We start from the raw sequence: 72,089 nt of genomic DNA, 5'->3' as shown, positions 1-72,089 counted from the left end.
CAATTCCAAGACTGGAGCTATGTGCGGCAGAATTGGCAGTAAAAGTTGGTTGTTCTATAGCAGATCACTTATTGTTACCTATCGAGGATTTCAACTTCTATTCTGACAGTAAAGTCGTGTTAGGGTATATTTTCAACACTACACGCCGATTCTATACATATGTCACAAATCGTGTCTCATTCATCCGGAAGATTACAAAACCGAAACAGTGGAAATTCGTATCCACCGAATATAACTCTGCTGATCAAGCTACCCGTGCACTACCATCTCATCAACTGAAAGACAGTGCATGGTTGAATGGACCTCCTCATCTTGCTAAGCATGATCAGAAAGATGTTCGAGAATTTACCATGGTGGACCCTGATGCAGACAAGGAAGTGAGAACAACTGTGACTTGCTTCAAGAGTAACACTAACACAAAGAGATTAGGATCTCATTACTTCCCAAAGTTTGCGACTTGGAAAAGTCTTGAGAACATTTGTGCTGCTCAGACACATTGCACAGTCTATTGCTAAGCGAACAGACTGTAGAGGGTGGCATTATTGTTCAGAGTCAAACACTGTGGAAGCTTTTCGAGAGGAGGAGAAATTTATAATAAAGACTGTCCAGAGAGAGTATTATCCAGAAAAGGTTTGTTACTTGACACAGAAGAAACCATTACCACCTTCAAGTTCATTGTACTCTTTAGATGTGTTCCTAGACTCCAACGGAATATTACGAGTAGGAGGAAGATTGAATAAGAGTGACATGCCTCGACAAGAAGTCAATCCTATCCTGATATCGGGGAAGCATCACTCAGGAATCCTACTCGTTCGCCATTTTCACAACATAGCCAAGCATCAAGGTAGAAATATCACCTCTGCTACAATTAGGATTGCAGGATTTTGGATCACCGGTTGCAAGCGTTTAGTATCGTCTGTACTCTACAAGTGCGTAAAATGCAGGAAGCTGCGTGGGAAATTTGCTTATCAGAAGGTGGCCGACTTGCCCCCTGACCGGTTGGAACCAGGACCGCCCTTCACCTATATCGGTAAAGACCTTTGGACCATGGGAAGTGGTGACACGCAGAACACGAGGTATTGTGGCAAATTCGAAACGTTGGGGTATCCTTTTCACTTGCTTGGTATGTAGAGGAGTTCACGTAGAAGTAGTAGAGGAGATGACCTCTTCATCCTTTATCAATGCCTTCAAGCGCTCTGTCGCCATCAGAGGAAATGTCAAACAGGTGCGTTCAGACAGAGGTACCAATTTTGTGGGTGCTACTGACAGTTTGATGATCGATGCAGTGAATGTTGAAGATGGACCGGTAAAAACTATTTGTTTAACTCTGGAACTGTGTGTCTTTTCAATCCACCACACTCCTCCCATTTTGGAGGCGTTTTGGAACGTCTCATTGGAGTTACTAGGAGAATATTTAACTCTATGATGATGGATATTCCAAAAGGAGGTTTGACTCACGAGGTTCTTACTACATTCTTAGCCGAAGCTTGTGCTATTGTGAACAATATACCTCTTGTACCTGTTTCGTCAGATCCAGAAGACCCAACACCCTTGTCTCCTTCACTGATACTCACTCACAAGCCTGATGCCACGGTAACCAATGTACCTGTCGAAGGGAAGGAACTTTATCGCTCTCAGTGGAAAAGGGTTCAGCATTTATCGAACACCTTTTGGAAAAGATGGAGAACGCAGTACTTGCAAACATTGCAAAACTTCAGAAAGTGGAAAACTGAACAAAGAAATTTAGCCGTGGATGATGTAGTTCTTTTGAAGGACCATACAGAGGTTCGTAACAGTTGGCCGATGGAATGTGTGACAAAGGTGTTCCCAAGCAGCGATAGAAGAGTTCGTAAAGTTGAAGTGATGGTGTACCGTGAGGGACATTATTCGTTCTTTGTGAGACCTGTAAATGAACTTGTGGTTCTTGTATCCGAGGAGTGATGTGTTCTATGGCTGTCGAATACTGTTTGATTCAATGAACTCTATTCATATTTTCAGATAAATAGGCGTTACGCATTTGTGTATGTATGTTCCTTAATAGTGATGTTAAATAACATCAGGCGGTGAGTGTTATGCCCCACACTATGGTAATTTGGTAATTTTCCATTTTTATCTGTTCAGGAGTTATTGTTCCTGTCAATTATTGCAAAGTTTTATTTAGAGTTATCTCCCTTTAGCGTACATCGCAGCCATCTTGTGTTTTTCAACATTTCTGTATAATTTGTGGCCTACTACAATGTAAGTAGCTATGCATTATATTTGTGCATTTGTAGAATTGTTTTTTATAATATTTAAATGTTGTTCCCATCGTTAGTTTCATTGAGATATTTTATATAACTTTAAATTTAACAGACATTTCTACGGTACGTGTCTTGGGTAGAAATTGTAGTCCCTATGAGCTTGAAAAATTTATATTAGGCTTTATGCAGTTAATTTATAGTAATGTTTGCAATCTGTGTGAATTATATATGTAGTTAATGACATATTTCCTGCAATTTTGTTGATAAGTACTTATATAAAGTAAGCCCCTATTTGTCAGAAAAAGTTATGGAAAGCACTTGGTGTCATTATGTATTTTTCTTGAATTTTTCTAATGTATGGTTTGCCATTCTAGTTTCATTGAGATATTTTATATAACTTTAAATTTAACAGACATTTCTACGGCACGTGTCTTGGATAGAAATTGTAGTCCCTATGAGCTTGAAAATTTATATTAGGCCTTGTGCAGTTAATTTATAGTAATGTTTGCAATCTATGTGAATTATATATGTAGTTAATGACATATTTCCTGCAATTTTGTTGATAAGTACTTATATAAAGTAAGCACATATTTGTCAGAAAAAGTTATGGAAATGACTTGGTGTCATTATGTATTTTTCTTGAATTTTTCTAATGTATGGTCTGCCATTATAGATATTATTCCAAAATGTAATTTCATTCTTTGTACTTTTACAGCCTTCTACACATCTACTCAGCCTCATCTTCATGTATTATGGAATACATCACTTGGAGAAATAAATGTTCAGAATTTGTATTGGAGTAACTGTGTACTTAGTGATTGGTTATACTACTGCCTCCGGGGCAGAACAATCTAGCTTTAATAATTGTTATGAAAATATCCCACTCCAACAAATTCCCTTCATATATTGATTCATAAATATTCAACAGATGTACATCTTATTCATTACACATTGGAAGTCATTGTAAAAACCTGTCGTTGACAGAAAATTAATAAACTCGCTTTGATAAATTCAAATCCAATATTTTCAAACACGTAAATAGTCTGGAAAATGTATACATAAGTCCTATTGAGTCTCTTGTAGTATATTTCAGTGGACACAGGTTTTGTGCTGTTTTCTTTAGTATATTTCAGTGGTATCATTTGTAGATCGCCATGTCTTTTGTAAAATCTTCCTTGATTTGCTGAAGTAAATCTGGGTTAGTGAAGACATCAATGGCGGTCATGGCCAGAGCCTTTCCTTGTTCCAGGGTGTAGGGCTGGGCCACCGGGTCACCTTTAAGTAACCAAATATGAATTTTTAAAAAATATTAATGGTATCCTGAAGCAGTCTCCCACCCCCGTACTGGACACGCTCGCCACTGCTTTATTTGTGTGATCAAGAGAGACTCTACCACATCACCAGCAAAGTTAGCTCACTAACGAGGTGGTAGAAGTTCCCTACGTACTATCCCCTACATAATCTTTAACTTCTCACATTCAAAATCAAAATTAAGTTTCAATTACGAGCCTTAAGTAAAGCTGTTTGAGATGGATGTTGTATGCTTATAAATTTTATCTAGTTATATCTACGTGATGGAAGCGCTAGTTTTGAGTACAAGTGTGCGAAGAAATCTTGCACAGTGAGCACTCTTTCAACTGTATGGCTAAATACAGAAATTTAGATGCGCGTGTTCGAAACCCATTGCTTGTTATTTGCAACAATGAAGACAGATTTTGTTTCTGTCATGTTAGATCCGGTTTTAGAGCTGTCTGCTCGCGTGTACTGACTATTTTTTGAACTACATGAATTAAAAAGTAAAGAAATCTATTAAAGTAATGTGCAGTGACATGTAGATCAACATGCAATTCAATAAAGAAAATAAATATTCATTCTTGTTATGATAGTTTATCTTGTACATTTAGAGCGTGTCCTTCTCGGACTATTTCCCTTTAATATGGATTGTGGAAACGAGTCAAGGTCAGGTGCTTATCAACCGCTATGTTTAAATAACTTACAGGTCAATGATAACAATATATTCTACGTACTTGAAAGTGTTCATGTTCAAAAAGACAGTAGAAAAAATATAAATAATAAAATGCTATTCTTTGGTTTCGGTTAAAGATCGCAAGCATTGCAAGAACTAGCTGACTTTGTTTTTCTGCGGTGTTTGCGACCTTCATCTCCCATTTAACCATTTTATAATTTGGTTAATTTCATGATGAGTAGAGGAAAATTAAAGTAAAGGAAAAGGTTCTTTATGATATAGAAGTATCACTGGAGTAAACCCTCCTTGTTCAAATTTATACAACTATTAAGTGTGAACAATGTTAAAGAACTTTGTAACTTAGGAAAATTTATTTGTAAAGCTCTTGAACTAAGAACAGTCCATAATATGTAATTTGTATCGTCATTCTCCTTTTTTACTATCATTATACTATTGTATTTACATCTGCTAGATGTCTTTGTAAGATTTGGCCGTTTATTTTCAGCTTTGTAATTATCATCCATGTTCAATTTTGTTATAATGCTTTAAGATGTATGTCTTTCGCAATAAAGAATTATCATATATTTATATCATTTTCTACCGGAAACGATTGACTGAACGAAGTCAGTTTCAGACGAACAAGTGGCGTGCAGTTTGTTCTCATTGCATGTCTAGCTATCACCGTCGATTATATACTAACATTGTCGAACAATTGGTAGCTATTCAAGTGAAAAAAGGAGCATCAGCTGTTTTATAAATAGATAAACGGGGAGTACCTGTTGCTACAGTGAATTCCCGTGTATGATTCAATGCGTCACTTCCGATGTAGAACATAGGGTGTATACTTGGAACGGCGTACGAAACATTCCCCATGTCTGTGGATCCACCTGCTGGAAATTCTGATTCCGGAAGTTCTTGAAAGTGTTCCAACGTTTTGATATTTTTTTCGAAAGTCTTCAAGAGAGACGTGTTGTGGATGACATTGAGATAATTTCGTTCTTCAAACTTCACCTCAATCTGAAATATAGTTAACCATATGAAACGTGTTCGTTTCTGATTTTCACAATCTGAAATATAGTTAACCATATGAAACGTAATCTCATACGCAACACAAAATATTTAAACATACTGGTGACTTTACAAATAATGTAGTTTATAATTTTCTTATGACAACGTATTTTGATACTTTTAAATAATTGTGTTTAGCGCTCGTTATTAATTGGAGTACCACGTTCGAACAATGAAAATGACAATTAGTTTATCATACTGTGCATCCAGTTGCCGTGGCAGCACTCTCGAAACACTTCATGGACTTCTCCGTCAAGATGTCAACTTCCTTCTGAGATGGCGCTCGAAAATAATACTGCAATTCTGTTTCCTCGGGTATTATATTTGGCTTTGTACCTCCTTTCGATATTATTCCTAAATTATGAATAAAAAGTATTCATTGTGTAGGGAGGTTCTTCTGTTCCTGAATTAACGACAGGAAATTGATTGAATCTCAACGGAGTATCCTACCTTGAAATATCTTTTTAGTTTTACCTGCATTGTACTTAAAAATGAATTTTACCATACTTTAGACAGATTTTCAAAAGATATACATTAATAGTGTTTGTATTTTTACAAAACATTGAGATTATAGAACCACATTGGTGGAGAGGGTGGTGGTAACATTCTCACATTCAAAACTAAGAATTTCGACCATAAGGAAATATATTTTCGGCAGATGAAGTGGTGGTACCAAAACGGTTTATTTTCTGTATTAAGACATTTGAAAATCATGACTTATTTCTTCAGTAATGCAATATTAAATATGAAAAAATTGTTAGAAATATGGGAATTAGTTAAAATGGAAATAGTAAAAGATTATGAATTCTTTTTTATTTATTTTTTTATTTTTATCATTCAGCGATTAAGTGATACGTATAGTCTTTGAAATAATATTAAAAATAGCGAATGGGGGTTAGAGATCAGGGTTTTTCTTTCTCCCGGCAGCTGCTTACCATGAACACGCCATGTTGGTTTCATCTGCTGCCGGAGATTAGACACGGACTGATATGCGTTCACAGCTGCGTCCAAAGCGTTGACGCCTTCCCATGGAAACGCGGCCGCATGTGACGCCCTGCCTTTGTATGTAATTATTGCTCTGTGTTGAGATTTGAGTAAGAATAAAAGGTTAGATTTTAATCAAAGGTTACGGGCAACGTACATAAAGCCCCTGGGTATTTCCAGTATGAAGGTATTAACTATTGAGTATAATCATGATTATCTTGTTCAAATATCAAAACGATCTCTGTATTTCAATGAAAATTCAATGTTTTCTCTAGATAGACAGAACACACAAAGCATGAGAGATTCTTTAAATCATGTTTTATCCCCACGTGCCTATTTTGCATTTTAAAATATACTTTTTCGTTTACCTCAATCCGAACTACATTCGTAACATTACGCCGCTAGAAATAGGACGTTGTGAAAGAAATGCAAATTGAATATTGACAGTCACAATATCTGATTTATAAAAGAATCTTCTTTTTACATTTTGTAAAACACTTTTTATATTAAGATTGTCTTTTTTTTAGTGTGTGAGTGCTGACGATGAATTTTCGACCACATAGGTCTACAACCTCATTCAGTAAATTTCGTATGCCTCAAGTGACGTGACATCAACGGTCGTGGAACCAGAAGAGTCTGAAGTTTTATTAATTGAATTGAAATAAAAACTCGGAAAAAAATATCCACCGTCTTCTATAAAACAAATCTCACTTTTAGCTCACCTGAGCCGAAGGTTTGAGTGAGTTTTTCTCATCAAAGTTTGTCCGTTGTCTGTCGGCGTCGTCGGCGTAAACTTTTCACGTTTTCATCTTCTTCTCCAAAACCACTGGACCATTTTCAACCAAACTTGGCACAAAGTAACATTGGGTAAAGATCTTTCAAGTTTGTTCAAATGAAGGGTCATGCCCCTTCAAAGGGGAGATAATCACAGAAATCCACAATAGAGACCAAATATTTACATGCAGATATATTTGGAAATTCTTTAGATATGGTCCAAGGTGACTCAGGTGAGTGATGTGGCCCGTGGACCCCTTGTTATAGAATACGTGGGATATTTTTTTCTCCAGATTTTTTTATCCCAATTTAATCAATAAAATTTTAGACTCCTGTGGTGGAACTTCCAGTGTTAAGTGTGCTCTTGTTTCTTTCAGGTGTGCGATTTGTGTTCAATTAAATACATGTGGAGGATCCAGATTTCATTTGGTGCGTGGAGTTGGAAAGTATGCCGAGAATGTGTTGACTGGACGGGATAATCTATGACCGGTTATCTGCTCATGATGTAATTTGGAGGTACGTAGGAATACAAAGTGTTGAATACAGAAACGATTCGATATCATATGAGTGATATACACTGGATAAAATCGTAAATATGGGATAAATTTCACAACTAGATACAACAGCGATGATATGACAATATTACCAATATTTCCAGGGTTTTTACTTTGTTTGGGGGAATATTGTGTTTTTCAACATATACACATTGCATTACTTATATCTCTTTCGAACAAAGAAAAACTAGTATACTAGTGTGTACTTATATAATTGTACTACTTGTTATTATACCTGTACTTCCAGAAGACTTCATGGTGTAACATCGTTATCTTGGCAACATATAGTAATAATTCTAAATACACAATTGTCAATGCCTTGTTTTATGGTTCACTGTACTTTTGCACGAAATTCTTTTTAAAAAATGGGGAAAAAAGAAGAAATGTTTGCAATTCATCTCTCTGATTACATAACATAAGTTGAAAGTTCCAGAAATAAAACAGATATCCTATTGTGCAGAATATTTCTGAACAAGATATCACACAATAACTTGATACTGGTAATAACCACGGGTTGGGTATATACATGAAGTACAATCGCCATTAACTTGATTAATTGAACGATCATTTGTTAAAGCAGAATCATGTGGAAAAAATATATATGAAAAGTTTAACGTCACATCTTATTTGTAGATTAAATCTTAAGAACAATTATAAAACATACCTCTTCACTGCGTTGAAGCTTGCTGACAGGCAATCCATTGGTGCTGGGTGTGACATCATCGCTACGTCAACCCCATCAAACACGCCTTGGTCCAACAATACGATCTTACCGCCGCCACCTTCTTCTGCAGGAGTGCCGATCACAGACAACTGAAACCATTATTTATAACTGAGAAGCGTGTATATAGATTTTCATTTTACGTTTCTTTTCGTAGGTGTATCGAGAAAAAAAAAATGCTATGTCATCGAAGTATTGATATAGAATCTTAAATGACACGCACACCTCTACATAGCATGGTTACTATGAATTTTTCGTTTTGACTTTTCAAGCCACTGCTTTAATATAGGAAATATGTCTATTTTATGACACTTGATGATGGAACTGTAGAAGCCTGTTAGTGTTGGATTAATTGGTGTAGTTTTACGTGTCCCCAAGAACATTTATGTTACTCACGTTGATGTCAGATTTAGGCTTATCCTCGGCTCTCCGAAATTCGTTATCGTATACCTGCGCCTATAGTGACGTTATCTGATGATCTCAATCGAAAGCTTAAAACATCTTTGTCAAAGTTTGTACATTGTACTCGTACAGATATTTAGAACTATAGGTGGGTTGTTTTTTTTTTTATAGAAAGAGAAGCTATTCACTTTCTAAAATGAGAATGGATCATTCAGAAAGGAGACACATTACGAGCTTCGCACTCTCACGCCAACAATCAACACGCCTTCGCACGGACAAGCAACGTGCCATCACGCCAACAAGTAACGCGCCTTCGCGCTCTCATGCCAACAAGCAACGCGCCTTCGTTCCATTACGCAACACGCCTTCGCGCTCTCACGCCAACAAGCAACACGCCTTCGCACGGACAAGCAACGCGCCATCAAGCCAACAAGCAACGCGCCATCACGCTATCACGCCAACAAGCAACACACAATCGCACCGTCACGGCAACAAGCAACGCGCCTTCGCGCTCTCACGCTAACAAACAACGCGCCTTCTCACAGAAAAGTAACGTGCCTTCGCACCATCACGCAACGCCCCTTCACGCTCTCACGCCAACAAGCAACACGCCTTCGCACGGACAAGCAACGTGCCTTCGCGCCATCACGCCAACAAGCAACGCGCCTTCGCACAGACAAGCAAGGCGCCTTCGAGCCGTCACGCCAACAAGCAACGCGCCTTCGCGCTATCACGCTAACAAGCAACGTGCCTTCGCACCATCACGCAACGCGCCTTCACGCTCTCACGCCAACAAGCAACACGCCTTCGCACAGACAAACAACGCGCCTTTGCGCCATCACACATCGCGCCTTCGCGCTCTCACGCCAACAAACAACGCGCCTTCGCGCCATCACGCCAACAAGCAACGCGCCTTCGCACAGACAAGCAACGCGCCTTCGCACCATCACGCCATCAGGCAACACGCCTTGGCGCTCTCACGCCAACAAGCAACACGCCTTCGCATGGACAAGCAACGCTCCTTCGCACAGACAAGCAACGCGCCTTCGCGCCTTCACACCATCAAGCAACGTGACTTCTCCCTCTCACGCCAACAAGCAACACATTTTCGCGTCGTCACGCCAACAAGCAACACGCCTTCACCCCGTGTTGCTTGTTGGTGTGACGGCTCGAAGGCGTGTTGCTTGTTGGCGTGAGAGCGCGAAGGCGTTATGCTTGTTGGCGTAAGAGTGCGAAGGCACGTTGCTTGTCTGAGCGAAGTTGCGTTGATTGTTGACGTGACGGCGTGTTGTGACTAACGCTCAGTCACGCTTTTGCAAATGGTCCTATCCGGACACCATATTATATGGTGTCAGATTTCGTAAAGTTCTTTTAAAAAGGCAGTAACCCCATAATAAATAAATTGTGAGCTATTAATATCACGATCTAAGTGCTGTAAATTTGGTGTATTGTTATATAGATGAACGAAGAAGGTAAACCTGACCCAAATATAACATTTTCCTTCTGCATGGGAGCAAATCAATATTTATTTTGGTGTGGTAACTTATCCTTGATACAGTAAATCACAAGGCATAGTCTCAGTGTGGTTAAAATACTTATAAGATTTGGGAGCCGATCAAAATCTTGACTTAGTACGGACATGTACTTCTTGACCGTTCATTTTCATAAAAGCTTTTGTCGAATTTACAGTATGTAAATGTTCTGGAATACCGTTCATAGGTCATAAGTGAGAGCAGATCCCGAATTGCAAGGAACATAGGCCAGAGAATAGTATGTATATGTTTGGGTCATACAAAAAGGTACATGGACTAAAGTGAGCAACCGGTAAATGCCGCGTGATTTATATAAATCACAAGGCATTGAATAAGCGTACGCTTCTTATCATGTATTTGTGTACGCGTGCTGAATAAGCTAAGTAAGTTGGATGGAGTAAGAACAGCTGTTTCGACATTGCGGCTTTGGAATATGGAAATATAGATAAGCATGTAACCTGTTACCTGAGTAAGCTGGAATCATCCATGTAAGAGATATACGTGAAGGTCTATTGCGAAAAGCCACGAGGTTATGATTTGGATCAAATATAAAAATTTGTTCATCGAGTAAGTAGAAGTTCTAATAACCGTGATTCTATTGATATCATAAATCGATCATCTTTCAGTCTATACCTGTCCTAACGGTTTCCCAAAAGATTCAAATGCCGCCTTGATTCCTAATCCTGCCGCCACCCCAACCTCAGCAATCAAATTATGTCCACAGGCATGACCGATCCCTGGAAGTGCGTCATATTCACAAAGAACAGCCACGTGCGGACCTTGGGTTTTGTCTCCAAGAGTAGCCCGGAAGGCTGTTTCATTCTTGTATTTCCGGTCCACGGGAAAACCTGAATCCTCCAGGAACTTTGTCAAATAATCGTGACTGTAGAATTCCTCAAAGTTCAACTCGGGATGTAACCAAATCTCTTTGCTGAGAGTGTGTAGATCATCGGCATACTTGTCGATAGCTGAGCAAGCGACATGCTTCAAATCCGCCATCGTTCTAAATTTGTCCAGCGGAGATATACGATATATATATATTCAGGTAGCTGTTTACATACACTGTTTGTATTGATAACCACAACTGGGTGTGGGTATGCATTTAATTCACAGGAACGCAGTTTATGATTAATGTATGAAACACACGAGGTGTTTACGGGTACCGGATTTTACAATAGTGGCGGGAAACTACATTGCTTTAAATATATATATATATAATGCTACCTTCTTTCCTTTTAATAAAATCAAAACCAAAGCCATGTTGTTATAAACATTCCACTTTGAAGGGGGTTTGGCTTTCTGAACATTTCATTAATTGATGGGATGTGTCGCTAGAACAGGTAGCAATGGTACATATGCTTTGCACACGTTAAGAAATTCGATATGAAATACTTGATAAAAGTATTTAATGATTGCTCAACTAAATGTATGAAAACTTCTCCCCCATAATTCTATTTGAGAAGGTATAAACTGTAACCGTAAGGTGTAACTTTGACTTACTAACTACCAGTAATTTACATCAAACGTTAGTCGGGTCTAACTTACATGTTCATCTAAATTAGTCCAAAGTTTGCCCATGAATTGCCCTTGACGATCTCTCGTGGTAGATCACATTGTCCACGACTTTTCCCCTTGACAACCAGACAGTACTCGGACACCTATAATCTCTCGTGGTAGATACGTATTTTGAATGCTTTTAAAAAGTGCTTTTAGGGTATTGTTCAACAGGATTTATTATAATGAATTATTACTTTCATATATATACTTTCAATCTTTACAGGAGCTATCGGTTTTTATGAAAATAGATAAAATCGTGAGCTTTATATTCAATGATAAAAATCAGTTAGCTGTGTCTCGAAAGCTCTAAATCAAATGTTTCATATTTCAATTAATCACACATACATTCGTTGATAAGTCTTCGCTCGTGTTGTGTGAAATAATTAGTCATGAAAAATGTGATCATGAATTATGACTACTGAAACTAGTCTCAGACAGCAAAGTAAATTGGATCTGTGATCGACAACCTTTAACCCATTTGTCAAAGTCGCTATTAATCCCATGCCAGTAAAATCTATCCTTCACCAAGATAACAATCTATCTCGGCCAGGATGCCCGAAGTCATTGTGTAAGCTCTTTAGCGTTACCGGAAGTAACTCTTTAGGGATTACAAACTGTGTCCACACTTTCCCATTTACATGGATCTTTTGTTGTAAAATTCCTCTTCCAGGGTTACAAAAGATTTAACCCATTTTGGTATATATTTTTTTACTTTTCATTATTACAGATACTACTTGATTGATTTTAAAAAATGAAATAAAATAAGTTTTATGAGCAGAAGTTTTTGGTTGTCAGAAAATTTCGGACTGATAGTGTCTGAGAACTGCCATGTTCAGGGTAAATTTGGCCAATTACAGGGTCAAATAATCTCAGTATTGATTTTTTTAACCGAGTGTGTTTAACTTGTTGTAAAACTATAGATAACAAACAATATTTCTGATGTCAACAAAATTGTTATTGGTCTCTTGTGTTATTTTTCCAATTTAGAATTGTTTGCCTTTGAAGGCTGCAAAAGAGGGGATTTCGATCTCATTATCCTCCAACATAAACCAGATTTGCTTTAATAAATTCAAATTTAATATTTTCAAACATTTGAATAGTTTGGAAAATATTTTATTTGTAATATATGTAAGTTCTGTTGAGCCTCTTTTTGGTATATTTCAGTGGACCCTGGTATCATTTGTAGGTCGCTGTATCTTTTGTAAAATCTTCCTTGATTTGCTGAAGTAAATCTTGGTTGGTGAAGACATCGATTGCGGTCATGGCCAGAGCCTTTCCTTGTTCGAGGGTGTAGGGCTGGGCCACCGGGTCACCTACAATTAAGTAACAAAATGTGAAATTAAAAAATTATTAATCGTGAAGCGGTCTCCCACCCCCGTACTGGACAGGCTCGCTGCTGTTTTAAGAGACTCTACAACATCACCAGGAAAGCTAGCTCACTAGCGAGGTAGTAGAAGTTTTCTATACATGTATACTGTCCGCTACATAATCTTTAACTTCTCACATTTAAAATCAAAATTAATTACTAAAGTAAAGCGGTTTGAGATGGGTGTTGTATGCTTATGAATTCTATCTAATTATGTCTACGTGATGGAAGAGCTGTGTTTGGATGCAGACGCACCAGTCAATCTTGCACAGTGACCCTTTTTCAACTGTCTGGCGAAATACAGAGAAATACATGTATCTTTAAAGTTTTAGATGCGCATGCTCGACAGGCTAAATTGCGGCCGACTCCAGTATAACGGCTTATCTTTGAACAACATTTAATATCCACATATGACGTCATTCTTTTGCTCGAACACTCCATTATTTTTCAGGAATGGAGTGTTCGGAAAGTAGGTCAACCTTTATACAAGTAGATATAATAAATGCATGCAACAAAAGAATGAAAAACGTAAGACATGATTAAAATGCACAAAGTTTAGATTTTATTAATGTTTACAGTGGCTTTTAAGTGGGTCAATGTACGAGAATCACTCCATTCCTTAAAAGCAATGGACCTCGGCCCCTTCGGGGCCTCGGTCCATTACTTTTAAGGAATGGAGCGATACTCGTACATTAACCCTTACGTACTGACAAATAAAGAAATATATCACAGCAATGTGCAGTGACAGGTAGATAAACATGCAATTCAATAAAGAAAATAAATATTCATTCTTGTTATGATGGTTCATCTTATACATTTAGAGCCTGTCCTTCTCGGACTATTTCCCTTTAATATGGATCATGGAAACGAGTCAAGGTCAGGTAATAATCAGCCGCTACGGTTGAATAACTTACAGGTCGATATTCTACGTACTTGAAAGTGTTCATATTCAAAAAGAAATAGAAAATATATAAATAATAAAATGTCTTTCTTTGGTTTCGAGGGATGCTCGTAAAGATCGCAAGCATTGCAGATATCTTTGATTATTTACCATGCGTTTGTATAAGGAATTAATGTGCGCATCAATTCTTTTCAAGAGAGCAACAACTCAATTAAAAAGATCATTAATTCAATTGTGAATATGTTGAATTGAAGATATCTTTAATTATATAGTTGCTCTCTCTACAAGAATTATTCCTCTCTTCAAATTAATTAAAGATATCATTAATTCAATTGAAGAGAGCAATAATTGTATTAATGCGCGTATTAAATCAATTATTGCTCTCATCAAATTAATTAGTGCGCGCATCAATTCAATTATTGCTCTTATCAATTGATTTAATGCGCGCATTACATCAATTATTGCTCTCTTCAATTGAATTGTAGCTCGCATCAATTCAATTGTTGATATCATTAATTCATTTGAAGAGATCATTAATTCAATTAAAACGCGCATCAATTCAGCTGAAGAATTAATGCCATCATCAATTCAATTAATGCGCGCAATAATTCAGAATTGAAGATATCATTAATCATTTAAAGAGATCTTTAATTGAATTATTGCGCGCATCAAATACATTGATGATATCTTCAAATACATGTAATTGAAATTCTATATTTTCAATTATTTGAGTTTATGTTAATTTGGCGCTCCATAGGGATAACTAAAGGTACATGTATCTCTGTAAACAATATTTAGCTGTGGTTAGGTGCTGAACTGTTTAATGCGAATAAATTCTCTCTCTCTCTCTCTCTCTCTCTCTCTCTCTCTCTCTCTCTCTCTCTCTCTCTCGTACTCACCTGTAAAAACTAAAGATATATGATGGCGCATTAATCAATAAACAAAAGAGAGAATTATTGTACACATTTGTATTTGATAATGGTGAGGGTTTGTGTTGATGATAGATATGTAGAAGGAGTCGGATAACAACACACTTCTAGTTTACAATCCTTTAAATTGTTGATCAAATCTCAGTAATAAAACAAGAATAAGCACATGTCGATCTGAAAAGTTTTAGTTTTTGAAAACACGAAGATAGACATACAAATATTCGGCTCAAATGATATTATCAATTATTGCATAACCCGAAGAAAGAAACAAAATCCATCAGACATGTGCGTAAACATTTACAATTTATATTTCTAAAAGTGTGTGCTCGGAACCAAAATATGGCCGGAACTTAACTTACGCGAGTCGGAACATAAATTATAGTATGGAGCACAAATTATACACAAATATATGTAGCATTCCGGCGGGAACCCTTATACTATCCGTAACTAAATTATGCGACACCAGACGACAATATTTATAGCGTGTGTGGCGGTACATAAAATCATTTGGATTTGCTGACCAAGCAACATAGAGGGAAATAGTGACTTGTTGAGTATCTTTTTATTTCAATCAATTGAGCATTAAAAGATTATCCCAAAATTGAAAAATAACGTTTCAATAAAATTATTCACATCGCGCATGTACTCGTTTACCAAATCAAACGGTTCCAAGACTATTCATAAGTTGTACAGCTGGGCTTTATAAACACGTATTTTCTCCTAATTGCGGGAAACTTTCTCGTAATTACGAGATAATTTCTCGTAATATCGAGATAATTATCTTGCAATTACGAGACATTTTCTCGTAATAACGAGATCTTTTCCCATAATTTGGAGATAGTTATCGTATAATAACGAGATATTTTTTCGTATTTACGAGATAATGGAATGTGAATTAATTTGGGGGGGGGGCGGCGGCGGCGGCGGCAGTACCTGTTGCTACAGTGAATTCCCGTGTATGATTCAATGCGTCACTTCCGATATAGAACATTGGGTGTATACTTGGAACGGCGTACGAAACATTCCCCATGTCTGTGGATCCACCTGCTGGAAATACTGATTCCGAAAGTTCTTGACAGTGGTTCACTGTTTTGATATTTTTTTTCAAAAGCCTTCAAGAGAGACGTGTTGTGGATGACAATGAGAAAATTTCATTCTTCAAACTTCACCTCAATCTGAAATATAGTTAACCATATGAAACGTGTTCGTTTCTGATTTTCACAATCTGAAATATAGTTAACCATATGAAACGTTTTTGTTTCTAACTTTCAATCGATTTTCGTTTTCATATTTCGGACAATTTAAAAAAAAAATACCCATTAAACATTGAAATACAATTTTGAGAATGAATGTCAGACAGAACACCAAAGATTTAAACTTTGTGGTGACTTTACAAATGCTGTACGTTTTAATTGTCTTATGACAATGCATTTTGATACTTTTAAATAATTGTGATTCCCGCTCTTCTACAATTCTTTTATGTGTTAGAGTACCGTGTTCAACATTAACAATTTAATTGGAATGACAATTAGTTTATCATACTGTGCATCCAGTTGCCATGGCAGCACTCTGGAAACACTTCAGGGCCTTCTCTGTCAAGATGTCAAGTACCCTCTGAGATGACGCTCGAAAATAATACTGCAATTCTGTTTCCTCGGGTATTATATTTGGCTTTGTACCTCCTTTCGATATTATTCCTATTTTATGAATAAAAAGTTCTCATTTGCATAATGAGTATCTTCTGTTTCTTGAATTAAAGACAGGAAATTAATTAAATCTCAACGGAGTATCCTACCTTGAAATATCGTTTTTAATTCTACCTATTTAAGAAGTGATTCTTACTATAAGTTAGACAAGTTTTAAAAAGATACACACTAATAGTGCTTGCTTTTTTGGTTTTAAACATCGGGGTCATATGGTCACATTTGGGGTTGGAAGTGGTTGTAACATTCGAAATTAAAATATGGATTGACGAATTTCGACCATAGGGAAATACATATTCGGCAGATGAAGCGATGGTACCAGAAAACGTTTTATTTTCTGTATCAAGACACCTGAAAGTAATGACTTATTTCTCCAGTAAAACAATTCTAGTATCAAATGAGGGGGGGGGGGGGGATGTTAGAACTATGGAAAATTACTTTAAATGAAAAATTCAAAGAATATGAAAAAAAATCGCATTTTTCAACCAATAAGGGACACTGATTGACAGTTAAGTGATGACGTAGTCTTTGAAATAACAATAAAAATAGCGAATAGGGATTAGAGATCAGAGATTGTTTTCTTCTTCCCGGGAGCTGCTTACCATGAACACCCATGTTGGTTTCATCTGCTGCCGGAGATTAGACACGGACTGATATGCGTTCACAGCTGCGTCCAAAGCGTTGACGCCTTCCCATGGAAACACTGCCGCATGTGACGCCCTGCCTTTGTATGTAATTACTGGACTGATTGTGTTGAGATTTGAATAAGAATAACAGAATAAATTTTGATTAAAGGTTACAGGCAAATAAGGAAATTTACATAACGTTACCCCCCCCCCCCCCCTCTGCGGATAATTCCAGTATGAAAGTATCAACTATTGAGTATTATAATTATCAAAAGGATCTCTATATTTAAAAATTCAATGTTTTGATTTCATATATATATCAAACACAACGAGTTGGATAATAATCATATCCAACCACAAACCATGCGAGGTTCTTTTTATCACATACTTTATCCTTACATGACTATTTTGCGTTTCAAAATATGTAATTTCGTTTACCTACACTCGAACTACATTCGTAACATTACGCTGCTAGAAATAGTTAGTTGTAAAAGGAATGCGATAATGAATATTGACTGTCACAATATCCGATTTAAAAAGAAGAATCTTCTTAAATGAAAAGAAATTTACGTACTCTATTAACAATACTCAATTTCATTCATGAAAGATGAAGATAACAAACAGTGATCAATCTCATAACTCCTATAAGCAGTACAAAATAGAGAGTTGGACAAACAGTGTTTAACACGGACCCCTGGATATACCAGAGGTGGGATCATGTGCGTAGAAGGACTAGGCATCCCATGTTGACAGGTCACAACCGCCGTGATCAGGTAAACGGAGTTATCTTTAGTCAAAACCAGTGTGCCAAGAATGGCCTAACAATCGGTATGGAACATGTGAGACATCATTTGGCCCAATGATAGGTTACATTCGCAAACTAGATCGTTGTAACGACCGTAGAATTTGCAAAATGCTGATTTTAAACGAGGCTGTTAAAACCCCTGCACCATCAACTTGTTTGTCAGCAGCCTATTTCGATTCAAAACTGATCATACGCAGAACAAGTTCTTGCGAATCGAATCAAATGAGATACATGTACACCATATGCAGGTGATAATGGAATATTGCTACATAAATATGGAAAGTTGACGATGGAGAAGCTGAAATCATCCCGTTTTTCATAAAGTTGAGTTGTTAGTTTGCCGTTAATATTTATTGTCAAAGTACGAAGCAGATGTGGAGGACTATGTGGTGTCTTTTATTTTGAGTTCACAGTGGTATATCGAATCAACATATAAATGAAAATTATTATTGTTTATAGATAGAACGTTGTCGACATATCTAAAAGTCGAATTGAAGGCCACAGCAAGAGATTTTTCTTCTCACGTAGAAGTTTCTGAATAAATTTTGTTTCTAAGGACTATAAAACAGATCAGCTAACAAAAAAGAACAATTCGTGCCCATGGGAATTCCAACAGACTGTTCGAAGACCTGATCTCCAGGCTACGAAGATATTGTCAATGAGAAAGTCCAGCATATTTTTTCCAATTTTTATTCATATGTCGATTCGAATTATCCCAGTGAACACGAAATAAAAGACACCACAAAGTCTTCCACATTTGCTCCATGCTTAAATTCTTTATTGAATATACAGCAAACTAAGAATTCAACTTTATAACAAACAGGATCATTTCAGCTTCTCCACCGTCAGCCTCCGATATTATGTTATGGGGTCTGTGTTTGACATACTCTCAATTTTGTTTTCTTTATAGGAGTTAAAGAGATTGATCAATCTTCACCGTTACATTTTTAAAAAGACGTTTTATATTCACATTATGCGATTACTCATGGAGAATGTTATTAATCTGAATCTGTGTCAAAGACGACGTAATGTTATTCATCTGAATCTGTGTCAAAGATGACGTAATTGTTATTCATCTGAATCTGTGTCAAATATGACGTAATGTTATTCATCTGAATCTGTGTCAAATATGACGTGCGGTCTTTTTTTTTTTTTTGGTTTGTTATCGCATATTGTGAGTGTTGACGATGGATTTTCCACTATATCCATCGCCATTTAAATAGGAATTTTTTTGTCCCTCCTGTGACATTGACGGTCGTGGCACTCCCAGTGTTAGATGTGCTCTTGTTTCTTACAGGTGTAAGATAAGTGTTCAGTTTAATGTGGCGGATCTGGAGTTCATTTGGTGCAAGGGGTTGGAAAGTATGCCGACAATGTGCTGACCGCTGTTAATATACGGGATAATCTATGCCCGGTTATCCTCATGAAGTAATTTGGAGGTATGTAGGAATATAAAGCGTGGAATACGGAAATGATATGATATACATGTACACTGGATAAAATAGTAAATATGTGATAAATTTCACAAATACAACAGCGATGATATGACAATATTACCGATATTTCCAAGGTTTTTGCTTTGTTGGGGGTGGGGAGGTTATTGTGTTTTTCAATATACACAATGCATTCGTTAATTCGCCTTCGAAGAAAATCTAGTATACTATTATGCATTTACACAATTGTGCTACTTACTTATGATATCATACTAGTATGCATACAATATAACAAATGTTAAGAAGAATTCATGGTGTAACATCGTTATCTTGGCAAAATATGGTAATATTTCTAAAAACATAATTGTTAAGGCCTTGTTTCATGGTTCACTGTACCTCCACACTAAATTCTATAAAAATGGAATAAAAAAGTGTTTGCAGTGTGCATGAAAGGTGAAGATAACGAACAGTGATCAATCTCATAACTTCTATAAGCAATACAGAAAGTTGGGCAACCACATCGGTAATTCAACTCTCTGATTACATAACATGCCCTGTAAGTTGAAAGTTTCTGAATAGCATAGATTTCCCACTGTAAAGAATATTTTCTCTTTTCATTCGAATTTTTTTTTATTCAAAGAACGCTGACAGTTTACGCAAGTGTTCCACCCCTGAACAAGACATGATACAATAACTTAATACTGGTAATAACCAGGACTCAATTGCACGAAAGTTAGTTAAGTTTAACTTGTCATTAACTCTTACATTTATATTGTGATAACTAAACGCCAACTGTTAGTTAAATATTCGTGCAACTGGGTCCATGGGTGTGGTAGATACATGAAGTGCAAGTCCATTAACCTTGATTAATTGAACGATCGTGATTGTGAAAGGAGCATAATGTGAAAAATGAATTATAGGCAGTTGAACTACTAGGTTAAATCTAAGAGCAATTATAAAACATGCCTCGTTATTGCGTTAAAGTCTGATGACAGGCAATCCATTGGTGCCGGATGTGACATCATCGCTACGTCTACTCCATCAAACACGCCTTGGTCCAACAATACGATCTTACCGCCGCCACCTTCTTCTGCAGGAGTGCCGATCACAGACAACTGAAACCATTACTTATAACCGAGAAACATGTATATAGAATTTCATGATTTACGTTTCTTTTCGTAGGAGTATCGAAAGAAAAAAATGCTATCTCATTGAAGCATTGCTATAGAATCTGAAAATAAACGCACACCTCTACATAGCCTGGTTACTCTGTATATTTCATTTTGAATCTTCAAGCCACTGCTTTAATATCGGAAATATATATGTCTATCTTATGCCACTTGATGATGGAACTGTAGAAACCTGTTAGTGTTGAATTGATTGATTTTTTCCATGTCTCTAAGAACATATATGATACTTTTGTTGATGTCAGATTTAGGCCTATGATAAGAGCTTCAGAATTCATCATCGTACACCTGCGCCAATAGTGACGTCACATAAGGTCTCAATCAAAAGCTTTTTGTTGTTGTTTTAGAAAGTGCACATGGGGAATTGAAAAATCATTATTTCATTTTTACAGTTTTAGTAGAATGAAAGGTGAAGATAACTCCTATAAGCAATACAAAATAGATAGTTGGGCAAACACGGACCCCTCGACACACCAGAGATGGGATCAGGTGCCTAGGAGGAGCAAGCATCCCCTGTCGATCGGTCACACCCGCTGTGAGTCCTATATCCTGGTCAGGTAAATGGAGTAATCCGTAATCAAAATCAGTGTGCCAAGAACGGCCTAACAATAGGTATGAAACATGTCAGACAGCATTTGACCCAATGATATGTTGTATTGACGAACTAGATCGTTATAACGACCATAGAATTTGCGAAGTGCTGACTGTTGAAACCTCTGTACCATCAACTTGTTTGTTAGTAGCTTGCTCGATTTAAAAACTGACTATACGCAGAACAAGCTCTTGCGTATCGAATCAGTTGAGAGATATAAACACCATATGCAGGTGATAATGGAATATTGTTACATAAATATGTGAAGTTGACGCTGGAGAAGCTGAAATCATCCCGTTTGTCATACAGTTGAGTTGCCAGTTTGCCGTTAATGTCTACTTTCAATAAAATATCTAAGTATAAAGCAGAAGTGGACGACTTTGTGTTGTCTTTTATTTCGAACTCACAGGGATAAATCGAATCCAAATATGAATGAAAGTTATCATTGTTAATAGATAATGCACGAGTTCAAAAAATGAGTGTCTTGGGACGGGGGAGTTCTCAGATAAGCGTATTATCATGTGCTTGTGTACGCGTGTTGAATGAGTTAAGTTGGAAGGAGTAACGACAGTTGATAAAAGACATGATTAAAGACATGATGAGTAAGCTGGAATCATCCATAAACAAAAATAGTTACTTTATTTGTCCTAAGACAAAAATATTTAAAATAAAGTGAAAACAAAAGGTTACTTTGTCCTATATGGATTCATATAAAATAAACAAATGCTCTCTCTCTCTCTCTCTCTCTCTCTCTCTCTCTCTCTCTCTCTCTCTCTCTCAACGATTACATCACAAAGACATGTAACCCTTCCCAAATAAAATAAAAACATGGAACATGTTACTATTTGGACATAATAAATCAAACACAGTTTCTCTCTCTCATTAAGATGTTTTATATTCTATTTGATAAATATGTTCAGCTTAGAAAAACAGAAACAAAGTATATCATACTTAATATATATAACTTTTTTTTAAAAGGGGGGTGCATGTCGTCCTTTTTTAGACATCTACAAATAAGTTTCTCTGTTGTAAAATGACTTTCTCTTTATATATGCAATACTTTTTGTTTCACTACAATAGTCTTATATCAAACTAACATATAAACAACATAGATAGAATATACAGATTGATATATCCTCGGTTGTGATAAACTGTACAAAACATGAAAAAGAGACACCAATAACCGACTTTTCAGGCATATTTTCAATATGCTGTTGAATAACAGTTAATGTAGCATGAAAGTTTTGAGAGATATTTTGTATTTACAGGCTATAACTACACATCCGCCTTTTTCCACCATAGGGGGCCAAAGTGGAGAATTTAGCTTTGGTTCATCAGTAACAGTTGTAAAAAAAAATATCTCCTCCAGCATCCATCACATATATCTAAAGACACCTGCCAAATATCCATAGACCTTCTATATCGCGTAATTTGATACCCCTCTTTTCACCAGTTTTAACATTTTAAAATCTTCCGGAACATTTTCTGGAATCCAAACTACACGCGCATCTGTATCATAAATATTTGCATATTCTCTGTCGGCTCGACGTTACAAATCATCTAACACAAGTGGCTTTATTTTATATTCATGATAGCCTTTAATTACACAGTGTTTGATGACTATCTCCTTGCTTGGTCCCTGTTAGAGAAAAATATTAGATTGAATACAGCTTTAAAATAGAGAAAAATATGAAATATCGTACATTTTATTTTTTTAAAAATTGATTTATTTTTTGTTTACTGAACTTTCTAATTAAAAAAAAAAAAAAACTTTTCATTACGTACATGCATTTCATGTATGCAGGAATATCTACCGTACATATAAGAAATAAATGTGCATCGTTGGTATTTGAATTCAACAGATTCATGGGACACTGCATCCTTGTCCAATGAATGTTCAGCTGGAATGCATGAGATATGATCCCATTTTCACGCTGTATCCAGTCAGCTGGTTCTGACTCATCTGCAAGACACACAAAACAATGTTCACTTTCTGAAGATGATTAAATCCTCTTTGCTCTAGAAGTAGCATTTGATGAGGAAGGAATTTCAGTTTCAGAATGAGTAGCTTCGGGTGTCTTCTGAGTTGACATAACCTTCTTTCTCCGTTTTCCTTTTCCTGTCTTTTGTCCTTTGCTACTTACATTTCCTTTAGATTTAAGGAATTTGTCGTTAGCTTTCCTCTCTTTGGTTACAAAACATTTTGCTTTTTCACGTGACTTCAGTCCCATCACTCTTATACCATCTTCAAAAGTCAGATCGTCTGGCAACTCATCTGCAAGTGTTTCCCCCCTTTTTTTTTTCTTATGGCAGGTAATTTGACAGCAGATACAATTTGTGATGAAACGTCTTCACAAATGAAAGATGGTAAATTTCCTGAAAGCTCATAATCTATAGCTGAAGCAGTTTGTGCAAAGTATCTAAACCTGCGTGGTCTTTAGCAAACAATATAGAGGACCTGCAGGGAAATGTGGCTGCTCTGGAAGGTGCTGGCTTACTGGTGGTAAAGAGATCTGCTGATGATGAAGCCTCTTCATCTGTTAAAGAAGGTTTTGATATCGAGTTTGAGATTGCAGGGCTGTCTACAGGGAAGACACTAGAAGAAGCAAAGCTCTTTTGCACTGTTACTGGTTATAAAAATCCATAAAAGCCACTTGCAAGTGTCTGGCAAAATTCTGCTTTCTGACCATGTCTTCTGGATGTTGTCTGGTGTGTTTGTACCAATTTTTTCGAGAGGTCATAAACTCGGTGAGTAGTATTTCTGACCAATATTGGTATATTTCAATTCCTAATGCTTAGGCTGCAGAAACAGATTCTATATCTATGTCTTCCAACACTGTCTATCAGCAACTTTTTTAATGTATATGCAAATGTTGAATGAATTTTCTAAAAGTTTCAGCATTCATCCATTCCTTGTCTGTGAATTCTGCCCGGGCATTTCTGTGCGAACCTGCTAGCAAGTCGTAAGATGTTGGCTTTGGTTTTACAAAAACAAAGAATGGAGGATACATAGTGCCCTCTGCATTTGCACAGTACATAACAGTGACCTGCTCTTTGCTTCTTCCGCCAGATAAATGTGGGAATGGTTCCTTTTGATTTTTTTTTGCAGGGCCAGTTTCATCACTATTATTCACTCTTTCTGGTTTGTCCATCAAGTGGTTGTCTGAAATAAATATTAACATTATGTATTCATGGAACCAATCGTCCACTTCTTCTGTTGTCACTGTCGCTCCCTAAATTTCATGAGATGTTTCTATCAGTTTTTGTATTATCTGCTTTTTGCGTCTCATAAACGCATACCAGTCCCAACTTGGTCGACAACCTTTATCTTATTGGGGGGGGGGGGGTCGTTTTTCATCAGATTTTCAACAAAATCCAAAAACTCGGTTGGTTGAAGGCCCATCCCACGTTGTGCCATTTCAAACAGATATCTTGTCATTGTCTCCACTTCAGATTTATTGAAAATAGTAACTGGGCCTCTTTTCTTCTCTATGTTTACCAATCCACTTATTCTTCGTTGCAGTGATGAGTATGAAATATTATGTTCCTGTGCAGTTTTTCTAATTGACAATTGTTTATCAAATACCTGGGACAATGCTAATCTAGCTGTCTTATGTGGAGACTTGTACTTCCTAGTTATTTTTTATGCCACCTTTTTGGTTGTACTTTTGGAAGGTGTCAATATTTCTTTTTTCTGCTTAGTTTTTCATATTATTCTACAAATATATGATTTATATGTAGTATAATTTATTGTGCATAATATGCCTGTACCTTCATAAAAAAAATATTTGTTTACCATGTTATGATATGTTTAATGGAGTACTGTGTACATGGCAAAGATCCATAAATTTTTCCAGTTGCATTTCATACTTCAACTGTCCTTATCTGTTTATACTCTTTTAAATTAATTTAACTACAATTTAAAATTTCACAAGCCATTTCAAATACTTTTAGAAATTTCACAGGGTTTTAATCAGGCTAGATAAAGCCATATTGTATAGCTAAAGAAAGAGGTTAAAGTCGACAGTAGTAAGATGTCTTTTACTACGTCAAACAAATAAATTTTTATTATAATTCATCAATTTTACAGTCTTAAATTAATGGTAGCACATTTTCTAAAAATAAGAAATGATAAGGTACATTGTAAACACTAACATGCGGCACACGAAGACGGCATCTTTCAAAATGAGCGTGATCCGAAATACACTAAATCAAAGGGGGTAAGAAAGACACTTATTTTAAATCCCAAGATTTTATGGTAATTAGAAATAGTGAAATTGCATTTGAAGGTGTATAAAATTACCTTTCCAGCAGTATATAACGTATCGTTTCGTCAAACATAGCATTCTCAACTTGAGGAAAATAACAATGCTTCCGTTTTGAACACGCAAAATTCTCCGATCGGGGATAGCATGTCCATTACTAGTAATCAATCTATCAATTGTGCTGTTTATTTTGAGCATTTTACTCGTTACATGTGTAATTGTGTTAATACATAGAACATGCCTTGCTGGAAGTGACTGCAGCAACCTTTTCTTTTTCATTCACGTTTAGCGCGAGTTGTTACTGAATAAACCCGACGAGTCCTGAAAATCGTGGGTAAACCGAAATACCCTAAATGACTGTATGTGATTAAAGTCTATTGCGAAAAGTCACGTGGTTTTGATTTGGATCAAAATTTTAAAAATTTTCACCGAGTAAGTAGAAGTTCTAATAACCGAGATTCTATTGATATCATAAATCGATCATCTTTCAATTTATACCTGTCCTAACGGTTTCCCAAAAGATTCGAATGCCGCCTTGATTCCTAATCCTGCCGTCACCCCAACCTCAGCAATTAAATTATGTGCACAGGCATGACCGATTCCTGGAAGTGCGTCATATTCACAAAGAACAGCCACGTGTGGACCTTGGGATTTGTCTCCAAGAATAGCCCGGAAAGCCGTGTCAGTCTTGTATTTCCGGTCCACGGGAAAACCTAAGTCCTCCAGGAACTTTGTCAAATAATCGTGACTGTAGAATTCCTCAAAACTTAACTCGGGATGTGACCAAATTTCTTTACTGAGATTGTGAAGATCATTGGCATACTTGTCGATAGTTGAGCAAGCGACATGCTTCAAATCCGCCATCGTTCTAACTTTGTCCAACGTAGATAGAATGTTCTATCGCTAAAATGATAATGTCCTACGGACCCGATTTAACGATAGAATGCGTCCTATATACCTGCAATGTAGCAAAATGAAAATTGCACACAGTGCATGTTTCGGTAAAATTATGTAACACATCACTCATATGCATTTGGAAAGTTATCTTAACGACCCACTTGGGCCGTTCTTATTTGCAAATTAGGTAAGCGTTCGTTTTTGGAAAACAGCATGCAGCAGGGTGTTCCGATGGCAGTTTCCGGTAAAATGGCAGTCAGTTCGAATCGAGAAAAGTGACATTTCAAAGTGTTGAGTTTACAATATTATTATACGATTTTTTTACAGTGTTAAGGACTTACAAATTACCAATGAGGTTAGTTGTATATAAATTTAACTTTAAATGTACGCGTTTATTCTTTGATAAGTTTAAAATCGTTTTGGAGCGATTCCGCAATTTTCTGCTACATTACGGGTATATGGGAGGTATTCTAACTGTGGTGAGGGCCTGTCCCGAGACACAGTTAGATTATTCTAACTATGTCCAACGGAGATGTACGATATATATATTCAGGTAGCTGTTTACGTACACTGTTTGCATTGATAACCACAACTGTGGTATGCATTTAATTCACAGGAATGCAGTTTATGATTAATGCACTGAATACACGAAGTTTTTACGGGTGCAGGTATTTTGAAATAGTGGCGGGAAACTACATTTCTTAAAAATTTATCACATGCTGCCTTCTTTCTTCTTAATAAAATCAAAACCAAAGTAATGTCATTAACATTAAACTTTACTGTAACATATTTCTTAAGGGAAAAGGGGGGGGGGCTGTCTGAACATTTCATTAATTGATGGGATGTATCGCTAGAACGGGTAGCAATGGTATGTATGCTTTGTACACTTTATGGAATTCAATATGAAATACTTGTTAAGAGTATTTAATGTTTGCTCAACTAAATGTATGAAATCCCCATAATTCTATTTGAGGTTTGTTTCATAAGAAGACCTAACTGTATCTTCGCCTTACTAACTACTAGCAATTTATAGCAAAGGTTAATCAAGCCTATAACTTACATGTCCTAAAGATGCGTGTCCATCTAAATTAGTCCAAAGTTTGTCCACGACTTTACCCTTGACAATCTCTCATGGTACATCACATTGTCCACGACTTTTCTCCATGACAACCTGACAGTACTCCGACACCTATAATCTCTAGTGGCAGATCACTTTGTACATACGTGTTTTGAAAGCTTTTAAAAAGTGCTTTTAGAGTATTGTTCAACAGGAATTATCATGATGAATTATTACTTTCATATTATACTTTTAATCTTTAGAGGAGCTATTTGTTTTTAAGAAAATAGATAAAATCGTGAGTTCGACCTACAATGCTGAAAAACAATTAGCTGTGTTTGAAAAACTCCAAATTGATTGTGCCATATTTCAATCACACACACTATCGATTAAAAGTCTTCTCTCGCGTTGTATGAAATATTTAGTAATGGAAAATGTTGTCATGATCGAATTATGACTATTGAAACTAGTTTCATTTGCAAAGTAAATTTAATTTTGAAGTCTTGGAAGTTTATTTTGAAAATTTAAAAGTTGTTTTCATTCACCCCCTTTTCCAATACATTCAGTAAACGTAATACATTTGTTAAACACTGAAAATTCAATCCAGTCACACTTAATAAATCTGTAAGTGTAACTGTTGTGAATTTCACTTTATGAAAGGTGAAGATAACAAACAGTGATCGATCTCATAACTCCTATAAGCAAACCAAAATAGATAGTTGGGCAAACACATTGAAATTGTATATTGCAAATTTACATTTTTCTTCAAAATTATGCTCACATTACAACAAGTTCCACTCAATGTGTTAGATGTGTACAAGTTTAATTCAGTCTGATTAAAATCAAACCTTCATTACTTCTTTGATATTTTGATTGTCGCGTGACAAATATAAAAGAGCTAGTGAAAGTTTGATTTTAATCAGACTACATTTAATTCTAAATTAATTTTGCAAAGATAAACGTTTCAATAATGTCTTTAATCCATTTTTCAGGATTGTGGCCTTGTGGGTTCAAATCCTAGTGTCGACAGCTTTTTCCGGCAATAAAAATTACGCCCAGTTTGAATACAGTATATTTGCAACTGAATTATCTGAACAATATATCAAATCATATACCGATCTTGTTCTGCGTATGATAAGTTTTTAAATCAAGGCAGGCTACTGACAAACAAGTTGATGTTAAGGTGGTTTTAAGGTAGGTAAATACTATTATAAATTTCTGTCAATCAAATTTTTTTTCATCTAAATAACTTTAACTACTCCTAAACTAACTAAAAAACCCATATTAGACATACCTTTGCAGGCTTATTTTTATATTATGTGCTACAGAGCACATATACCCCCAAATCCAAAGCCAAAATTTAACACAAAGATGCACGATCTCATGTCTTATTAATCTACGCACCAAAACACATCATATTATGCTATAATTTACATAAACCAATATATATTCATTTACGGGGAGAATTTTTAAAGATATTCAATTGAAAACATACACAATTGCTGTTTAATCTACTCACATCCTTCAGGAAAAAATCACAAAATATCGCAATTTTCAAAAATTCTCAAAATTTAAATTGTTTACATGCCAGTTTTTCTTTATAAATATTTAGAATTATATCTAAGGTTAACAAAAAACATATTTTACCATAGTTGACCAGAGATATTTTGCAAAATGGTCTCTTAAATACGTAAACCCCCAATTTTGGTAATTTCAAGTTTTACAATTCTTCTTTGCACACTTTGAAAATAGTAGAATGTAACAGCTAATACAGTCTTAGAATCAAGATTAACAGAATATAACAATATATAACATACTAAAAAGTTTGTCCTACCAGAAAAGTAGAACACAGGGAGTGGGGGGTGGGGGGTGGGGGGGCACCCCCGCCCCTTCCTTTTTCTCACAATTTTTTTTTTTTTTTTTGGTTATTCTCTTTTGTTGTTGCTATCAATCATATCATACATAAAAATACATACATGCTATCTCATACTTATAAACAAATAAATGTAGTGTAACATAGTATGTCCAGGGGTCCGTTTTTGCCCAACTATCTATTTTGTATTGCTTATAGAAGTTATGAGATTGATCACTGTTCGTTATCTTTGCCTTTCATACATGTAGATTCTAGCAACTACAGCCCATGTACAAATGTTTGCCAATACAACCTATCGTTGGATCAAATGTTGTCTGACGTGTTTCAGACTGTTGTTAGGCCGTTCTTGGCACACTGATTTTGACACCGGATTACTCCATTTACCTGATGAAGATATAGGGCTCAAAGTGGGTATGACTGGTTGACAGGGGATGCTTACTCCTCCTAGGCATCTGATCCTACCTATGGTGTGTCCAGGGGTCCGTGTTTGCACAATTCTCTATCTTGTATTCCTTACAGGAGTTATGAGATTGATCACTGTTCGTTATATTCACCTTTCATCGAAGAAGTTTGAAAAATTCATATATCTAGTAAATTGTACTTTTTTTAATGGTTATACATTGTATATCATACTGATATAGAATCTATAAATATCTGAGGGTCCCCATAGCACCCCTTCCCCACCCCCACCCCCAAAATTAATATTTATCGAATATCAATAACAAGATTATCAAACATAAATAACAAGATTAGCGAATGTAAATGATAAGGTTATCGAATATAAATCAAGATTTTCACACATATACAATGTACATGTAGGTATTAAGATTATCGATTTAATCGAAATTTTGCATATGAATATCGAACATAAATCAAGATTTTCGCATATAAATCAAAATTTTCATGCATTACTACATGTATCAAGATTGTCGAATTAATCAAAATTTCGCATATGAATATCAAAATTATCGAACATAAATCCAGATTTTCGTATATAAATCAAGATTTGTATAATATGTTGCACAACGTTTACATGTCATGCCTGTAATCTTTCATTTACTTCTAGATATTCGATATTCATGTACTGTAATCTTTCCTTTACTTCTAGATATTCGATATTCATGTTCTGTAATCTTTCCTTTACTTCTAGATATTCGATATTCATGTACTGTAATCTTTCATTTACTTCTAGATATTCGATATTCATGTACTGTAATCTTTCATTTACTTCTAGATATTCGATATTCATGTACTGTAATCTTTCCTTTACTTCTAGATATTCGATATTCATGTACTGTAATCTTTCATTTACTTCTAGATATTCGATATCCATGTACTGTAATCTTTCATTTACTTCTAGATATTCGATATTCATGTACTGTAATCTTTCATTTACTTCTAGATATTCGATATCCATGTACTGTAATCTTTCCTTTACTTCTAGATATTCGATATTCATGTACTGTAATCTTTCATTTACTTCTAGATATTCGATATTCATGTACTGTAATCTTTCCTTTACTTCTAGATATTCGATATTCATGTACTGTAATCTTTCCTTTACTTCTAGATATTCGATATTCATGTACTGTAATCTTTCATTTACTTCTAGATATTCGATATTCATGTACTGTAATCTTTCCTTTACTTCTAGATATTCGATATTCATGTACTGTAATCTTTCCTTTACTTCTAGATATTCGATATTCATGTACTGTAATCTTTCATTTACTTCTAGATATTCGATATTCATGTACTGTAATCTTTCATTTAGAGCATTCAAATTCACCCATGCAGTTAAGAATAGTAAAAGAAATATGAAATTTTACAGGGGCCTAGTTCGATCATTCGGACCCTCAGTGCGCATGTCTGGTTACTAAGGTTCAACCATTCTGGCTTAGTTCGATTATCAAGTATTTTACTAGAGTTGAACCAAAGTACGATCGAACTGCGTTTGGTCGAAATCGGAAGGGGTGTCACTGCGCATGTCTGGTTGACCATACATACAACCTATGCTTGCAGAGTGGTTGAACTTTAGTAACCAGACAAGCGCACTGATGGTCCGGAAGCAAGCTAAGCATGCGCAATGAAGATTCGGAAGTCAAAACAACTAGTAGTTACTATAGTTGATGATCGAAGTAGGCCAATATAAAGAGTATAACAACGTCCTAAGATCTAGTAGAGATAGGAATTCTAACCCCAAATCATTTTATTCCATTCTAATATAATTAAAAAAGGTATATAGATGATATTTTTCAACTGCATGTTTGTTGAAAGTTACACTAGTCCTGAGCAAACGTGTATGTGTCCAGGAAGCAGAAATTCAGAGGGACATCATTTTAAGATTGTAATCGTTTTCAATTTGGAAATGAGTGCATAAGATTTGTTGTTTTTTGTTGTTGTTTTGGGTTTTTAATGTTTTTTGTTTTTTTTTTGTTAGGGGTTGGGGGGGGGGGGGTATTTGGGTTTTTTGGAGGTTTTTTGTTTTGTTTTGTTTTTTTACAGAAAATTACTTGTAGGAGTCGTTTGGACTATCAAATTCTATCAAAACATTTGAACAAAATGACCTTTACTCTCCCTTAAAGATTCCGCATGCGGAAGGTCGGGGTTCGAATTCCGGCCGTGACAGACCTAAGTCGTTAAAACAGGTAGTGACAGTTCAATCGAAAAAAGCTCGGCATCAGGTGTGAATGTCACGGGTCCTCAGAGATGACCTTAAAAACGGATTACCCGTGTCACAGAAGGTGTGGCACGCTAAAGAACCCTCACTGCTCAATGGCCGTAAGCGCCGAACATAGGCCTAATTGAAGCCCTTCACCGGTCTTGGTGACGTCTCCATATGAGTGAAAAATTCTCGAGCGAGACGTTAAGCAAGATACAATCAATCATACGACAGTAGAACATTCGCTTTGTAATCGAAAACATCGGAAACACGAGTTCGAAACAGCAAACTTGAGTATAAGGGACAGTCCACAAATCCACACTACTAACTCCAAGAAGTATCGCTGTGGAAAATGTCCTACTCAAAAATTAAGCAGTAAATTTCATTTTTTTTTTTAAAAAGAACACTTGTTTTGATATAGATCTATAGTGATGCGCGAACATCGTCGGAAACCAGCGGTCGGTCCCACTTAAAAGAAGTGCGACCGACTGGGTTTTCGACGATGATGCGCGAGATGGGGGTTTCCAGATTGATAACATTCATTTAGTGTCTAAATGGGTTTTTGTTGGACTTAAGTTAAATGATATCAGGTCTTCCAACTGTCGTTTGAATTGACATGTTTTTGCATTCTCATCGGGCTGAATTTATTCAAAAGCCTTTGTACATGAAAGGGGAAAAAGATCTTGCTCTGGCCTTCAACTCGACATTTACATACAACAACAACATTGAATCTATTTTAAAACAATATTCACATGTTTCATTTTCATTCAAATGTTGATCCGTTATATCCCAATGAATTCGAAATAAAAAACATCGCAGTCTTCCATATATGCTTTATATTTGGATATTTTATTGAATATAGATATTGAGGTATTCAAAGTATAGCGGACATAATTTATTTCTAATAAATGAATTATGTGATTTTTGTAATCATGGTATCATTTTGAAGGGTTTATCAAATAAAGATAACCCACCATAGGAATTTACAAAATTTTGATTTCTTCTTAATTTATTTCAACCTGACTTTTATATTGAAATCTAGGGAAGATCATAAATAATTTTAAAAGAAATTTTCATAAAAATCTCTTGGTAAAAAGTTACAGAAACTTTCTTTTTATGAAAATAGAAAATAAGATTATTCATTTACCGCAGATATTTTTAGAGAATTAGATTTTTCTCATTTTTATCGATGGAGAGTAACTCTTCCAAAAAAGGTTCAAGTGCAATAAGGTCGGCTTCTTACCATTTACCAGTCATGTGAATTTGAACTATTTCATTTTCATCATCATTTAACAATAAACATTTATCTTGATTTAAATAGTTTAAAATTGTTCAATCTTCTTTCGTTATACATTGAATACCAAAACTAACAACTCCACTTTGTGACAAACGGGATGAGTTCAGCTTTTCCATCGTCAACTTCCCATATTCATGCAACAATATTCCATTATTTCCTGCATATAGTATTTATGTCTCTAAACTGATTCCACACGCGAGAATCTGTTCTGCGTACGATAAATTCTAAGATAGGGACATACTACTAACAAATACTTTGATGTTACAGGATTTTCAACATTCCCGTTTAAAATCAACATGTCATAATTTCTATGGTCGATTGATATCATTTAAAATTCAACTTTATGCTGTACATGTACAAGTAATCTACGAAACTTTAATGCTTTCTATCTCTTAAAAACGATGAAAGCAGTATAAGACAAAGAGCTCAAGACACACTCCCGAGTACTATTATTATTAAATGATACATCGCGTAATGAAACCATAGCAAGGGAAATAGGCATGATTAACAGTACGTGGAAATAGCCATGTTCATAGTACTAGAGAAAGACGTGGAACGCATAATTATTATCTTAAAAGCTCTGATTTACAGCACGTAGAAATAACCATGTTCACTGTACTAGAGAAAGACAAATTGACATCGGCATAAAGTGTCAATTAACATTGCTCTATATTTTTTTTAACGACAGCTTTGATACCGGAAACTCTATTTAGGTTTCTTTGCGGTTCGACCACAGAAACTGCGGGGGACATCATGCCTCTTGATTAATGAATTACAACATATTATCGAATTAGTTCCAAGTCTCAACTGATCAGTAACAAAATTGAAATGCATGTCTAGGGGTATACATATTGACGATATATTGAATAAAACAGAAACTGTGAAATCATGCACAATTAAACAATCCTTCTGCCACAAAATGTAATCCTTTCCAAACACTTTGAAAAATTGAATCAGCATAAAAAAATTAAACTGGATACGTTTAACTCTCTCTCTCTCTTTCTCTCTCTCACCTCTCTCTCTCTCTCTCTCTCTCTCTCTCTCTCTCTCTCTCTCTCTCTCTCTCTCTCTCTCTCGTTTAGAATTACCAATAATCGTTCGCGCGACTACCTGTAGTTCAGTTTAACCGATTCGCACTTTCCAAAAAACTTTTAACACATGGAAATCAATTTTTATTATCAACCCCCCCCCCTCCCCCCACTCGCACACAAACGAAGTTTTGGAATAAAATGGTTTCGCTCAGTTCGTTTTGCCCGTCTTTTTGTAGTCGCGTTTTCTCGGAGGCTGTTCCTTCACTTCTCATTAGTCCCTTTACACAAGGTGCCATTCCTACAAACTGAATAGAAACTGGGCAAGAACCTGTATCCAAAGCCGAACAAACACGTTACTACATCCCTCCGTAACTCTGGCAAAAGGATATGTTGAAAGACTCTGTGGCAAAAACTGGTGATGTGTTACTCCTAGGAGTTTTATGTTGTATTCGTCACACCTGCCGTAAGCCCTATATCTTGATCAGGTAAACGGAGTAATCCGTAGTCAAATCAGTGTGTCAAGAATTGCCTAACAATCACCATGAAACACGTCAGACAGCATTTGATCCAGTGATAGGTTGTATTGGTATATATCAAGGGAGATAACTCTAGAGATACACATCACACAAATCTTCCAAGTCATAAAGTTTTTTTGTATTTCGTCATAAACCCTTTACAATGATCATCATTATAATGTATATTAACATCAATGATTAGCGAAATAAATAGTAATAGCCTACCATTCTATGGAATAAGCTTTACAAATCCTGGATGAGGTGACAAAGCAGCGATTTGATCCATTCTCTCTCTCTCTCTCTCTCTCTCTCTCTCTCTCTCTCTCTCTCTCTCTCTCTCTCTCTCTGTATATAATAAAATATGATATTTACATTATATTCATTTATCTTTAATTCTAGAAATGTTCTACTTAAAGGAAATATTATAAGAAACCAACTTGTAAGCGGAAAAAGACACAATCTCTGCCTAATATTAAAAAAATGTAAGGATATGATTGGCTTACCTTCCACTTCAAATACTGAACAATGATTAACAAACTAAAATAATTATGAAATTAAAAGACAGTGACAAGGAGAACAAATGGTCAGAATCTAATCACATTTACCCAGAACACTGGAAATATGCAATACCATATATCATGCAGTATACATGTATAACGCAAGTCTTTCATTTGCAATATTTTTAAAAATTTAATTCTGACTCAGTTTTATCATGTTTTTATTGTGTTTGCCCTAATCTTACTTTTGTAGTAATCATAAAAATTATGAAATTGATCACTGTTCGTTATCGTCACTTTTTAATCAAACTTGTAGAGATATAACCAAAATATGACTATCACAATAAATGTATATACATTTTAAATCTAATTGCCTAGATAGGTAGCTCAGTATGTTTACGTGTCAACTGCTGATCTGTGTAGTGCGTGTGTTCAGTAGGTTTACGTGTCGACTGCTGATCTGTGTAGTGCGTGTGTTCAGTAGGTTTACGTGTCGACTGCTGATCTGTGTAGTGCGTGTGTTCAGTAGGTTTACGTGTCGACTGCTGATCTGTGTAGTGCGTGTGTTCGAGTCTATTCTAAAATAATTTTTCTTTTCAGCCTGATCACTTTCTAGTAAAACTGCATATTTACACTAAATTTGAAACATTTCAATTTCAAAATATCATTGTACATGTATATTTCCTGCCCCACTTTCCATCGACATTAAATTTCTTTAGTGTGTTATCCCTCCTCAAGGCCATGGGATAAAAAAAAATCGAAATTAATCCTTGTGTACTAGATTTAACCCACGTGGTTGTGACCCTTTCTGGAATGGCACTTTGATTTGAGATATGGGTATAAATGTACAAATATATTAAAACAAGAAATTCATATTAACTAATAAAGACCAGGAAAACCATTTTGATGTTATCATTATCTGTTTGTTGTTGTTGTTCTTGGTTCTTCTTCTTTTTCTTGGTTGATTCTAAAGAAAACATAATTCACTGTACAACCTGATTAAAAAGTTAAAAGTAAAAAAAAGTTTGGAATTAAAATACAACTATCACAGAAAAGAAGTGATTTAAACCATATTATTTACAGTGTTGACGTATGCACAAGGGGACAACACAGTGGACAGGTACAAATATTAAAAATTACGTTAAGACTGTGCACAGGTGAGACTATCTAAAAAATTGTGTTCATATTTTGGATCGGGCTCAGAGAACAAAAAATAGTAAGCATATGGGTAATATTATAATTAATCAAGTTTTGCCCTTTCAATTTTGAAAATAAAATGTTAGATTTTCCATTTTTAATTCTGATTTAAAATTAACTATATGTTCTCTAAATTCTCAATAACAAAATGTGCCACTAAAATAGATTATGGAACCATGATGGCTTAATATTCAAATCTATTTTCCTGTAATTAGCGCAAGCCGTGTCCAAAGTGCGAATGAATTAAGCTTCTTCGAGCTGAGCAATGATGTAAAAAGGTAAGAAATATTTCTTGACAGTGGTTTAAAAGACGACAGATTGTCAAGCAAATAGAAAATGGTCGTATTAAAATCAGAATTGACATACGGTTGATGATAAGTCGTCAAATGCAATAAAAATGCCCTTTGCTCTCTTTGTTTATTGACGTTCGACCCGGTGAAATTAAATTTCGTTGTAAAAGAACAGCAACAAACAGATAACTGTTCTATTGAAAAATGTTATAAACGAACAAGCTAAATGTCAGCTTCTCGGAATCGTGCTTCACCACCTAGCCTAATTGTCGTGTGGCCCACCCACATCCGCCCCAGACTATGGATAAAGTGTAAAATCGTGGGCTTTGAGGGAAAAGGTTAAGCTATTCCATTGTTAAACTTTCCAACAACGTAGTAGTAGTTGAAAATCTAGACTTTAAATATTTTTCATCATTTGGATGAGAATAAAGAATTCTGATAAAAGGTAAGCAGATGAATTACACTGTTACAAATCTGTAATTAATTAATTAATCATGTTAAGGTTGTACACATCACAGCAGAGAAAACTTCTATGACTGGGAAGTTGATATGTATGATAATAATTTGGTATCAAAAGCTTTTAAAATTTGCTTTAATTAGTGAAAATATGCAGTTTTAGTAGAAAGGGTTGGGGGGGGGGGGGGGGTTACTGTTAAAACCCCAGTACGATTCGAACTCACGATTTACAGATTGTTAAGCTACTGAACTTACTAACAAGACAGCAAAATTTAAGATGATAAGAAATATGTAACTGATATTTATTTTTTCATTTATGGTTCAAAAGAAATTCGGACCCCGGCCTTCTGCATGCCAGGGTTGGCAAAAAAGTGGTCAATATGAGTATTGACTGGGTCGGTGCTCAATACTGGTTAAAACTGGTCAATACTGGTTAATACTGGTCAATACTGGTTAATACTGGTCAATTGAAGATTATTTGGTCATTATAGTCTGTATTATTTATTTAAATGTTTAAGTGACCGTTATGGTAAATACTGTAATTCATAACATGCACTATCAGTTTATAATGTACTTATAAGTCATAATATTAAATAATGTACAAATGACTCTGTTGAATTGGGGAAGATGTAAAAGTTTCTGTTCAAATTCCTTAGTTTAACAAGAGAACTACCTATATAAGTATTGTTTCATCAATCTTCACTTTAACTGTTGAATAAACATTTGAGGGTGTGTGTTGGTGATGTTTTCATAACAATAACAGGCAGACTGGTCATCTCTGGTCCCAGCCTATGCTTATTAACACCTGTCAACTCTGCTTCCTGTGCTCAGGTAATGTCCAGCTACCTTTTATTCTTAATCTGTCCAGGTACATGTATTAAGAGGTCTGTTCCCAATCGTCAAGCTATGCTATAGAACTGTGACCCTCTGGTAGGTACTGAAGATATTTCGGTCAGTTTCAGCAAACCAAATATATTAAACTTATGAAATTACATTTGATTATCTAATGAAAAATATTAATCAACAATTGATCCATATAATGAAAAGACTTAATTTATCTTTATCTTTGCAAGAAATGTACAAAAATAGGAAAATGGACAGTTTAAATCACAATTGACCAGTATTGACCACTTGGGGAGTATTGACCGGGACGGTTAAAACCGGGGGCGGTTTTGACCGCCCAACCCTGCTGCATGCAGGGCGAACGCCCTAACCTCTAGACCACTGTAGCGGTCCAAAAACATATATATGTCTAGCCTGGGAATCAAACCTAAGATCTATTACTAGTCAGGTGCTTTAACCACTGAGTTATCCAGACCTTGGTCCATCAATTCTACTACATCCTTCCCTCCTTAAATAGTCTTTGACCCCAAAGAGAACAACACACGTCCCCCCGTCTTAAGAACTATTCATGATATATGCCTGAAAAGGGTTGATCAGGACACAAGCTTTAGTAAGAAGAGAGAAAATATATGGCTGGACTAGGAAAAAATGCTATGGAGAATTCTATATGGGGTGATTGTTAGTGTAGTGGTCAGCCAGGTTCGATTGCCGGTGGCCAGTTAGCTCAGTTAGTAGAGCACCTGACTAGAGATTCAGGGGGCCCGGGTTTGAATACGGTCTGGTCCGTTGCATTTTCTTCCTTCCTGTTACATTCGTAATAAACTGTTTTCACTTAAAGATTTTGATGTCATATCCAAAAAGATTTTCAAAATATGTCCAGTTTATCAGCAAGTAGAATAGATCCAGGCCTGGATTTCTTGAAAGAAACTCAAGTCGAAACTTGGATTTATAAGTCTGAGATTTCGTTCAAATAAAAGAAAACTCAAACTTATTTAATAAGTTTGAGATTTTTTTTCGAGAAATCCAGATCTGCTTAGGAGATATATGTGAAGGACCTTTCTTTTCCTGCAGGACCTAAAATGAAAAACACACATAAGAAATTGTTTAATCATATGTTTGATAATTTTATTTAAACATATTCTTGTCCAGACCAGATTTGTTGAAAGAATTATCCAGGGCATTGTCTTTTTCATTCACTCATCTCTGTCTGCCACTTAGTGTCGTTAACTTCCTGAGCCTCTATCCTTTTGGTAGGTCTATAGACTATTTAAAAAAAAAAAAACTTGAGGAATATTACCAGGTCTGTTTTAGAGTTAGCATATTTTGACAGTTCCTGGTTGTTGCTAGTAAAAATGTAAAGCCACCTCATCCTCTTGTGTCTTAATTTACATAAGGTTATCTACATATATGGACATTACAAAGTTATTGTCGCAAAGAAGGGAGAAAAATCTTTGAAGCAATCAGGGATCAAACCCGGGACCCTTGCATAATTTACTAGTTAAAAGATTGAACCACTGAGCTAACGAGGTCGATATACAAAGTATGGTAATATTACTCAAATATAACATTCAAACCTATTTCAAAAATTATGCAGAAACTCTTTATATTGAGGAGATAAAAAAATAATTTTAGAGGACATGTTGGAAATGCTGCGTATGTCCTTAATAGGCCACTGAGACATCATGCTTGAGGAAGAGTTGAGAAACATTCCAGAATATATGATGCGTTTGCAGATTGGAAACATGCTTTTTATACGCCCGTCTTAAGACGGGACGTATTATGGTATGGCGTTCATGTCCGTCCGTCTGTTAGCTTTTTCGTGTCCGACCCGTAACTTAAATACTACAAGGCCTAGAATCATCAAACTTTGTCTGTAGATACATCTTGGGTAGAAGGTGTGTCACACATTAAAACCAGGTCACTGTGACTTTTCATTAAGAAGATATCCGTCTGTCCGTCCGTCTGTTAGCTTTTTCGTGTCTGACCCGTAACTTAGATACTACAAGGCCTAGAATCATCAAACTTTGTCTGTAGATACATCTTGGGTAGAAGGTGTGTCGCACATGAAAACCAGGTCACTGTGACTTTTCATTAAGAAGATATCCATCTGTCCGTCCGTCTGTTAGCTTTTTCGTGTCCGACCCGTAACTTAAATACTACAAGGCCTAGAATCATCAAACTTTGTCTGTAGATACATCTTGGGTAGAAGGTGTGTCGCACATTAAAACCAGGACTTTTCATTAAGAAGATATGGCCATATATGGCAAAAACTTGTCCAGCTCATACTTGAAAACTATTACACCTAGAATCACCAAAATTGGTCAACTAATGCATCTTAGGTAGAAGGTGTGTCACATCCTACTTTAAGGTCACTGTGACATTTAATTAAGGTGATATAAAAAAAATGTTTTAATGGGTACAATCTATACTGTTAACAATATGTGACGGGCGTATCATGTGCCGTGGCGGTGCACTATATTAGAATTAAAACATAATCTATGACAAAGGGATCATAATTCCTAGAATATATAGAACTCTTAGCACTCCCATTAATACTCAGGTTTTTGGCAGTCATTTTGACTGACAATATTAGGATTTTTGATGTTCCCTTTTAAAAAAATATTTTTCAAGACCAAGCCTAAGGTCAGTCAATTTTCAAGAACTTTGAGTGTCATACATGTAAAATGAAATACAGAGTTTTTAGAAATCTTGGTGTTCTCACCCCCTCACATGTTTTCCTAGCTGAAGACAAGTGGTGTATGAAATTCATGTGCACAAGTCTCGCTCTAAAGGATGAAGTGAAATGGCTATATGAAATGTCCCCCTGCCCCCCCCCCCCCCCCCTCCCCATATATTTATAGAAATAAATTTTCTTGTTTCATGTTAAAATTTACATGATTCAACTCATTAACATTTGCTCGTTAATGATTTAAATGTTACATGGTGCATATAAATTCACCACAAACGGTATATAACTCTGAGTTTAAGCTCGGGGTATTTCCTCATTAGATGAAGTTCCCTTAGGAATTTCAGGCCCCATCCATACTATTACAGATCTGGAAATATATGGACGATAGTCTAAAGTACAGTTAAATCATTTAGGCTATGGTTGTATATTCTTAAAAACTTTTAAATTTCGTATGGCAGCTGCAGAACTGTAGCTCTCTGAGAAAATATCTCTAATATCCATCCCAATATTTTCTCAGATAGCTACTGTAACAGTTCTGCAGCTAATTTCTCAGATAGCTACTGTAACAGTTCTGCAGCTAAATGTGACATAGCTCTTTGCACTGTTCAATATTAGCTCGCCTGATAGAAAGGCTCAATTAGATCGAAGACTTGCTTAATTCTTCTCACACAATGGAGACTCAAACACTATTTATGCTGATTAAGATCACTGACATTTCTCCTCAGAATGTTCATTAATTTGATTAAACTGCATGAAATCTAATCTCAAAGAATATTTTTTTGTTTGAGATTGCTTTTTGATTAATTGTGTTTGTTGGACATAAGTAAAAGAAGACTTTGAAGAATCCTAATTATATGCCACGGTGCTGTGTAATACGACAGTTTGGTATATGGTTGATCATAATTTTTTGAACATGATTTGTGCTCATCATCAGTGTTAATGCATGGGTGGATCCAGAAAATTTTCAAAGAAGCATAAGCATAGCAACCCAAGTTTGTACCTTTTCCATCCAGAAAAGTGAAAAGGGAAAGGGGGGGGGGGTGTTCCAAAATTGCCCTTTTTAATGAAAAGTGTTGAATGAAGGGAATGGGGGTAACTTCAGATCATGGCCTCTAAGAGTAGGGTGGGACCACATTAGGGGATCAAAGTTTTACATGTTGATATAATATATAGGAAAATTTTCTTTAGAACCATCGGACCGATTTCTAGCAAACTTGATACAAATCATCCTTAGGTGAAGGGGATTCAAGTTTGTTGAAATGAAGGACCATGCCCCCTTCAAATTAGAGATAATGACAAAAATTAGGTTATTTAAAAATCTTCTCAAGAACCACCTGGCCAGAAAAGCTGAAATTTACATGAAAGTTTCCTGACAAAAGGGAGATTCAATTTTGTAAAAATCATGACTCCTAGGGTTAAGGTGGGGCCACAATAGTGGATCAAACTTTTACGTGCAAATGTATAGGGAACCAAACTGGCACTAAGCAGCCTTGATATAAGGTTTAATAATTAAGTTTGATAAGTAATAAATTTTTAGTCATTACCTTTAAAAAGATTTTTTTAACCAAGCTGCTTTAATGATAGTTTTGCTCAAGGTTGTTTATTGCTAGGAACTGCTGCTCAGGTGGGCAATGTGGCCCATGGATCTCGTTTAAGTATACTTAGATTTGAACATGGCCACTGTGGGAGTATTTATCCTGTTAAGACAGCTCTAGTTTAGGTTCCCTCTAATAAATATTGTACAGTTAGGTGTCCTATGATATATATTGTACAGTTAGGTCTCCTATAATAAATATTGTACAGTTAGGTGTCCTATAATAAATATTGTACAGTTAGGTGTCCTATAATAAATATTGTAAATTTAGGTGTCCTATAATAAATATTGTACAGTTAGGTGTCATATAATAAATACTGTACAGTTAGGTGTCTTATGATATATATTGTACAGTTAGGTTCCCTCTAATAAATACTGTACAATTAGGTGTCCTATAATAAATATTGTACAATTAGGTGTCCTATAATAAATATTGTACATTTAGGTGTCCTATAATAAATATTGTACATTTTTGTGTCCTATAATAAATATTGTACAGTTAGGTTCCTTGTAATAAATATTGTACAGTTAGGTATCCTATAATAAATATTGTACAGTTAGGTGTCCTATAATAAATATTGTATAGTTAGGTCTCATATAATAAATATTGTACAGTTAGGTTCCCTATAATAAATATTGTACATTTAGGTGTCCTATAATAAATATTGTACAGTTAGATGTCCTATAATAAATATTGTACAATTAGGTGTCCTATAATAAATATTGTACAATTAGGTGTCCTATAATAAATATTGTACATTTAGGTGTCCTATAATAAATATTGTACAGTTTGGTGTCATATAATAAATACTGTACAGTTAGGTGTCTTATGATATATATTGTACAGTTAGGTTCCCTCTAATAAATACTGTACAATTAGGTGTCCTATAATAAATATTGTACACTTAGGTTCCCTATAATAAATATTGTACAATTAGGTGTCCTATAATAAATTTTGTACAGTTAGGTGTCCTATAATAAATATTGTACAGTTTGGTGTCCTATAATAAATATTGTGCAGTTAGGTTCCCTGTTATAAATGTTGTACAGTTAGGTGTCCTATAATAAATATTGTACAATTAGGTGTCCTATAATAAATATTGTAAAGTTAGGTGTCCTGTAATAGATATTGTGCAGTTAGGTTCCCTGTTATAAATGTTGTACAGTTAGGTGTCCTATAATAAATATTGTACAGTTAGGTGTCCTATAATAAATATTGTATAGTTAGGTGTCCTATAATAAATATTATACAGTTAGGTTCCCTATAATAAATATTGTACATTTAGGTGTCCTGTAATAAATATTGTACATTTAGGTTCCCTGTAATAAATATTGTACAGTTAGGTGTCCTATAATAAATATTGTATAGTTAGGTCTCGTATGATAAATATGGTACATTTAGGTGTCCTATAATAAATATTGTACAGTTAAGTGTCCTATAATAAATATTGTACACTTAGGTTCCCTGTAATAAATGTTGTACAGTTAGGTGTCCTATAATAAATATTGTACAGTTAGGTTCCCTGTAATAAATGTTGTACAGTTAGGTGTCCTATAATAACTATTGTACAGTTAGATTCCCTGTAATAAATATTGTACAGTTAGGTGTCCTATAATAAATATTGTACAGTTAGGTCTTCTATAATAAATATTGTTTATTTAGGTCTCCTATAATAGATAATATAGTGTCCTGTTTTGGTCTTCAATCAATTGATATCTTACAATTTTGTTTGTTTTGTTTTGAACATATTTTATTGATCAAATCAAAAGGATTGGGGACAAGTTAGTCACTCTCCTAATATCATCATAAAGTGGCCAGTATAGGTCTGATATAATGAATATTATACAAATTGCCTGTTTAGGTCTGATATAATCAATATCGTACAGATGGCTGTTTTATAGACCTACTATAGTGACTTTTAAGGTCTGTATCCAGTTATACAGTTGAATGCTCTGAGGAGGATGTATACATGCTAGTTATTTCTGGAATCCGTTGTCTCGACTATTTCCACCACCTGTCATCTGCAAAAGGTGACGAAAAACACCCCACACTCATTTATCATGGGCTATTAATATTATTTAAGTAAGTGTAATGGCTTTTTCTCATCACAAGATGTCTTATATAAAATTCTTGTATTCAGCACTTGATTCCTTGACAGCATTTTTGCATACAGAATTTTAAAGTTGTAAGAATTTTCACACCGTGTTTGGATATTTATATTTGATATGGAAAGCTGCAGGTCTACCTGTTAATTGCTAGTGTCATGGACAGGTGACTGGACCCTGTGTCATGCTTTTAAACCTGATCTGTTGCATTAAGAAGAGAATTTCTAGGAAGCAGTTCTTTTTATAAGTGCCTGTGAGGATATGAGACACAAGTTCCGGGATTTGCTGTAAGCACTATTGTATATTAATTAACTTCTGTTTACTTGAGAAATTTGGGAAAGGAAGTCTGTAATGGGTTGACCAGACAAAAGTAATTAGACTGCATTATTTATTGAACTTTTCACCACAACTGAATCATGAAAACTTCAGGCTTCCAAGTCAGACTAATATGTTATTCACAATCTGTTCAAAATTCATTGAGTTGATTATCATTTTAAGAGAATGTTATGAAGTGAGGTTTATCCTAATACAAATATATGTAACTACTAACAGTATGTAGTACATAGACTAGTATAAATACTGCTTAAAGGTGATAGATAGAATAACACATTCTCCTTTTTTAAAATTATCTTTGAGGAACTATTTCTGTGGAATTGGGCAAAGCAGAAAAATGGTTAAAAGATTCTGAACATGATTGATTGAAATAAATATGAATTACCTTTTACAGAACTCTCTATTTTATCAAACCCATGTCCAAATTAAATGTCTGATAAAAATATAGTTGATATTTCTTATGTTTTTATACTATAGTATATTTACACAATAAATATTGAGGTACTTAAATAGGTGGTATTTTATTTTTTCAAACATTTTACCTTAAAAAGAGACATAAATAAATGTATTCACATTTTATATATATATAAATAAAACCAAAGGAATTTAATTTCATATCAGTTTTGTTTCTTATTCGTTACAGAAACAAATAAATATATTTATATTAATTTAATGCCCAGGCATCTTATTACATTTCTTTTACAACAATTTTGACTTATCTATCTACATAATTTATAGATATTTTTCATAAAAACGTGCAAAAGCATATACACTGTAACAGGGAATTACTTTTGAATGTCGCCTGTTCATTTACAAAAATAAAACGAGATCACTTGACAGCCACGTGACTTTGAAGCACAGACAATATTGTTTGTGTTTTGACTGAACACTTCTACAAAGTATATTTTTATGAAGTATTTCAACTGAATATGTTTAGCTTAAGTAGAATTAGGCATTTTAGGTATATGACAATTATTTATGATTTGTTTACTATTTCCTTCAACATTTTGATTTTTTTCCCCACTGTACATTAAGCTTCTGTGTTTACAAGTGCTACGCATAAATCAATGATGTCATATTCCGCATTATAAAAGAATGCACCGGCTCTATAGGCAATATACCACTGATTTAGGACCCTTGATGATACCAGATTAATAATACTCTTAAGTATAATCACTTAATAGACCTTAGTAAGGAAGGAAATACAGCAATCCACATAAAATAAGACTCTATTTTATAAACGTATTCACTAAAAGATAAACACCTATATACGCATTATTGAAAAATGTCTCTGAAAATGTGCATAGTAATTTATCAAAGTATGTCTTCCCAACAGACTATGCATTGATCTGATGAAAAGCCTACCCCTCCCAACAGATAATGTCTTGTTCTAATGACCCCACCCAAACAAACCATGTCATCGAATATAATTAAAGCCTACCCCTCCCAACAGATCATGTCTTTTTGTCTTTTTCTGATGACCCCCCCCCCCCCCAAAAAAAAAGACCATCACATATTGTTCTGATGACCCCACCCCACCCAAACCGACCATGTCATCTGTGAAAAGCTTGTGTGAGTCAATGACGCAAAGTGAAAAAACAGCATTTAGAAAGGAATCTATAAAAGATTTTTTTGTTGTTGTTTTTTTTTAAATATTAAAGATGATCAAAATTTAAAAAAATAAATCCACCTGTCTGGTTTTCAGTGTACAGCCTCTGTTGTCTGTAAAATATTTGATTTCCCTTGCAATATGATACATGGCCATCTTATTGTCTAACATGTATCAGGTTATTGTATCATGCATGTACTTTACCAAACATGGCTGCAATGTTTGGCTGAGTGATTTGATAGATAAACTACATGTACCCACTTTAACAAAGTGAAAACTAACAGTTTATGTACACCATATATGTACTGACTATAGAAAAATTGATTGAATGGCACCCAGAAATTTTACAATCTTCAATATTCAGATGGAGTTTTTTTATAAGTTAAAAGCTTCAAAGTTTATTTATGTTTACGTTTTTAGTCCACTGATCATTTGTAATCCATTTGTCTGTCTGTAAACTTAAAACATTTTTGACCTTTTTCTCTAGAACATGTGCGCCACTGCGCCAATTTCAACCAAATTTGCCATGAAGCATCTTTGAGTAAAGGGGATACAAAACATGTTCAAATGAAGGGTCACACTCTTTTTCAAAAAGGAGATAATTAAGAAATAGTGACTATGGTGACATTCTTTTAAAAATCTGGACCATAAAAGACAATCTTATGTGAAAGCTTGAATCCTTAATGAGAGTAGATTGAAAATTCATCATATCATGGTCTCTGGGGGTAAGGTGGAGCCACACTAGGGGATCAAGGTTTTATAGGAAATAGATACGAATAAATCTTTTAAAATTATCGTCTTCTCAAGAACAGCAGGGCCTTGATAAGTCATAGTATTCAATATGCAAGCATCCTCAGGTAATGTAGATTCAAGATTGTTCAAATCATTGCCTCAGAAGGTAGGGTTAGGCCACAATAGGGAAACAAAGTTTTATAGGAATAGATAGTAAAAAAAAACTTTAGAAATGTTTTTGTCAAGAGCAACAGGGCTTTGATTAGTCATATTATCTCCAGAAGTAATCTCCCAGTCTCTTTTATCATATAAATAAGCAAATTTACTTTTGTTCCCTCAAACTCTTAATCTCTAAAACTGAAATTAATTAAAGTCCTGTTGTATATAATCCTGTAAAGTTTATTGTTACTACCTTGAAGTTCTGATTGTTTACACACACTGTCAGTCATTCATGACCCCGGGGGGATGTTACCTTAGTGGAGGAAATCGTTAGAAAAGATATAATGTATAGCTTGGAGACTTGGTAATTAGCATTAAATATTTCAGAGGAAATAAAGTTTTAAGATAAATGCATTGCCTAGGAAAATGAAATTATCAAATTTACCCATACCAACTTCACACAATTCATATCTGGTTAGATCGAATTTTAGTGCTTGTTTCTGGAAACTCGAAAAGTCGAAATCTCGATCTCTTGAAAGTTTTATTTACAATTTTTGAGAGTTGCCTATGAATATAACCTTTAATTACCACCAAAAGTCTGTTATCAGTCCAGCCTTTAAAAGTGGTGGTAATTTACTTTTCAGTCAATTATACATGTATTAACAATTAATCAAATTAGGCCAGTAAGTTGTTTATGTGAATTTGAGGTACATACACAGTAGGCAGTAAACTCAAACTTGTATTTCTCTAGAGTACAGGGAATGGGGGAGAGTGGATGTTTATAGATTCAAAGACTTCGAAGGATGTCCAAAAAGTTCGTGGAGACATGCTAATTTTTTCTCTATAATAACGACTGTGGCAGTTGTGTAAAATAACATTTTGATATATATAGGCCAAGATAATGTACATATATACATATATCGGAACAATGCACAACACCTTGTGTCTGTTGTCGTATATAAATACTTTATATATATATATACAAGCAGCACGGCCCAGCCCACGTAAAGCCTACAGACTGACGTTCTGTGAAGTTGCTTTCATGGGTATCTTTTATTTCTTATCCTTTAGTCACCTGCTCACATCTCCTAAGCCAGATTCACATACACTAGAACACCATTTACTGTCCTCCATGAGGATATTGAAAAGTGGAGATTTGCTAACGTCCCAGACAGATGTGATTTCACTCACTGTAAGGCGTCTGTTTCTCATAATAAGGTCATGAATATTTTCATTACTCAGTACTTCTTGCAGCATCTCCCAAATCGAACCCACCATCGAAAAAATATTTATTATGTCACTTGTAAATCAATGACCAGGGTATATTCTGATTATTTCCTGATACTTCCTTTATTACTTCATCTCTATCGGAGTTTTTCAAGGTCAACACAGAATGTTATCGTCGCACATTGTTCCGTTCGGATAGCTGCATGATGTTGCTTATTTCGGGTGTTTTCGGCGACATTTCTTGCAGTGTTTTCTTGATGTCTTCTTCTTTCATCAATTAACTGATAATCTGTACTATAGTGACATCAGCTGGGGGTTTTTTTCACATCACAATTAAAGCTGCATTAGCTCCATGTCATTTTGTCACCAAAAATTGAATTCAATGAAAATTGCTCTCTAGATATATATTTTGGTAATAACACCAGTATTTAATTATTTCAGACAGTTTTTAACCTCAAAGCAGGCACATGAATGTGTAATTTTGGTGATTAAATAACTATATATTAATTGTCTTGCAAGACAAATAATTCTTCCTTATAAATGTCTACACTAAAAGCAGTTATTTAACATAGTTTTATTAGGTTTCTCTTGTTTTTGTACAAAATAAATGTTTTTATTAGTCATATATATTCCTATGCCATTGAGAGATTTTGGGCAAAAGTGGTTGTCATTACTTTCACAGCTAATGCCCAGTTAGATTTTATGTAGTTTTGACCTGTTCTATGAACTAACTAATTGAATGCAAAAGCTATTATTATAAAATTTGTAACATTTCTACCAGCTGGGTCTTGAAGGCCCTCTGCATCCTTTCAAGACTGCAATTTTTTCATTTAATTTATTTGAAAACATTCAAAACCAAATTATTTTGACTTGGAAGTTCATAACAAACATTTTCAGTGTACACAGTACATAGATCTAATCCCATTTATAATGACAAAAGCGCCACTGTCCACGAACTTTTCAGACAGCCCTCATAAGTTTTGCCATTACAGGGAAAAGCATGACTTGAATATTATAGATATATAGAATATAAATATAAATACTCAGTATTTATCTTGAACCAATTTCCCAGGGAGAGATCATTTTCACAGTAATTTTGGCAATCAGAATTTGGCTGTAAGTAGCCCGTAGAAGGCTGTGTCCTGATATTGACTGTTTTAGGTTCTGAATATAGCCAACAGATGTCTTAATTCATATATACATGTACACATATGACTTTATCTTTTTGTTTTTGATATTACTTTGAATTTTCTCTAGCCCAAAATGCCTTCACCAAAGACTATCATTAATAACAACACCCTTTAATTCTTCAAAAGGGAAAATTTGTTTACAATTAATAACTGTTTGTGAAGGAAGCTTTTAACAGAACTCACTGTGGTGACTACCTTGTTAAAAAAAAGTGGCTCATCCAGACAAATTGAAGATGATTTTCATGTGTCCTACAATTGTATCAGCTCATTGCCATGGCAGACACTGTAGAGTTCTAGGGAAGTTTTGCATTGACATTCACTGGCGACTCAAGCGATTATTGGATTTCTGTATGGGAGGTGTTACTGTGGTGGCAGATAAATAATATTTCTTTTAGATGCTTCTATCTACAGAATAGGATACATGTTTTCTCTCTCTCTCTCATCAAGTGATCGTTGTGGCTGTTTTCACTGAGCAGGAAATATTGGCCTCATCAGTGCAATGGTTTCTAGGCCAACTAATTCAATTAAAGGCAAGTTTTATGAAGTATTTTCAGTATACAACAATTTCCTTCAGGATTCATCTTGTGTCTATTTTAAAATAATCCTTGAACAGAGAATGGAATGTGTTGTAATTGTCTTGTACATTAGTGTGGACAACTTGCATAATACAATTTTATTATGAATGATTTATAGGTCATAGTCGACCCTCGAAAGTATTTAGAATCTTGTAGATTATTTCAAATTCCAATAGTTTATGTAAAAAGAAAAAAACAACATTCAAGTAGAGACTTTACAAATTTTGTATTATTGAAGTCAAACTGGGCCCTTGCTTCAAATCAAACTCTTTTCAAATTGGTGGAAATGAAAACTAATTAAATTTCTGTTTTTATGATTAGAATACTGTATATATGATAAGACATAAATTTAGCGATTTTTCCATGAATTATGGGTATATATATTTAGCGAGAGCTAATTTTAGCGACTTTATAAATTCCAAGGAAGATATAACTATTGCCTCCAATATGGAGTAAATTGTTAACGATGTCCAATATTAGCGACCTCATCACTCTCACCAATGCCAAAATTAAATCCTCGCTAAAACTTCTGCTTATTCGGTATATATATACAATTTACCGTATGGAATATAATACATCTATATTCCTATTAATTCTCAGTTAAGTCCAAGACAGTAGGAAAAATTTGTATGCATGCAGTCTCGGTTATATGGAAATTTGGGTAATATTATTTCAACTTTTGACATCGTAGAAAATTTGCAAGTTTCTTCTATTTTGTAAAGGAATTTTTTTTCTGTACAATATATTATAATCAAACTAAGCCTAAAAGATAATACATCAATCCATTCATTCAATTTTCTTTCTTGTAGCAAATGTCCTTAAAATGAAGTTAGTCATGTGACATTTGAAATTTATTATTGTTCTTTGGGTCCTACTGAACAGGATTTAAAGCCACGAGGAAAACTGGAGGCATCCATTACTGAGGACAGATCTTCAATATCCCTAGTACTGAAATTCAGATGTAGTATTGTCATTTGTAAACATGATCTTTAAATCACATGATTATGAAGTTATTAGCGCATTTATCTCTTTTTTTTAAATCATTTTAATGGGTCAAATTTACCTTTGTCTTAATTGGCCTCTTTTGTGATATCCAGAAGGTATATTGTATTGAGGGGGGGGGGGGGATATAGCCTCCCCATAAATTCTTCTATCAGAATGAATTAAAATGATTTTTATAAAGATTTATTTTACCCTTGCACATGCCCTTGTGTCATCTTTCAAGTCTTTTGTAAATAATGTCATATACTGTAAGTGGTTTTAATTCCGCGGTGCTAAATGTTCGTGGTTTTTCATATTGGTCTAATTGCGGTGGTTTTATTTTCGTGGAATTCAAATTTCATGACAAACACAAAATGTATTGTCACTCTTGCAAAATGATTGCGGTTGTTTTAATTTCGCGGAAAAATCCCCGACCGCGAACATAGCGGAATTAAAACCACCGCAATCATTTCCCCATTTACAGTATTCACATGGTGATTTGTAAATGTATTTATGATAAAAATATTAGTTTTCATCTATATCTTCATGGAGTGGTGTATGCAGGGATTGTTAAACTAGGCTGTATTTTGATATAGTGTCTATCCCTGTACTTGCTGTCATCTTACAACAAGGCATCACATCACAGCTGGCAGCATGCTATATAAGCACTTTTGATACTTCATATAGATCCTAAGTAAAGGTAAATCTGTTAGTCTTCTAAACCAGCTGCGAGTTCTCAAATTCATTCAAATTTTAAAAAAGGAATTGTGAACATAAATTTGAGTTGAATAAAAGTTATTGACTATTTTCCTCAGTCTGAGATTGAAATGCATCTTATGCAGCAGAGCAGGCTCAGTGGTTTATTGAAGTCTAAGGCATGTAACTCAAGGGTCATTGGTTCAATTCTTCTGTGGGAGTATGATGGTAAGCTAGCTAGCTGATGTTATCAGGATCGAGATGTCTGGCTCTGAAGAACTCTTAAATCAAATGATGTGAATTAAGTCTTGAGTCTTTTTGATTAACATTTTTCATTCTTTACAGCAGCATCCCATTCAATTGTTGGAATTAAATGTCCATTTTGAAGGAATATCATAAAGATCCATTTTCGGCTTTTCACCAGAGAAAATTGATTTTAAAACATTTATTTACTTATCATTTATCTGGCCCTGGGATCGTGTAACAAACTCAGACTTAAGTCAAAATTTCAATCTTCTGTAAGATGTTCATTACTTTTGAAAAGAAACTCTTAATTTGCAGACACTAGAAATTTGATGAAGACTAATATTGGATATAATTATTTTGTTTTGGAATCATTGACTTCTCAATCATTTCATTGCAATTAATATTCAGATTTATTTCAAATCAAACTACTGGTTTTTCAAATTCAAGTTTGTTCAAATCAGGGGCCACGGGGGTAGGGTAGGATCAAAGTTTAAATGTGAATAGCAGGACAATACTAAATCATATCCAAATGCATATGTCTCAAGTTATGTGGATTAAATTTTTTTTTTAGATTTGAATTATTAACCCTGGAGTTAGGTTAGATCTATGAAATTTAACACAATGCATGTATACAGGAAAGAAAATCCTTTAAAAAAGTCTTCTTCTTTAGAAAAGCGAGGTGACATATGTTAGCCGTATTAGTATTGAGGCATCCCCATGTTGTGTAAATTCAAGTTTGGTTATGTTGTGACCATTTCGGGCTAGGTTGGGGCCACATTATGAAGTCAAAATTTTCCATGGAAATAAAGATTTAAAAAAAAACCAAATTCAAATCACAACATCTGAACACCAGCTCAGGTGAGCAATGTGGACCATGGGTCTCTTGTGGAAAATACATGAGAGTATGAACTGTGATGCTTCATGCTGGCACACTTCATGAATTGTGTTTTGAAACGCATGATATTTAGTTGGACTATGATAGTTTTGTCCATTTTAAAGGTTTTTTTTAGGTCATGTGAGTCACTTATGTGAGTTGTTGCAATTGGTCTGTCGTTGTGCATTAACAATTGACATTTTTAACTTCCTCTTGATAACTACCATTCTAATTCTTTTCAAATTTGGTATGAAGCATCTTTGGAACAATGGGGACATAAATTGTAAAATTTCAGGACTCCTGTACCCCTTTAGCCTTAGGGTTGGGGCAAAATCTGCCAAAAATTGACCAATTTTTAAAAACCTTCTTCTGTACAACTGCACATCTGTAAGAAACATGAAATGTATAGTGATGTAGAGCCGAAAGGCCTCTACCAAAATTGAAAATTTCATGATCCACAAGGTAGAGGTTCTGACCCCAGGGCGGGGCCAAACTTGGTGTGTAGTGTTTATATGTAAAACATCTAAATGACATCTTTTTGAATGCCATTGATGCTAAATTGAAACTACATGTAAATAGATATTTAGAAGGAGCAGGTAGTCATATAGTGTTGATATAGCATGTATATTTATGTAAATTAAGTCTTCAGTATGGGCACTTGTGGGGACATTCGTGTTTTAAGATACATCTTGTTTGGGGCTATAGAGATACTTGGGTGACCAATAAGGCCCGTGGGCCTCTTGTTTTTTTAATGGGTTTTTTTATGCCTAATTGCTGGGTGACAGGTTTTTAAATTCAGATTAGATTCAAAACACCAACAAAAACAAACATCACCTAATAGACTTAATACTAGCCTGATATTGCACGAGTGAAATTGGTATCTAAACATTTAAAAGAATGGATGCAAGAGGGAATATGTATTGTTTCAATAATTATGAAATATGAAGTGCTAATTAAGAACATCCTCATGGGCATTTACATGTAATAAATCAGATCTTTTCCTGTTGACAGATCTCTGTGCTTGTTGTAGCTTTTCTCTGATTTGTCAATACTTTTAATGTGATATACATGAACTTAACAGTGTTTTAACATAGACTCGTAGTGTAAGACAACAGCTACTGAGACATATAGGAAAAGTTAAATTTAGTTCACACTTAGTACAAGACATTTTCCTAGGTACCAAAACACTTGCAAATACAAGTACTATATGCTGTAAGATGCAAATTTCAAATCAATTAAAAATAATGAACCAGCAGATATGCTTAGTAAATTTTCTTTTTTCCTTGCAGGTGAAAAATGAGGAAGAATAAACAATCTAGGTGACTATAACACAATGCAATTATTCAGATATATATATATATATAATACCGTCATCTGATGACAAGAGTAGATATAATAACAAGCTCTGTAGATATGATGACGTAGAGAAGGCTGCTGAAACAGGATGGCTTTCTCTCTAGGTGGCCGAATCTCGTTTTCACAGAAACCCTTTTGAAATTTAAGTTCAGTGGATCTTTGTGCTTTGCAAATACATTTTATTTGTGGCTACCATTTTGATTGATAAGCACAAGCAGTACATTAACATGGATTGGATGAGAATTAAGAAATAGCACCTGACTCTCACAGATTCCACAAAATTTAATTATCATAGCTTACAGATAAAGTTAGATAGATATGATATAGAAGGCCATTGGATTTCTTGAAGATTAAGCCAATCAATGTTGACTTTTTCATAAATGGAAAAACTCTACTGTAGACGTGTTTTGTGAGGCGAGACATTTTAGATTGAAGATTTATCTTGTTTTTTTTTATTCTGACAGATAATGCTGTAAATCTTTCTAGAAAATGGGATGCATTTTTACCAAACCTGAAAGGAATGGCAGAAACAGAAAAATTTTCCGGGTGTACAATGTGGATGAAAACGGGGAAGAATTGAATCATGGGAAAATTGAAGTGACAGATTCAGACCTGATACTCTATCATCGCCAGAAGGAGATTCGATGGCCACTTCGGTGTCTGAGGCGATACGGTTGGGAAGAGGAATTGTTTTCTTTTGAAAGTGGCCGTAGGAGTACAACTGGACCTGGAATATTTGCTTTCAAATGTCAGAGAGCAGAGTTCCTGTTTAACACTGTGCAGGAGTCCATTCGTAGAGCTGGCCAGAGTGAGCACACTGCACTCCCTATGGAAAATGCTCACAGCAATAGTCGCCCCCCATCCATGATTGAAATCCCTGATTTTAATAACAGGAATCCCAACCACAGCAACGGAAATCCACACTTACCCCAAGTGAACAGAGAATTTGATTATGTGAACCAGACAACAGTTGATAGTGGAAATGACTATGAAAACACTATGCCCCCAGCTAATGTTACTCAGAGTATCTTCGATATCCTTCATATGGACATCCCCCAACCAAGTCAGCCCAATATCAATTACACTCACCTAGTGTTCACATCGAGTGAAGATAGTTTGTGTAACAATGACAACAGTCCAGATGCAGCCAATGGTTCTCCTGCCAACACTGAGGATGTGTTCTTAGAAGACAATGTTCAAAATTATGTGAATGTTCAGCCAGAAAAACAGCCAGCTCGACCCCCACCCCCAGTTATGACCCGGAGGGACACCAATGGAATTACAAATTGCAGTAATCAGCGTAGTTCGACAAATATGGACCAGTCAGAATGTGTGTATATAACTGTGGAGACTGGATCCGACTCCACCCAGGCGGCCCCTGCCCCACCGGCCCCGGTGAGAGAGCAGCCGCCCACGTATGCTGTGATAGATATAGCCAAGTCAGAGGCCCTGCAGAACACGCAACGGGATAGAATCAGCAGCCGGTGGGAAGAAAACGATAACTGCTGTCGCAAAACGCGGCACAATAGCACGTTCAACTAGTTTCTCTCTCTCGAATTGTTCGAGGCATCACATGGATCCATTTACCAAGGGTAATAGTTTACAGTCCGTAATGATATTAACCAATCTGTATGCCACTCAAAATCTAGGGGAGAAAATGTGTTCCTCAAATCTTTGTCTTACTTTTACGGTAAGATTTTATTTTTCAATCTTCAATGAGAAGTATTGCCCTTTTTTGTGTCTACAAAAACAAAACTTTTAAAAATTTGTGATTGTACAGTCAAATTGTATATATTTATGTTCATTTTGACATGTCTTTCAAAATGGAGCACAATGCTCTTCATGTGTTTGTTTTACACAAGAGATGTTTTACATGTCCTGTCATTTTTAGTCTGCAGATTTTTACTTGTTTTTAGCTGTGGAAATATTTATGACTCTCATTGATACATTTTAAATGATACTGGGGATTGAAACAATTACTTTGCCATTCGATATTTCCTTTCCAAAAAAAAGAAGTTTCATGTTGTCAAATTTTAGTAGATGAGAATTGTGGTTGATTGTTTAATGTGTAGTTATTTACATGTACTAAAGAAACATTTGCGATACAGACTTAATCTGTCCCCTAAAAAGGTGAAAATTCATTGTGAAAGTATTTGAGACTTGAAATGTTAGGGTTTTTTTTTCAACCTGCAATTCTTTTGTGACAAAAAACTTTGATAATATTACGACCAGTTTCGTTCCATTTTGTGTAATATGATAGTAGAACTTAATGACGTATTTAATTGTTGCCCATTGTTTTTGACTGAAAATGTCCCTTTTTATAGTATTAGTATTTTAGTTTGAAAACATCAAAGATGTTGGAGAACAAGACTTTTTTCTCATCCAGTGACCTATTTTTGGAAAATTCATCCTGGCGTCACTATGAATTGTGCACTCTTTAGAAAGGTCTGCTCCTTGGTTTGTATGTCGTATTATGGGGTCCCCAGATATTATATATATGATAGGAATCGGAAACCTGTGCATGCACCCCTCATTGAAATAAAGCAAACTTTGCTTTAAAACATTGAGTCATTTAATTGTGTCAAATGGACCTCTATCATAAAACATTGTGTCATATTGGACCCGTATCACACAAAGTCCTTTTTTGTGGATATTTTTAGAGATGATTTTGTGGCAACCTATGTAAACATGGTAAAAGAAAAAAAGTAGTTTTAGGTCCTAGAAATAGTAAAGAATTCATTTTTATGAATGAGATACATGGTCTTTTTCTGTTCATATGATAATTCATTTGGTTGGTATTCTTCAGTCATTTTACAATCTGATTTTAAATTCAATGCTACCCTTTGATGACTATGCTGAGTGCTTGCAAACAAACTGTTGAATATTTTCCCTTATACTGTTGTCATGATAGCTCTCGGGTTGTAGAGTGAAAACAGAATTTGAAAATTGATGTTTGTACATATGGGAATTTTAACTTATTGCCAAATATTTGCAAAGTTCAAAAGCATTAAACTGTATAGAATTTTTTTTATATTTATCAGACAAGAAATGTAGTGCCTTCAAAAAAAAATAATGGGAAATTCAGTTTTTTGAAATTCGTTCACTTTCCTAGATTTTTTTTTATAATGATGTTATCTCTTAATTCTTTTTGAAATGTCCACTTGTTAATTCTGCAAATATGTGCTATTTTGTTCTCTTAATAGATATTTTACTGTTATACATAGAGCCATGAGATTTTTGTAAAATCATTCATTGCACAAAACTCAGAATACAATTATCTGTCAAATTCTGCAACACATCATCACGATATTATCATAATTATTTATTAAGATCACATCGGACATGCTGTAATACATATAAATACATCTTTATTTCTTTTTCTGTATCATATTAAAAGTATTTTCATTTTTCATATTCAGGATTGTGAAGTTTGATGTTCTGTTGGCAGGCACTAGTATTTTGTATTCACGGCATAACATTGTTTTTCTGGTCAACAATGTGAATATTGGTCATTTACGTCTATTGGATTAAATGTGGATGTGAGTAGGTGTGTAAATTAGTATCCCAATTTGATAAAAGAAATTCATTCAGAGAATTAAGACTTCCTGCATGTGTATGACAAACAATGAAAAACTTCCACGTTTTATGGTATACTTTGGTTTCAGGCAAAATTGTCCGGAATAAATGAAGCTCTTGAATAAATCAATGACATTTATTAGAGAAGTAGATACGGTCCCCAAGAAATAGCATCCAGAAGTGGCGGCGTCGAAATTGTCAATGTCTGGATAAATGAAGCCAGTTTGCATTTGATGGACTATAGAGTGTTAGAATTTGGAAAATTTTGTTTATGTATATAATGATACTCCTGAATAATGTTTTGGATTGGCTTACAAGGGTCGGGGGGAGGGGGGGGGGGGGAATTGAAGAAGCTGTGACAGAAAGTTAATGTAATATATAACCTAAGAGTTCACAACCACCGATCCAAAAAAATAAATGCTTTGTACCAAGTACCTCAGTGACTAACAGTTGTATCAAATATCATGTATAGAAATTAGATCGCAAATTGTGCTGTATAGAAAATTAAGAGAAGTGGCTTACATTTTTGGCTGCTTGAATGAAATTTGACGAAATGGCCATCATGACTCACATCATAATGTACTGTAACAAACTATACTGAAAATAACATCTTCAGTTTTGAAAACTCTCAGGCCAAATAAGGCCTTATGTGAACCATATCTTTTTGTCAGTTCTGGGAACATATTTTTTTTATTCTGATTGAGTTCCTCAGCAGTGCATCTAGTGGCAGGATAAGAGATGAATGTCACCTCAAATTATGTCAAGCAGTGATAGTTTGCAGTAAATTATTTTATACTTTTTTTTCAAATCAAATTTATCCCCCCCCCCCCCCCCCCCACACACACACACACACACACACCCCAAAAAGATCAAATACAGTGAAATACAGTTACCGTAAACACACTTATAATGCATTCCACACTTACAGTAAAACACAGTTACAGTGAACACACTTATAATGAATTCACACTTGCAGTAAATCACAGTTACAGTGAACACACTTTTAATAAATTCACACTTACAGTAAAACACAGTAACAGTGAACACAATTGTAATGAAATCACACTTACAGTAAACTGATTTTCATTCCTTGTAATTCTAAAATATATATTATGATCTTGATGGATATAACAAATTCTGTTTATAGTGAATCAAACTCATTTGTCCCCTGCATTTCACTATAAGCATGTTTTATTACTGTGTTAGGTTCCCGGAAAGAAAATCTTTGTATTTATTGACGTTATCAAATTGATGGATGCATGACTGGGACTGATGCATGTTGAAATCAATTATTTTTGAGAGTGTAGGATGTACATGCTGCTGATGAATGTTTAACATGGTTTCTATCATTTAGAAGTTTTTTGTATGTGTCACCATCATGAAATTTCATCTGTTTCTCTTTTTAGCTTACCGGAGCTGAAGGCTCAAATGATCTTTTCTGATCAAAAAGTTGTCTGTCATTCATAGTTAGTGTTGTTAATTTTTTCACATCATTAACTTCTTCTCAGAACCAAGCTGCAGCACCAATTTCAATTGAACTTGGCATAGATCATCCTTAAGTGAAGGGGTTTTAATTTTGTTCAGATAAAGGACCCTGTCCTCTTCAAGGGGGAGATGATTTAGAAATGTGAAAAAATTAGACTTTATATTTCAAAAATCTTCATCTCAAAAACTGCTTACCCAATTTCAACCAAACTTGACACAAAGTATCCTTAACAGTAAAGTGAAGGAGATTCAAGTTTCATCTAACAAAGGGCTATGCTCTCTTCAAAGGGGAGATTATTAATTGTTTCAAAAATCTTCTTAAGAATCACTCTGCTAATTTTAAGCAAACTTGGCACAAAGATGAAAGGGACTCGTATTTGTGCAGATGAAGGGCCACACCCTCATCAAAGGAAATAAGATTTGGATGGAGGTATTTGAAAATCTTCAGAACAGCTGAGCCATTAATCACCAATTTGAAACTTTATCTCCCAATATGATATTGAAGGTTTTTTTTCTCCAGCTCATGGTCCCTAGAGCTATTTTAAGGCTACATTTGGGGTCCAAAGTTTAGCCAAGTTAAAAAAGAATGTTTCAAAAATCTTTTCTTTTGCAAGAACAACCTAGTTTGATTGGGTTAATTTGATGAAAGTATATGATGAGTATAGGTTGATGGTTTATACCAGAAATCTCGTGGTGAGGGACTATTTCTAGTCCTGCCCTCTAGTAATTGGTCCATTTTCTCAAAAACGATAGAAATTCTTTCCCTTAGATTATATATTTTGTTGTTCCTTGTGACACAATGAGTATAATGACATTCAACAGAATGGGGAAAGAGGACATCTCTTGTCCAGTTCTTCCAGAAATTATCAAATTATTTGTGAATTGTTGAAAATAGTTTCTCAATGTGGCCCATGGGCCTCTTTTTTTTTTTTCTCTTCTTTACACTGGGGCAATACATAGTGTATACTATGATGTATTGTACATTATGTTGTTAATAGATAGGACATTTACTTGTAAGTATATTAACAATGTATGTTTGTGTTACAGATAATGTGTCATTACTTGATGCACAAATATAGCCTCTTGAGCATCCTGAACAAAAAAAATTGAAGAATGTGAAATTTTTGACCTAGCTGTAGATATATTAGAATATGCCAACACAATATAGCCATCCCATGTTCCCATCCAAATTATATACAAATTAGAATTCAGAAGTTTTAACTTGACGTATCATTTTTCAATACATACCATTTATGAATACAGTGAATTCTGATACTCTTGGAAGTAATTCTTATAAATACTGGACTGGAATACTTTTTCGATATGACTATTTATTATTTTTTTTTTTTATGGCATTCAAATCAGATCATGCAGATATTTATCTATCCTTCAAATTCTGCTTAATGTAAAAGGCAGAGGCAGTATGGCTTTAGCAAATGGATGATCTCGATAAGTAGTTATAAGCATGAGATATTCATTGATTACCCAGTTAGCATGACATTTCTTCCTGCACTTTTCATTTAGAATTCTATGTTCTTTCTTTGAACATGCTTTTGACCTTGACCTTAGCATTTTGTTTCAGTTCTATTTTTTTTTTTAATAAATATTTAAAAATTATCAATTTGTAAAATAGAATGTGGAACAAGTGGGCCATTTATTACTGTCTTCACACACATTGTTAGGAGTTTCACATTTCAAAATGATGATAATGCTTTAATTCTTTGGTATATTGATTATTTTTCTCCCAGTAGAAATGGGATGTAGACAGTGTCATTAATTGAGGCTATTGATCTGGTTTCTAGAGTTAAGATGGGTAGCCACTGTGTCCCAGTCAATGGTGCTGAGGGACAACCAAGAAAGTCTGTGATAGACAGAAGGGTGGATCCAGAAACTGTCATGTTTTTAGGGAGTGGAGAATAGATAGGGAACCAGATAATTCATATTTTAAAGAAGAAGAAAAAACCACAATTATATTCCTCTTCCTAAGTGCACTTTGGTTTTGGTGCTGCAATATTGCATTGGTGATAATGATACTGAAATTCATAAAGCTTCAAAGTCAGCCCACAGAAAAAGAAATTCACAATAAATTGTCTTTTATTCCCAATACGTGCGCTAAAATAGTGTTAATGAAAACAATGTCACGTAGGTACCACACTCTTGACTATACTCTTTGGACAGTATAATCCAATCTCTTTGTAACCAGTAATAACTTTACAATGTGAAAGAGTAGGTAGTTTGTGGAGTAGAGCTCTCAAAGTAACTTTTTCCACAGTTTTGGAACATGTGTATCTTTGCTAGTTGAGAGTACCAGAGCAAAGTTAAATTTCATTTCTTGTATGTTTGATTAACACACATTTGCATGTGTTTTTAGATATTTGATAGAAGTGTCAGGATAGTAGCAATAGTTTTGAAGTAAGGATAAAAATCAATGCAATGTTGTTGTTTTATCTACAAGATATGATATCCCATACTGGCATCTAGTACCACTATGTTAACATGCTAAGTTTTTCCTTTTTTTCTTTCTGTTTTTTTTGTTTGTTTTTTTTGTCATTGAAAGTTGACGATAATTGGTTTTTCAATGCCAGAAACTTTACAATAGCTTTACAGGATGCAGTCCCTAATAGTCGTGTGATTTTGTAGGAGAGACAAGTAGTTTAAGAAACATGACTTTTATTTTGTGTCATACTTTATTTTCGTGATCCTAACTTGCGGGATTCATCAGCAAGACACACACAAAGTATTCACAAGAAATACTTTAATTATTTTCGTATCAAGGTGAATTTCGTGAATTGTTGAGAGTTTTCATGAATAACAAATAGTTTACAGTATTGTTTTGATGTTTTCTGGTAAATTGTAATGAAGTACCCTGTGGCAACAGTCCTATACAACAGAGTACAGGGTTTTAATTATTAAAAGAGCTTTTTTACGATCTAGCTGTGCTGCTTCTAAAACCTTCCAACTTCAAAATTTTATGTATACTGAAAGAATTTTTTTAAAATAGATCCCCGTTTTTAAAGATCTGTTGGATTTTTATGTTTGTTCTGGCAGCACCAAGGTACCCTTACTACAAAAAGTTATAGTCTAGAGCAGCACCAAGGTACCATTATCATAAAAAGTTCTAGTCTAGAGCAGCATTGAGGTACTGTTGTTAACAAAACATTTTGGAGCATCCTGCATTGCTACAAATATCCTCGAATTCACTTGTTCTAAAAAAGGACAACAAAAATGCGATTGTGAGTTAACTACAATTTTCATTGAGACTCCTATTATTGAAATATTCCTCATACATATTGGAAAAAATATTATGTTTTTTTTTTTCTATAGTATTTTTGGGAGCATTAGCTATTTTCAAAGATGAAAAAAGCAATATGTACCGATTTGTTAACTCAGTTCATTGTGACATATATACATCAAGGCATATCATTTTTAACATGAAGGTATTTTTGTTGAAACCTCAAATTGAGATGAAAAAAAAGGTTGTTACTTGTTCATCTTTTTATTTAAATTGTGCATGTTAACAATTTTGAAGTGCATATGCATAAATTTAGATGGCTGGTTGTCTACAGAAAAAATAGTTTTATGTATTATCCATATTGATTGTTTACAATACATGTGTATTATGAATGGCTGATCATTATTTAATATGCTGATTTTACGTCCATGTTCTCATGATATGTGCAATTTTGTGTTTGTTTCACAAGTATTTGGTCATGTGATTCAATAATTTGACCATGGTGTTGACTTTGTCGAAATAAAATATTATTTGTGACATTTGGGCATCATTGTACTTTGATGATGGAAGCTTACAGAGCATTGGAGCTCGCTGTACTCAGCCAGAAGATAATACTCTTTTGTTGCTCATACTTTGTTCAGTGGGTATTTCACCCCAGTGGAATGAAAGAAGTTTGGTTGATTGATTGATTGTATAAATTATTGTTTAACGTCCCTCTTGAGAGTATTTCACTCATATGGAAATGTCGCCATTGCCAGTGAAGGGATGCAAAATTTAGGCCTATGCTCGGTGCTTACGACCATTGAGCAGGGAGGGATCTTTATCGTGACACGGGACCTCAGTTTTTGCGGTCTCATCTGAAGGACCGCCCCATTTAGTCGCCTCTAACGACAAGCAAGGAGGTACTGAGGACCTATTCTAACCTGGATCCCCACAGGACTAAAGAAGTGTGGCTAAAGAAACTACCATCAAAAGAACATTTTTTCAGTCAAGTTCAAATTTTTGACCATGTGACATGTTTGTTCATTGTGTCTTGATTTCTTGGTTTACAAGTCGGTGTTCTTTTATATAAAGAAATGTATATACCCAAGGAAGCAACCAATTGGATTAGGGGCAAGATTAAAAGTCCAATGTGTGATAAAACACAAAATTCACTTAGTATTCATCAAGACCCCCACACCACCCCATCCCCTTTAAACAAATAATACTCGTGTGAAAGGTGAAGACAATGAACAGTGATCAATCTCATAACTCCCACAAGCAATACAAAATAGATAGTTGGACAAACACGGACTCCTGGACACACTAGAGGTAGGATCAGGTGACTAGGAGGAGTAAGCATCCCCCGTTGAGTGGTCACACCCACCGTGAGCCCTATATCCTGATCAGGTAAACGGAGTTATGTACCTTTTCTACTTCGTTGCGTGGGGATTTACCGCATTGTGCAGCATTTGTTCATTTTAGGAACTTGCTATTGCAACAATGGATTCTGGAAAGCTGGGTCCCCTCACACAACAGGAGGTATTGCAGCATTCCTGCATGTGCTGCTGAAATCAGAAACGTGGAATTTCAGATGTAAAAACTACAGAAATAACAAGGTCCTCTCTCCTTTTAGCACGTATGACCAACAGAATCGCGTGAGCTTTTTCTGATCGAAATTTTCAACGAAACTTTGCCTAGAGATTTTTTATATGACCTATGTAAGGTCATATAAAATGTTTTATAAGTCTTTTCCCCATTTCTTAATTCTTTGTTTTTGAAGGATGCCTGACCTTTCATTTAAACGAATCATTGACTTACCTTTATACAAGAATATACTTTACCAGTGGCAGATTTAAGGTAAATGGGGTCTGTTGTTTAGAAAAATGTAAACGATGAAAAAAAAACCCCAATTTCTTCCACTCTTGGAGAAATAAATGACAAAATTTTGATTTATTTAAATTACTTTTATTAGGAGAACTTACACATTTTTTTTCAAAAATCCTTAAAATTTGCGTCATTTTATTAATTACACTTAATAAAAATGACAGAAAATAGTAAAAATTACAACATAGGAGATATATTTCAAGCCCTATAAAATCTGTAAAATCCAGGAGATTTCGGCTCCTACCAGGACTTCGCCCTGGGGCCTCAAGCCAGACCCCCTGCATCATACATTTGCCCCCCCCCCCCCCCTAACCGCGATTCCTGGATCCGCCTTTGTTTACACTTTGCTAAGTTTAGTTAAAATTGGTAAAGTGATTCATTTGGGAAAATCCAAGGACGATGATTGAATGTTGTTTTACGTCCCTCTCGAAAATATTTCACTCATATGGAGACCACTGCCAGTGAAGGGCTGCAACATTTAAGCCTAAGCTCGGCGCCTATGGCCATTGAGCAGGGAGGGATCTTTATCGTGCCACACCTGCTGTGACACGGGACGAAGAGACAATCATTAGAAATACACACATATAGCTGTGTTGGTCTAGAAACACGTTTTAGGGGAATGTTAGTTTAAAAGTCAACCATATGTAAATTGTAATATTCTTTCTTGCTCAATGAAATTATAGGCGCCATCGCTTGGCTTTGCGTGGATCCTTCGCTCTGTGTTCGACATAAACGTTTCAATGACACAGATCTTGTCCGTTTGATAATTAGAGCCAGGGTTTCATTAGGGGTAGGTTCAGTATAGACTCGCCATTTTTGTTAATTGGACATATGCGTTAGATTGGGAACGAAATAACTGTCAGGAAAACAAGAAAAAATCACTATTTAAAACGCATATGCGTATGGTCGAGTTACAGTTTGGAAAATTATACACGTTTGCATTCACGAAGTAAAAACATGCACATATTTAATATAGTTTATAAGTATGAACCTTTGAATGGCCGCAATAGGTATTTAGTGTGATAATGACCTTGACCTTTGGCCTTTGGATTTCAAAAGCAACATGAATCTTGAATGTCGTCAGGATTTGAAGTCTGATAAACATGAAAGTACAATGTATATGTATAAAAGTTAGAGGCAAGCTCAAATCTACAGTATATAGTGAAAAAGAGACCTTCACCTTTGACCTTTTGACCTCGAAATAAATAGGAACCTTCCTCTTTTGGATGTGATCATGTTATATAAGTTTCACAAAGATGTCCCTAGTAGTATGAAAGTTAGAGACCGGACAAGCTCAAATATATGGCAATTAGTAACTTTGACCTTTTGACCTCAAAATAAATAGGAACCTTCCTCTTTTGGATGTGATCATGTTATATAAGTTTCACAAAGATGTCCCTAGTAGTATGAAAGTTAGAGACCGGACAAGCTCAAATATATGGCAATTAGTGACTTTGACCTTTTGACCTCAAAATAAATAGGAACCTTCCTCTTTTGGATGTGATCATGTTATGTAAATCTCACAAAGATGCACCAAAAAGTATGAAAGTTAGAGACTGGACAAGCTAATTGTGGACGCCGCCCGCCCACCCGTCAATTTAAAAGTCGAGATTTGCTACGCAACTCGGCTAAAAAAAAAACCCACCAACGATTAAGGGCAAAATTATCATGCTTTGGTCAATATTTTTAGCATATTCAGTGGAACTTCGGTATCTCGAACATCGATATTCGAATACCATGGGTATCTCAAAATGAATTGGAAGTCACAACTACATTTTCCTTCTGTATCTTAACCTCAACATCTCCAATCCATTGATATCTTGAAGTTTTTTCTCAACCCAATGGAGTTCAAGATAACGGGGTATAACTATTCTAATACGCATTGCATGTCAAACGGATAAGTTATTCACCCTAAATCCAACAAGGTGTGCCACATTTTGATAATATAACTAAGCCAATTTCCAATATCAAGTACAGATGGAAAGAGAATACTACTGTTTTAAAATGTATATATACAGTGTATATAAAATGTACTTGTTTGTGTTTTGAACTCGGAGTTTGAAAAGTAACAACCACTCGAACATAAAACAACAAAAAATTACCGTGACCTGATTTTTACCCAACGACTTACGCGATTTCTCGAGACGTGACGAGTTGGATAGAAATCATACACAACCACAGACACATAACATTCTATTGAGTTTATGTTCGTATTGCTTACGGTTATCATATACGAATTTTACCACGTTTTCAATTCCCCGTTGATACACTACATAAGCATATAACATGTTAGCTTAAAGGACTAAAAACTGTGATTAATGTAATGAAATAAAAGGGTGCATTCTTTATATAGCAGGTCATAAGATAGTTAATAATCATGAGAATTGTGGTATTCCCTAAGAATTGTGACAGTTCATATATTATGAGAATTTGGCAGTTCACAAGAATTATGACAGTTCACAAGAATTTGGCAGTTCATAATAATTAAGATAGTTCGTAAGAATTAATATAGTTCATAAGAATTATTGCAGTTTGAGAGTTATGGTAGTTCATAAGAATTATGGCAGTTCATAAGGGTTATTGTAATTCATAAGAATTATGACAGTTTATAAGAATGGGGCTAGTTTATAAGAATTATGACAGTTCTAAGAATTAATATGGTCGCTGTTCATAATTATTATGGCAGTTCATAAGATTCATGGTAGTTCATAAGAATAATGGCAGTTTGTGGATTCGGGTTACAATAGGTCATCAGTACCCCTTGCTTGTCGTAAGAGGCGACTAAACGGGGCGGTCCTTCGGATGAGAACGCAAAAACCCAGATCCCGTGTCACAGCAGGTGTGGCACGATAAAGACCCCTCCCTGCTCAAAGGCCATAAGCGCCGAGCATAGACCTAAATTTTGCAGCCCTTCACTGGCAATGGTGACTTCTCCATATTAGTGAAATATTCTGGAGAGGGACGTTAAACAATATTCAATCAATCATATAAGAATTAAGATAATTCATAAAAATTAATGGCATTATCAGAGTTATGGCTGTTCTAAGAATTACGACAGTTCATAAGATTTATGGCAGTTCATAATAATAATGACAGTTTAAATAACCTTGAATTAAGATAAATGAGATTTAATGGCATTATAAGAATTATGGCTGTTCTAAGAATTACGACAGTTCATAAGATTTATGGCAGTTCATAAGAATAATGGCAGTTTAAATAATCTTGAATTAAGATAATTAATGAGAGTTAATAGCATTATAAGAATCGTGGCTGTTCTAAGAAGTTCGACAGTTCATAAAATTTATGACAGTTCATAAGAATAATGGCAGTTTATAATTTTGAATTAAGATAATTCATGAGAGTTAATGGCAGTATAAGAATTATGGCTGTTCTAAGAATTACGGCAGTTTATAAGAATTGTGGCAGTTCATATGAATTATTGTATTCATAAGAATTATGGTTCTTTATAAGAATTGCAGTAATTCATTAAATAAGAATGATGAGAGTTTTTAAAAATTATATCAGTACCTGTTCATAAGAATTATGGCAGTTCATAAGTATTATGGCAGTTCACAAGAATGTTGAAATGACTCGAAAGCTGTTCACAGTCAGTATCTGACGTGTGAACACAAGGAAGTTGCTTGGGGGAGGGTAGAGACAATTATTATTGATTTTTATTTTCATAACTAGGCCTACATGTAAATCAAGGTCATGTTACTGATCCAGAAAAAAATTGTGATACCCTGACTCAAACTGTGTTACACCTACGGCACCTTCCCTCATATTGTGCTTCTTCCTTAACATGAAGGTCTATGTGTTGATACATGACAAAATTAAATCAAGTTTTCTTTGAATTGTAGGCCAAAGAAGGCTATTTTTCATGTCCACGTGCTTTTCATGGATCAAAATGATGGACCGCAAAATGGGAAACAAAGATGGTTTTGGTTTATGTTCTATTTCGAAATTTTGCAGTTTTGAAAATATAATCAAGATTGGCTCCTTTGATTCCCGCACGCATACAGCGAATCAAAAGGTCTAAGCATTCTTCTAGGTAAGCAAACCGAAGGATCCATTTTTGATTATATTAATTGCGAGACACTGTGGTTAAGCCAGAATAATGCTTGTTCTCCTTTTGGTCATTTCTTAATTAAAAAAAAAATGACAAAGAGACAAACTTGTCAGGCGTCGTCTGTTCTGGAATGCAGTTCAAAACACTGTTCATTGTTGCTTGGAAGACATAAACAATGTGAAAAATACAAAATTGCAGTTTTAAGAATATATGTATAATTGGCTGCTTTTTCGAACTCGGGGTTTAAGAAGTGCGAAAGCGCATTGAACTCATTTTCTATAGAAAATAGTTTTCGCGTGATATCACAAAATTTTGGGATAATTACGTGAAACTTTCGCGAAGTAATTTTATATAGGCCTTCTGATATAAAGTTTACACAAAGTGTTTTTTGTAAACAGGTCACTAATGTTCTACGTGTCTCCAAGGAGGTACCGAAAGGTCCGTGCAGGGGTTACTGAAGTACTGAAAGGTCCATGCAGGGGTCAGTGAGGTACCGAAAGGTCCGTGCAGGGGTCATTGAGGTACCGAAAGGTCCATGCAGGGGTTACTGAGGTACCGAAAGGTCCGTGCAGGAGTCACTGAGGTACCGAAAGGTACTTTGAGCTGGACCTTTCAGATGCTGAAATTGTGAACCTTTTCCGCTATTGTTGATCAAATTGTTATTAGTAAATCGATAGTGAATCATTTTCCACATTCACTGTCTATAGAATGTGAACAACTCGTAGCTTTCACTTTTAAAATTCTGTGGTGTACACTATATGGTCAATTAGGCATGACAAATTGTAGGGATTATAAAGGAAGATGAAGACGATATTGCTTCATCCGACGACGACCAATCTCAACCCCCACACAACATTGAGAGTGTTGTATCAAATCCTGTCTGTCTAATAGTTACCTTGGATACATTTATGGTCACCATTACATACGCATGCGCTACTGTCAGTATGATTTGGATATCTACTGTCCACATTTTAAAGTACACGTCATCATGCTCACCATGCAGACGGCGCATGTCTTCTCATCAAAGTTCTTGGTTAAACGCATTTACAATTCATCCGTGATGGCAGTTTCATTTTGAAGGACTTGTCATCGAGAAACTCAAAGTTGAGATGCTAGTCGGAATATCATTTACAGAAGTGAATGATATGCCGATATGACCTGTGAAACGACAGGTACTCACAGGGGATGAAATGCGTGCCCTTATGGTACTTTGATTTCAACAGTAGGACATAGACATGCGATTAGACAAACTCTTGTTTAACGAGCGATTTCATCAGACACAGCGTGGCCAGGAAATTTCTTAAGTTATGTGACATCGCCTTCACCTCGGAGCCCCATACCTCTTCTGATCATCTAACTTGTGACTGGTTCCGACCTAATGCTGTATTGTGTCGCAGAAAACCCCCCACCAAATCTCAGAAGTGATCCGCAACTGCTTAAAAAGAATGACCATCAATGGATCAACTAGATCCAGTTAACATGTTACCTTCTGATATGAAAGCAGAACTCCAAGAGTCCATGTTGAACTTCGATGATGTCCAACATTGGACGATTACAATGACGAAGCTTGAAAATTTGAAGCCAAGGTTAACATGGGACCAGTACAGTCGCCTCAGCGCAAGGACCGTGTTCCCCAGTACTCACGCAATCAATTAGAGGAGTAACAAAAACAACTCGATGAACTTCAATCAGGAGGTGTTTAAGTGTCCGGAAGATTTGGGAATAGTGTTGGAATACATTTCAGTAAATCCCGGCTTTCACTTACGCCGAATGTGGACTCTATAATGAGAAAAAATTCACATTGGAAATACCTCATTGTTACTGACTTAACAAAATCTTTCTACCAAATACCATTATAATATATATCTTGTGACTCTGTAAAATATTGTGGTGTAGTGACCCCCTTCCGCGGAGTTCGAGTTCATACCATCTGTGCAATGGTCATGCTGGGTTCCGAAACAGCACTTCAACAGTTGATGTGCAGAGTAGTAGGTGACCTACTTGCGGAAGGCTCTGTTGCAAAATTGGCAGATGACAGATTGACAGATTACTGTGCATGTAAAACACCCGAAGAGCTGCTACGTACTGCCAACAGAACTTGACAAAATACCGCCTCACACTGTCTCCAACAATAACGATGACTACACCTCGTTCTACCACAATTCTTGACTGGATATGGCGTCAATCTACATAGCAGGCTAGTCCTCATCTTGCCCTGCCATGCACCAGACAAAATGAAAAGAATTCGTTCTTTTATCTGTACTGTTTGATTGGCACGTGTCATTCTTAATTGTACCACAATCATAGCTTAACTAGAAAATGCTATAAGACAAGAGGCACACAATATTATCAAATGGACAGATGGATTTCCAAGGTGCAGAAGGCCGTTACTTTTCACCAATCTATACACTTACCTCGAACTACTGACCAATTATGGATTTTGATAGATGACTTATTATCACAGGAAAAGGTTAAGATAACAAATAACGATTGATGTCATAATTCCTATAAAGAATACAGAATTAAGAGTATGGCAAACACAGACCCCGGCCCTGAACAGACCAGAGGTGGGATCAGGTGCCTAGAAGGAGTAAACATCCCCTTTCGACCGGTCACAACCACCGCGAGCCTTATATCTCGACCGGGTAAACGGAGTAATCCGTAGTCAAAATCAGTTAGCAAAGAACGGCTTCAATTGGTAATAAACAGGTCAAACAGCATTTGATCCAATGACGGGTTGTATAGGTAAATCAGATCGTTATAACGACCGTAAAATTTGCGAAATGCTGACTCATGCGTATTGAATCAGTTGAGAGAAACAAATTTCATTATGCAGGTGATAATGGAATATTGCTACATAAATATGGAAAGTTGACAATAGAGAACCTGAAGTCATCCCGTTTACCATAGAGTTTAGTTGTTAGTTTGCCGTTAACATATATGTCCAATGAAAAATCTAAGTGCGAAGCAGATGTGGAAAACTGTGGTGTCTTTCATTTCGAGTTCACTGAGGTAATGAGATTGATCAGTGTTTGTTATCTTCAACTCTTCATTACATCGACATATGAATGAAAATGATAATTGTTAATAGATAAAACGTCGTCGATATATCCAAATGTCGATTTGAAAGCCACAACAAGATATTTTTTCCTCTCATGTAGAAGCATTTGAATAAATTCTGTCTCGTAAGAATATTAAAACAGGTCAGCTGATAAAAAGGAGCACGTTTCGTGCCCATGGGAATTCCAAGAAGATATTGTCAATGATAAACTCC

General features: G+C 35.2%; 2 protein-coding genes and 1 pseudogene across 3 annotated transcripts; 1 reads left to right on the top strand and 2 right to left on the bottom strand.

Moving 5' to 3' along the window:
- Positions 1-3,166: 3,166 nt before the first annotated feature.
- LOC125675859 (xaa-Arg dipeptidase-like) lies at positions 3,167-11,353 on the bottom strand. Its single transcript, XM_048913689.2, has 6 exons — positions 10,875-11,353; positions 8,251-8,399; positions 6,210-6,352; positions 5,474-5,628; positions 4,983-5,223; positions 3,167-3,515 (listed from the first exon to the last, which is right to left on the bottom strand). Exons 1-6 carry the CDS (start codon positions 11,238-11,240, stop codon positions 3,379-3,381), a joined length of 1,191 nt encoding a protein of 396 aa, XP_048769646.2. The 5' UTR covers positions 11,241-11,353; the 3' UTR covers positions 3,167-3,378.
- Positions 11,354-12,868: 1,515 nt separating this feature from the next.
- LOC125675862 (xaa-Arg dipeptidase-like) lies at positions 12,869-26,469 on the bottom strand (annotated as a pseudogene).
- Positions 26,470-36,649: 10,180 nt separating this feature from the next.
- LOC125675866 (uncharacterized) lies at positions 36,650-63,419 on the top strand. Of its 2 annotated transcripts, none has more exons than XM_048913695.2 (3): positions 36,650-36,909; positions 54,521-54,550; positions 55,052-63,419. In XM_048913695.2, the coding sequence occupies exon 3, from the start codon at positions 55,077-55,079 to the stop codon at positions 56,127-56,129; it is 1,053 nt and encodes a 350-aa protein (XP_048769652.2). In that variant the 5' UTR covers positions 36,650-36,909; positions 54,521-54,550; positions 55,052-55,076; the 3' UTR covers positions 56,130-63,419. The 2 variants fall into 2 exon arrangements, with proteins under 2 accessions (XP_048769652.2, XP_048769653.2); XM_048913696.2 differs by lacking the exon at positions 36,650-36,909 and adding an exon at positions 37,202-37,366.
- Positions 63,420-72,089: the final 8,670 nt, after the last annotated feature.

The sequence above is a fragment of the Ostrea edulis genome, chromosome 3 (assembly GCF_947568905.1).
Source record: "Ostrea edulis chromosome 3, xbOstEdul1.1, whole genome shotgun sequence".
Classification (NCBI taxonomy): domain Eukaryota; kingdom Metazoa; phylum Mollusca; class Bivalvia; order Ostreida; family Ostreidae; genus Ostrea; species Ostrea edulis.
This window is presented reverse-complemented; position numbering and strand designations above follow the sequence as displayed.

Coding starts and splice junctions, on each gene's coding strand:
- LOC125675859 (XM_048913689.2), bottom strand. CDS start 11,240: ATGGCGGATTTGAAGCATGTCGCTTGCTCAGCTATCGACAAGTATGCC. Junction 8,400..10,874: donor TTGGGAAACCGTTAGGACAG/GTATAGACTGAA, acceptor TAATGGTTTCAG/TTGTCTGTGATCGGCACTCC. Junction 3,516..4,982: donor GGAATTCACTGTAGCAACAG/GTACTCCCCGTT, acceptor GGTTACTTAAAG/GTGACCCGGTGGCCCAGCCC.
- LOC125675866 (XM_048913695.2), top strand. CDS start 55,077: ATGGGATGCATTTTTACCAAACCTGAAAGGAATGGCAGAAACAGAAAA.